This window comes from Cryptomeria japonica, chromosome 3 (genome assembly GCF_030272615.1).
Source record: "Cryptomeria japonica chromosome 3, Sugi_1.0, whole genome shotgun sequence".
Taxonomy (NCBI): Eukaryota; Viridiplantae; Streptophyta; class Pinopsida; order Cupressales; family Cupressaceae; genus Cryptomeria; species Cryptomeria japonica.
Window position 1 is genome coordinate 890,750,766 of NC_081407.1, and position 72,089 is coordinate 890,822,854.

Consider the following 72,089-nt stretch of genomic DNA (forward strand, 5'->3'; position numbering starts at 1 on the left):
TGAAGAGACACATGGGTTACATGAGGGTTAAGTTAGGGGTCAAAGTCCTTAACCATGGGTGCAAGTGGAATTAACCATTAATGGTCATGTAAGAGCCATAAGTGGTTTGGAAGACTTTAGAGGTTAATTTGTTGAACACACAAAGCATTAATTGTTTTTTAAAGACTTTGGAGTCTTTGAGAAGTGACTCCAATTTGCTTAGGAATGTGACAATATTTAGGGGATGGATTAGGTTAATTAGGAAAGGTTTAGAAGAATCTAGAAGGGGTTTAGGCATGCAAGTGGATTTTGTAGGAAAATGCAAGTGGGAGGAATTTTGGTATATTCAATTAAAATAAAATCATTTATTTTAATTAAATGGTGTAATTTGCATTTGGGTAAATATTCAAATAAATATTAATTTATTTAAATGAGAAAAAGGAAGATAAATCATTAAATGCTTGAAGACTTTAAGGGAAACCATTAAAGGTTTGAGAAGACTCTAGAAGGAAGCCATTAAATTTGAAGACTTTAAGGGAAACCATTAAAGTCTTAAGAAGACTTTAAGGGAAGCCATTAAGTTTGAAGACTTTAAGGGAAACCATTAAAGGCTTAAGAAGACTATAGAAGGAAGCCATTGAGTTTGAAGACTTTAAGGAAAACCATTAAAAGCTTGAGAAGACTCTAGAAAGAAGCCATTAAGTTTGAATACTTTAAGGGAAACCATTAAAGGTTTCAAGTGGGTGAGGATAAATAGGATTTTTAAATAAATAATTTATTTAAAATAGTTGTGCAACTTGCATTTGTAGGAAAATACAAGTGGGCGGAAGATAAAGGTGATTTAAATAAATTATTTATTTATTTAAATATGAGAGGTGGGATTTTGAGGGATTTAAATAAATATTAATTTATTTAAATGTGAGAGAAGATTTAATTAAATAAATATGATTTATTTATTTAATTAATGGTCTGAATTTGGTTAAGTGAATTAAATCAAATAAATTGAATAATTTATTTAATTAATAGGAGAAGAGGGTTAAGATGAATTAATTAAATATATTAATTTAATTAATTATTAATTGATGGTTAAATAATCAAATAAATATTAAATATTCATTTAATTAAGTGGACAGATTAATGTGACTACACACTGTATCCTCTTTAGCATTAGAAAGAGTTGTTCCTCCCCCTATTAAAAAATGTTGAAAGGTGCCTATGTGCTCAATGGGTCTCTTAACTTGTAAAAATTGCCAACATTCATGAAGAAAAATGAAAAAATGTCATTAGTAAAATGATTACTCATTGAGATCATCTTAAGATGACTTAAAACACAACCATCATATCCCACAAAAATAAATACTGGCCAAATATGCCTCAGAAGCCTCTAATTACTTAAAAGTTAATATTATCCTCTAGACGTCAAACGAAATTTGGTCATGTGCATTGACCACTACAATTTGGAGTGCAAAAGAGGGAATGTACTTGATAGTCACTACAATTTTAAGAACAAAGAGACTCTATGGCACCGAGAGGTTGCAATCGTAGCCTATGTTGGCCATAATCCTTGTTGCAACAATGACGAGATGTGAGGTAACAGTTATAAAATTTGGATGAACTCAAAGAGACATTTACAAATACAAACTACCCTTTATAATACCTAATTGAAAACATGGATACAATGCAAGTCCTTGTATCAATAATGTCCGGTAGATAGTAAAAAACTAGAACAATAAATTCCATATAAAAGTGGTTAGACTTAAAATGATAAGGACAATGAAAAAATGCTAAAGAAAATGTCAACTAATAAAAAAACTTACAAGGATGAGGCATATTCACAACTTTTGCAGTCGCGCCATGGATATCAGCACTAGAAGCAACTCATAGTGTTAGTGTACATACAAGACAATATGAGAGATCCTTATACCCAACAACTTGTGGTGTTGTTGTTCGTGTTGGCTCTATTGGACCCTGCAATTAAGATTCAATATATATTATTCAATAAGATTAACTGTGCAATATAATGAAATATTGAAAAGTGTGTTATCTTATTGAGCTTTGCTTTGTTTCGATAATAGTTTAATATTCCCTACTTAATAGGGCCAACCACGTGAAGGTGGAAGCTCATTTGGCCCCTCCCCTCCCCCCCCTAACATCACTCTAAATTTCCTGTTAACATCTAACATTCATTCATTTTTTCATCCATTATTAAAATATAGCATTCATTCATTATCACATAACGTTCATTAACACATAACATTCATTAACATTCATTAACACACAACATTCATCAATATTCATTAACACATATCATTCATGAACAATCATTAGCACATAATTACATTCATTAACACATAAAAATTAGTCATTATCAAAGAACGTAGATTACAATCATTTTTTATTTTATTTTAATTTTTTGAAGCTATGTAAAAACTAAGTGGAGCATCGTTTTCTTCATTATTTCCCCCATCTTCAGTTGTTCTGCCCTTTTCTCATGATCTCGATGTATGCCTAGTCCTATACAGAGGGCACAGACACTAAACAAAACATGGGTCCTCTGCAATAACAAAGAAATGAGTTAAATTCAAAACATTTTTTATTATTGTTACAAGTATTTCATTAATTTAAAGAACATAACCGTGGCGCTCTTTACCTGATGGGGCGACATCATCTTCCACATCATTTTGTCTAGCCTCAACCTCAACATGTTGAACACCTTCTAGATCCTCTGGAGTTGAAATACGAAAGGTTACATTAATCAATACACTAATTGCAATTAAATTTGTTTAAAGGAATACCAATGGTCCTCTTTACCTGATTGGGGAACATCACATTCCTGATGTTGTCTACCCGGATCATGCTCCACTTGGTCACCACCGATTACATGCTCTAAAATATCAACAAAAAAGGTTACATTAGTTACTACATTCATTACAATTTAATTAAGATGTTTAATTGTATCAATAATTACATAAAAAAAATTGAATAGCAAATGAATACCTCCACTACTCGAATGCACATCCAGACCTTCATGTCCAGGTTGTGTTCCATGATTAATAGGTTGCATTCCAATGTCATGCGCATTGTTATCATTGCTTTCTTATTTAAAAAGAATATAGTCACTTTATGTTGGAACTTAACATCAAATAGATTACTGATAAAGTATTCAATTTGAAATAATTTTTATTTAGCTTATTTACCTTTGTGACAGATGCATCAGAATCTCATGTTTGCCCACTCAATTCTCGTAGTCATTCAACCATGGCTGTATAGCCTTGCTGGTAGGCAATTCTCTTGTCATCTTTTGTGAGCGCTCTATTGAATTCAGAGCCCTGCATTTTTGCCTAGTATCGTGAATTTTGCTTGTATTGTTTGATAAAAAGAAAAATTGTTTGCAATTTATAAATATTTTGATGCGATATTTCATTTACCGATTCTTACAATTCGTGCGACAAGTTTCATATAACCACGAGAGCCGAGTTTGTGTTGCCCGTGCTTTTCTTGTCTTGCCTTGATTTCCTTTGACATGTCACTCAGCCTATGAAAAGTTTGAAATATGTTAGATTATATAAATAAAAAGAGTAATTAGTACATAATTACATTCTTAATAGTATCACATACCTTTTTTTGGCATCTGGTGGTGTATTTCCTTTTTTCCTTTCAATTCTCTCCTTCACATCCAAAATCAGGTCCTTCCACTCCCTCTTTGGAATCATGGGGGGACGCTCGTACTTTGCGTTCTTGTCTAAATGTGTCATGTATTGGACCCTTACATACTTGAGATATGTGCCTTCTTTTTCAAGGACCTTGATTTTGTCAAATGTGTCATTTCCGAACAACCTAATCATATGGTTTGTTAGTTCATCTTTTAACTTTTTTTCTTGGTCATTCCACCTTCAAAGCAAAAACAAACTTGTTAGATTCAGAAATAAACTGAAGCTACCTTTGATATCGTTTAAGAAAAGGATCAAAAGAAAACTATTCTAGCAATGATATGAAATCAAAATAGTGGATTAGGGTTAGGTCACATATGATGTTCCACCTTTTACGTATGGTGGTCCCAAATATCTGCAATGCAATGTCATTAAGATTTCTATAAAAAATATCATTTCTTGCAAAAAAAATTATGGGATCATTAGTCCAAAATGAGTGATCAGCAAGTAAATTGCAATGAGACTATATATAATAATAATTTTAAAGTATCTGGAACCTTCTATATCTTTAAGGTAATCAATTCTTCTTCGCTCACCACCAATGTGGCCTGCAACGTTCCCGTACTAGCAATACGGGAAGATCAAGGAAATGATGGTATGTTATCAGCAGTAGTCGCCTCTGGCGCATCCTCATGTGCATCTCCTACTGCACAAAATGAATCCACTATGAAATGCCCCCAACAAAGAACACTTCAAGTAAAATAAACACATAACGAAAGAGAGAGAAAAAGAGGGATCTGCCAACAGTGGGCGACTCAACATGACATGCAGTAGACGATGTTTGCATGCTGCGTGTTGCCGACATTGCAGTTAGCAATACAGGTGGGGCTAACCCCGGATGAGGCGGCATTTGCACAGGAACATTGACAACACCTGAAGAATAATACATTAAATATTAAATATATGAAAACTGCAAGAATTGTAAACAAGTATGAACCTTTATTAAGAATTGTAAAGAAAGATGAACCTTTATTAAGTGTTTGATGCTAACCTTAATGATACAACAGTATGAAGGAGGACAAAGGTAAGTAGATTTGTGACAAGAGGGAAACGTAAAGGAAGGAGGAAGTAGACACCTTGAAGAACACTATAATGTATTATGGTTTGATAAAATCAATAAATTTTGTGTTTTGGAACTTGTTAATTGCAAATTTCCATGACAGTCATGTTTCATGCACTGTTTCAAGTTTCTTCTCATCAAGCAAATAGATTAAAAATGTCTAATCAAGGATTGCAAGGTGAAGTGTAATGAATTAACTTTGTTTTGTGCCAAGTTAGAGCAATGGTCATGAAGAATGAGGAGAGTTTGAATTGTTTTTCTCTAAACTGTCCAAAACCCTCAGTTTTGGGTCAGTCACAAGGGTTTGTTAATATCCATTGATGTAGTCATTGAAAACTTCTCAAATTTTGGATTCCTACGGTCAACTCAAGTTTCTTTCATATTGAATTGTTCTTATGTTGAATGGTTGTACAAATGTCAAGAAAACTTGTGTCCTAGCAGACTGAGACATAGTTTTCCTTGTTTTGGGACAACAAACCATATTGTTTTGTTGAGTGATGTCCAATGAGTTGAAATAGGATTGTGTTGATAAAATAAGGTTGGAACAACTCTGAATAACCTTCTCTAGTATGATGGACATTGATCCTAAGGTGTTGAGGCACTAAAAATGGCATGAGTACAATGTTTATATGTTGCAAACTATGTTTGAAGATCTAATATGTATGAGACAATATCAAGTATGATGTGTTTTGCGTGCTCAAAGTGATAAGCCAAGAAAGTTTCAATCTACTTGTTTGATCATGACAGTCACAATGAATGGTAGTTTGGGTTCCTTATTTTGCAGTTTTGGAATTTGTAAGGATTCTATGAGTAAGTGCAGATTATGAGTTCTTGGGCAGTTGGAGCAGACATTAATGAGATGAGGATAGTGAAAGAACACTCTTGGAGGACATGGGTAAGTATATGTTATGGTATGATGGTTGAAATACTTAGTATTTTCACAATGTTAAGGCTAACATGGAGTTGCTTGAACATGTAACTTGTCTTGTGGGAAGTTGAGCTCAAATAGAATGTGAGCTCAAGTAGAATGTGACGAGCTTTAAAAGGAGAGAGTATCATATAGTGAGAGGTGATTTGACAGTGAAGAACAAATCACAGTATGAAGCTCTCAAAAATTATAAGTGATGAAGTGAGAGGCTGATCCAAGTCAAGGATCTAGAAAAAGGATGTGTTGGGGGTTTGTTGAGAACAAGCTAAGGGATGTGTAAGGGGGTTTGTTGCCCTAAGGTATGGATGATCAGTCATGAAGAGCATCAACTAGCATTAAATATATGATCAATAACACTAGCATTAAAAAAGCAAGTTCACGAGTCCAAAGAAGGAGTAACTTTAATGTATAGAACATGGTCATCACTTGAACTACCTACAATACCTTGAGCATGGCCACCAGGTTGATGAGGATGCATAAAATCCTATAAAAACAACATGTACATATTTTAGTTAATGACATAAAAGAGAAAAAAATATAAACCATTATTGAACTTTTGTTATAATTAAAGCTTTCATTACTGCTTACTTGCAAGTTTTGTGCCATTTGCATCAATTGTTGCACCCTCTCTTTTTATTTCATCGATCTGAGGGCTCATAGATGCCAAAGCAAGAATCTCTCTATTAATTTTTCTAATAGACTTTTTTTATCACTTCTATAGGGTTTGTGGTAAATGCGATATCATCATCGCATAACACTGTTGAGTCCACATCCCTGTAGAGGTGCTGAGATATTGCAGGTCCCTTTCCCTTTCCCCGAACATCCGTCTGTGACAAGAATATTATTAACACTATCAAAATTACTCCAAAACACTCAAGAAAAGAACATAATAATGTAACAGTTTGCTTCTATCTAATTCGTACAATTACAATGAGGTTTACCTGCTCGGTAGAAGTGTCAAGACCTACATCCCTTTCTGTGCTATGTGACGGATCCATGTCACCCTGTGACAAAGAAAAAATCTAAAAATGTTAGCGAAATGAAACCAATAGACTTAGCAAAAAAACTTAATAATAAAATGGTATATTGGAGTCATTAATTGGAGGTTGGTTTAAATGGTATATAGTTGTAGTGTCGTAAATTGTACGCACTTGCTAGGGTGGTACAATTTCACACTTAGTTTAGCACCCGCCTTGGTGCATTTTACATTTTGCATTGCATTTCTCCTTTAGCAATTAATTAATCAAATTAATTAGGTCTAAGGTCCTATTTCATCATCCTTCACATCATAAAGTCGAGCCCTTTCATTAAAGTGTGCCCCTTTTCATGTTATTCCTCCAATACATCATCTAATCAAAAACCCTAATTAAGTCCTATTTTGAACTTGGGGGCTTGATTTCGGGGGTCAAAACATCTCAAAATCACCTGTAACTTCGGGATTCTCTCTAAAATCATCATATTTGACGGCCCTGAAAATTTGGTGAAAAGTTGTCGGGACCATGGCGCCCGAAGTGCACACGGTCCCGGACATTTTTCCCAAAATTTTAGGAGCACGATCCAATCATAAAATAAAGCCTAACCCCAAGAAATTGGTGGGAGATTCAATCTCTAGGTCGGCCAAAAGACGAAATTACGACCTAGGGTTCATACATAAGAGCTCTCTTTCTTCATTTGAAAGGATCCGAATTTTGTTTTCAGGAACCTCATATGCAGCGAAAGAGCAGATCTTTGAAGACTTCAACAACATTCAACATCCCTCTATCAAGCATTTATCAATTCCATTCATCCATTTAGGGCTTGGAAGACATTGAAGAACAATAGGAGATTACCGACTAAAGATTGGCTTGTACCCCTCCCTTGGGGGTTGGGTATGATTTCATGTTGTTTTCATGTCTTTGCATAAGCTTCAATATCTCATTTATTCATGCTTTAGATCACTTTGCATCTTGATTTAGAGCATTTACATTATCATTTACAAGCAATTAGGGTTTACTTTCTAGGTTGCTCTAGTTTGCTTACTTGCATTTTAGATCTTGCACACACACAAGGTTTGCACACACATTACTTTTACAATACAACTTGGCTATTCGTGGAGGTGGAAATCACCGAAGTGGGGGTTTGACTAAGGCAAAACCCTATATAGCCGCCCAAACACCTTTTTTAGATACAAGTGCAGGTTTCGGGACTCAGACGATGCCGCAGGTTGCAGATCCGGGAAAAGCAGGTCGAGACAGCACCCCACACCAAATTGCAGAGCAAAAGACCAAGACAGGGGCGTGGGGCGCCCTGGTCCTGCCAGCACAGGGGCGCTGGGCGCCTTGGTCCCTGGGACAGAGGCGTTGGGCACCCTGGTCCTCCTGACAGATAGCATTTCCGACAGTTTTCCAGAGTGCAAAACGGCAGTTTCCGGGACAGAATCAGGACAGTGGCGCCCGCACCCCTGTCCCGAACATTTTCAGTCAAATTTTGACTCCGGGTACGCATCTGCATTCTTGTCTTGTCCTTGTGTTTGCAACTTTCCATTGTTTAAGTTCAATTCTGCAATCTTGTTATTAGTTCATACTTGCATTTTAGGGTTAGGAATTGAACTTGCACAATCTTACCTTTCAATTTCAACAAAGGAATAGAAATCCTAATAGGTAGCCCGTGGCTCTCTCTTTCACAAAAAGAAGTAGCCAATTGTGTGATACTTCTAGGCTCTTTCGTATTCCGTAATGTGTGTCAAAAGGTAGGATTAGGGCATGTTAACCTAGTCTCGCTTTTTTCCCCCACACAATAGTACGTACCACCCCCATGATAGTAACTTTGTTTGTATCTATACGATTCAAATTGTAATCGATTAGCAACTCTTCCCCTGCACTTATTGATTTTATCGTACATACGAGTACACGATTTCCCTCACGTGCCTCACATATGTAATTGGGTTGCTTATTAGTTGACCCAGGTTGCGTACTATTTGAAAAACCTGCAATATTCCCTGTTGCTTTTGGCCTTCCATCAATGTATACAACCACTCATTTACTTCGATCATTGTCTTTTTGTTGCATATAATTTATTGACAGTGCATACCTGTGCATACTTTTTTTATATCAAACAATCTGCATCCAATTTTTATAATTGTAACAAGGTCTGACATACTCCATCAATTCAACAATTTTGTTGTAACAGACCTTTGTGTTGTCCATGGAAAATAGGCCAAAACCATGTAGCGACGAAGGTGCTATGCGATATATTCTCTCGTTAACACAAAAATCAGTGTTTATTGGAGGAAGTTTATTGGGTACCCATTGTTTCTGTAGATGTTCATACTTCAAGGGCACCTCGATGTTGCCTTTGGTCTCATCATCATAAGAACATGACCCCCCTTGAGCAAGGAAAAATTCCATGCGTTTATTGAATTTTCTTCTAATGTTTTGACCTCTAGTTGATCTCCCTATTTTAGATCTACTGCATGTCTCACTTTCATCTTCTATTCTTGCATTTACCTCACTTGAGGAAGACACAATTGACAAATACCTATTCGGTCATACCTGCACTCCATCAAATGAGAGAGTTAGCTGGTAATGAGAGAGATATTTTTCAAATGAGGGTAATGTTGATGAAGAAGTCGACCCTAAAGTTGATGTGGAGATTAAAATTGAATAAGTCCAACTAGGGCCTCGAGTGTTGATAACTATATTATATTTGCTGCTAATGTCGAGGTTTGAAAAACTAAGTTTGTTTGTTTTCCTAGTAATTTTTTAAAAATAAATTATTTCTATAGGGTGTATTGACTTATACCTCTCGATCTATGAGACTATCCAAGATCCTCGCCAAAGGGGTTCAGGTTCCTGCATATGTAATTCAATTATCTTATGTTAGCTAAAAATTACATGATATGTATACTAAAAATTACATAGTACACAACATGAACAATATGCAATCATCATAGTCATTGTATATATTTTTATTCCTTACCTTTACTTTATGTAGATTGTGCAGGATCCTCAACTAAAGGGTTGACGATGTCTGTAGTCAATTACATGTTTCCACCAAGGGTGGCAGCATCACACAAAATATATACATGAAATCAACACCAACAATTGAGCATCATAGGCATTACATTTGTAATTTGATAAACAATAAATACATATGTATCATAAACATCATAAGCATCATATATGTATCATCATATATGTAATTGAGCGTCATAAGCATCACATATGTATCATCATAAACCTGTAATCCATCAAATATATATCATAAATCACCATCCATCACATAGCTAATAAACAATCCAGATAATTAATTAATTATGTAACCATACAAGTCAAATAAATTTCTATCAAGAAATAAATATTAAATAGACAATATACTAATCGCATACCTCATACATTTCATTCATGTCATTGATCTTCTTCTTCATCCAACTCATCATCATGACCATCATGATCATCATCGCCATCATCATGATCATCATCATCAGCAGCATCAGCATCACCACCACCACCACCACCACCACCACCACCACCACCAGCATCATCATCATCATCATCATCATCATCATCATCATCATCATCATCATCATCATCATCATCATCATCATCATCTTCTTCTTCGTGAACATTTCCGTTAAGAACATCATCGACTTATTGTCGATCGTGATCATCATCTATATCATCTTCTACTTCTTTGGTATCTTCTTCTTCCATCACATTATACTTTATCGACCTTCCTCTTAGATCATGTCTAACAATAAATGACCAACCTGGTTTATGTGGAACCTCTAAGTAAGATACCTGCTCACATTGGCTTGGAAGAACATAGGGCTCATCCCTAATTGGCTCAAATGACCTTATATTAACCATTGTAAATCCATTATCATATTCAATAACAGTTCTACTAGGATCATTTTTATTCAGTCGCAACCTGTACCATTTGACGACGAACAAAACTAATTTGAAGAAATTAAAGTCACACTCAAGTATATATCATCCAAAATGTCATAGTATCGATTTTGAGACTCCTGAGGATGTGTGTCGTTTCTAGATAAAATATTGGTCACCTCAAAGATTGCAATTATACTAGAATCACAAGTTTTTTTTGTGTCATCCAACTTTTTGATGCAAAATTTATGACCATTGAAGCACATAGTGTTGTGGTGTTTGACCTACAATATGTCAAACATGTAAAAATTATTGCATCATGAGTTGATAAACATGTGGGTGATTAATAAATTTATACGTACCTGTTTATCTCTTAAACCATATGCTAAATCAATTTCCCTTTGCGTAACACTGGAATCTCCATTATGATGAGCTTCTTTAACCAATGAAGACACACCTTCCCATGTTAATGTTAACATCATTCAATCCATACCGTCATCCAATCAAGATTGTTTGCAATATACAAATATAGTGCATCCCACTCTCGACCAACTATTCAAAAAATAAATAGACGACTTATAACTGATTTATTTTGAAGATTAAGAATTAATTAACTACAATAACATCTTATAATTACCTCACACTTTTCTCAATCTACTTTTCCCCATCAAGTACTCCCTTTCGAATTTGTTAATGGGATTGGGATCCCAAATGCGATCTACATGGATGTTTGCTACAAACTTAGAAAGATATTCAGTAATGTACACCATAGTCTGGTATACCATATATCCCTCCACCATAGAACCCCCAGAATGTACTCTTTATCGAATTAAAGCCTTCAAAAATTTCAAGTGCCTCTCAACCATCCACATTGACCTAGTGTGTACAGATCCACACAATTCAATCTCCTCAACTTGGTGTATGAGGTAGTGTTCTTGTGCATTGAAAAAAGTTGAAGGTAGACACTTTGCATTTCACACATTAGATGATGAATTTTTCTCTTCCAATATTTTATATCTTCTTTATGGATTTCTTTAGATGACAACCACCTACAAGAGATTCAAGACGCAAAAATATATAAACGAAACTTTATAAAATAATATACAATATATTACATAACAAGTAAAACAAATCACAAATATAATATCTATACAACAAATTGAACAAACATCACTACTTACCTCATGTATTTTCCAAGATCATATATGACTTGCTTGACATTATTGTCGAAGTGGTCTGGGAGAGATAGAGGTAGAACGTACTGCAACAATATAAAATGATATTTTCATTGTTTTCTAACATAATACAATGATAAGTACATGCACAACATACAAATATATAGTAAATACACAAGAGCATGAATTACCTTAATGAAGGTATGTCAATCATGCGTTTTCATCCCTGGCCCAAATTCACTTTTCTTTGATATGAGATTGTTTATGTTCGCAGCAAATCCTGTGGGAAATCGATTTTTTCGTATGACTTCTTATAGCATTGCTTTGCTACTCTGTTAATAACCAAGGAAGGGAACTTATATTAATTTGGTCTCCATTTCTATTTGATTAAATGACATTTTTCATTGCATGATTGGATTCTTATATGTCACTACAAATTTTGACAATTTTTTCTTTGTCACGCCTTCCATCGAATATTTTCCATAATGTCTCTGTTATATTCTTTTGAATATGCATAGTATCAAACAAATGCACAATTTGTAGTTGGTCACAGTAGGGCAACCTACTAAATTGTTTGAGATAACTTTTTAGTCCCTTTGGAAGGTGGTCATCCAAGCCTTGACAACCTTCACGATCATCAAGTACATCATCAATAAACAAAACATGGTAGAAAAATACAAATTCCAAACATAAACAATTAGATGGAATGACATTACCTTGACGATTAATTCTATTATATTCCAACTTCCATAGGTGATGTATCATTCTTCGTGGCTTTGATGTAGTCTTTTCTTTCCCATTGAAAAGATATTTTTCAATATTCCGATACTTATGATTTTTGTGGAGGAAGTGCCTGTACTCATCAAACACTTGCTTTCCTAAACTTTTTGAATGTCGAGATTTCATCTTTGGACCTCAAACTAGACATGTTTGAAGACCTAGAAGATAATGTATAATTCGATTAAATATGTAATTTTTTATAATTATAATTATCATGCGCAACTTGAACACTATAACATACCACAAAAATGTGTTAGCTCTGAGGCATCATGTATTGTCTATACAAGCATTGCATGGAATTAAAATTGTCTTTGTCCTATTGGTCTAGAGACGTCATACATGGTGACACCATTCCATAACTCCAACAACTCGTTGATAAAAGGCTCAATATATATATTCATATCTTTAACTTGGTACTTACCTAGTTGAATGAACAACAACGTTACATAATTATTATGACCATTTTACTGCAATATTTATAATTAAATGTAGATGACTATTAAATGAGAAAATACCTGGAATAATCATGCCAACATTATGTGCTCCCTTTTTATTGACATCCATGGAGGAATGTTATTGTTGATAACAAAAACAGGCCACACCGAGTAAACAGATCTCAACTCTCCAAATGGATTGACATCATCCGCTACCAATGAAAGCCTAAGATTACGAGGTTCTTCTTTAAAGTGTGGCCACTTTTCCTCTATGTCCATAAATGCTGAACCTTCTGCAGGCATTCGAATAATGTCATCTCGACTTCTATTGCGTGCATGGTAATCCATAAACTGTGCCAAGCTAGTGCACCTGAATAATCATTACATACGTGGAATAATGGGAATATAACGAAGAACCTTGCGAGACACCTTTTTTGTTATTTGATATGTTCGATATCTACTAATATGACATTCAGGGCATTCTGTTCCAAATTCATGTTGTTTATGATATATAATATGATCATTGGTACAAGCATCTATTGCTTGATACTCCATTCCAATATCTTTCATAATGGCAGATAATTATTAGTATGAGTGAGGTAGAATATTTGATGGTGGTAACAAAAACTCACCTATCAATCTAAAGCAAAGAATATATTTTGTTAATAAAAAGAATATTAATGGTACATGATTCACCATTTATTAACTATAATGACATATATGACATACCTTAACATATGTGAGATTGTTATGTTGGATAAACCATTCATAACCTTCAAGTTCACCAACAACAATATGTTATGTTGGATAAACCATTCATAACCTTCAAGTTCACCAACAACAATACAACAAAGAGAAGAATTGTTTGGGAGCCTTCGTAAAGTGCCTCATATGCCTTCTCAAGTAGAGGTAAATCATGAACAACATCAAGGTCATCTTGATCATCATGATCAATTGTGCCAATACTAAATGTGTCATGGATCAATGTATTTGTACCATCATCTTCAATTGTATTTTTGACGCATGATTGTCATCTTCCATGGGATCATTATCTTCAGCTTCGATATTCACACCTCCATGTTCCTCCACTTCGAAAACCATATTCTTCGAGTTGTGTTGGTCCATATCATGTGCCCTGTGGTGCTCCACCTATATAAAAATGACCAACTTAAATAAACCATGATCATGATCTCATCATCAAGTGATTTCTTATGTATATAAATTGTTAAAATGATATAATGAACAACTTACCAATGGATGATAATCATGTCCCCCTTCAATGTGACCATGTTGCCTACAATGTTTCTTAGTTGTTTTGATTAGAAGTCTTCTGGTCTTTAAGCCCTTACAAATTTTGTAGGGACAATAACATTTTCTATCACCTTTTCTTTTCAAGTTAGACCACAATCTAGCAATTGTCTCCTTATTTTGTTCTTCGTTGATATTATCTAACATGGTCTTTCTTCATAGGGAAAAAAATCAGGCTATGAAAAAATTGCAAATCGAACCAAAACCATTTAACTCTTCCTTTTCATCTTAAAACATTGAACTTAATAGAGAATGTAATTAATGTAGCTAGTGGTCACAAATTCTTTTGAGATAGATGTTCAACATAAATTCTTTTTCCTCTCCCACCAACTCTTCCTCCCTCCCTCTTTCTCTCCCTCCCAGCAAAAGATGTTGAGTGCAAATGCTAAATGACATCAATAGAACTGCCCTCATAGTGGCATCTAAAAAAATACTTGAGGCAAACAGTTGGAGTGAGAAGATTATAAGTGCCATCAATTATGCATTTGAATTATTCTGAGTGCAGTCAACTTGAGTGAATCAGGCAGATTCATTGAGGACAGCTCATTCAACAGTTAGATTTGCATCCATTGGATTAGGCACTAAATGCAGGGCTTCACATTAGATTTCAGTTAGTGACTGTGATTAGTCACCATTTAGATAAGTATATATGATATCTACTCATGTAATCCTAACATTATATTGAAAGCTTTGATCTAAACTTAATGATGGGTTTTTCCTCCAATCTAGAGGTTTTCCTAGGGTAATTTGTGTGTGTTGTCTTGTGTTTTTGCTTGTACTGTTTATTTCTGAGTTTTATTATTACTTCTGATCACTAAAATTATCACCTTCTATATAAGTGAGAGGGTGCCTTAAGGTGTTCATAGTGATCCTTGAGAGTGGAATCAACTCATAATTTTAGTAATTCACTATGTTACAAGTAAGACAAAATTACTTGGAGAAGTGAGGATACGTTTGAATTTGATAAGGTGTCTAGAGTTTCTTCCTAGAGGGGATCTTACTAGTATGTTGATAATAATAGATTATTTATTATAGTTTTTTCCTAATTCAGTTTTCCACAAGGTAAATCACTTGCATTATGTCCTTGTCATGCAGTGTTTCTTTTATATCTAGTATGTAATTGCTAACTAAATTTTCAATTTGAATAAAGGGCCTTTTCACCTTCCCAATTTATTTGATTCAAGTCCTCCTGAGGTAAATGCCATGATATTGAACAAAATGAAAAAATAATCAGAATCCAGGTTCCTAGCAAAATGAGTAAACAATTTCATCCCATGGCAGGCACAGTCCACATTTACAAACTGCAAATTTACCAAAAATCAATGAGGCAAATGTTTAAAATTGTATGATCTCCTTGCAGTTACCCAAAATATGTGATGTTAAATTTATTTATATTTATAATTCTTTGATGTATAATGAGAGTATTGTTAATCATGTTAATACTATTTGGTATTCTAATTCATCCCCTACTCAATGGGGCAAGTTGTTTAAAAATATTTGGAACTCTCTTGTTGCTCCTAAAAAGAAAGCTTTTAAATGGTTGCTTCTACTTGATAAGTTGCCTATCATGTCTAAACATTCTAATGATGATTTGTGGAACATTTGCAAGGTTAAAGAGACAGTTAAACATATTTTCTTTGACTGCTTTGTAGTTGAGGTTTGGAAGTTGTTTGGGTTTATTATTCTTTGGCATATTAGCATACTTGATGTTGTATCTGGTTTTATTAAAGGACTTAAAAAAGACACTAATCGGTTCTGGAATTCGCTTTCATGTGAAATTATTTGGTACATTTGGAGGATTAGAAATTTAGAGAAGTATCAAGGGATAGAAAGGGCCCTTACTAAGTCTTTTCGTAGACTCACATTCCATACTGTCTTCTCGCAAGTCACAATGGTTATCAAACTCAACAAAGAAAAATTTCATAGATTTCCTAAGGATGGACAAACCAGGATTTTTATCTATGAGCTCTCCCATGGATATACATGGAGAAGGTTAAGTGAAGAGATAACTCCCATTGTCAACACCTTAGGTGCACTCATGAAAGAGATAAGAGGGAATGGAGTGATGGCTCACCAACAAATGATTAGTAATGCTAGGAGGTTGGATGATCAGAGGCTGGTGTGGATGGAAGGCCCCCTTGGTTGGGTTGCCTGGTTCTAGAGCAGACTTCTATTTGTGGCACCTTGTTCTTTTTTGACCCCGTACAAAATCTTGGTTGCTATTTTGACATATTCTATTATTGGCATTTTGTACTAGCCTTTGCTTCATATTGATAAATGTATATGGCTATAGCTAGAAGCCTAGGTTTGGTATTGAGATGTAATGTAAATGTAATCTATGACTGGTATACTGGCAAGTATTTGTGGGTTTGTCTAGATGCTTAGGCTTTATGCACCTGTGAACTCAGATTATACTTCGATGTATTTCGGTTTTTACCTTATAATAAAAAAAATAAAAATAAAATTGTATGATAAATACTCAAAATTAATAAACCAAGTTGATGGTTTGTTGACATAACCAACTCCATGATAGTAGGCATTAGATGGTTGAGGAACTCTGGAGAAACCCTGCAAATGGTTGATACTCTTCATAGACATATTCAATGCCCAATACAACACCAAAATGCAGGAACAAACAAAAGATGATCTCACAGAAGCAAACTTAAAAAGTCTTACACCACAAATACCCTCTATGTAAAATGCAAAGAGTAGCTACTGAAATAAAGAAATATAGGAATGCATATAACCATTAGAAAGTGCAACATTGCAGACAACGTCACATATCAAGTTACCGTGAAAATCTTAAGTGCCATGAAAATGCGAACACGAAAAGCCGACGAAGTTACCGCGAAAATCTTAAGTGCCCTGAAACTGCGATCATGAATAGCCAGCAGATAAAAACCTTATACTTAATAATCAATGCCCTAAAAATTCCAATAAAACAGAAACTTGCAGAACCCATAGCCAAATAAAATAAAAGCCCACCTGTAGGAGCTGCGTTAGCTGAATAACCACGCGCTGCCAACCGTTAGAATTCACAAACTCTACCCACGCGTTAGCTGAGTTTTGTTTGACACTTCTACATTATTTACTTGTAAGTTTTCTAACATATTATGAGTATAGAAGCATTGGATTCAAACGAGTTCAAATAATTGTGCATTCCATGTTCTTAATTCCATTGTGGTTGTGGTTAATTATCTGCATGTGTAATGTCATATTTTAAGTATGTATAGAAAAAACTTCATGTTAATGAGGTGTCTAGCAAAATTTTCATGTTGATTATGGATCAACAAATCTATGAGTGAAGTATATATCTCATTCCATTAATCTTGGATATACAATTATAATTATATCAATTTGGATACACCCTTTTATAATCAAGGTCATAATGTGTGAATAAATAGATTATAAGTGAATAAAAAATTCACAAATATAATATGTAGTGCTCATAATGTGTCTCTAATGTCATTCAAGTCTAGTTCCTGATATTAATTATCATACTTGTTGGTGGGTTGGATGATCAATATCCAAATGATGATATCTTAACCATTACTAGCATGGAGTGTTAGAGATATGTTATACGTCACAATATGATAGATTACCATGATCAACATAATTGTCATGATGAAATAGGCGCACATGTGTGCTATCATTTTAAATGAGCTATATCTCATTTCATAATATTATACGACATAAAGATAGAATGCATCATAATAACAAGTTACAACTTAATAAGTGAGATATGAGAGATCCATATAGGTACGTAATTATTAATAAATTATTCATCTTGTGCATATTGGCCCAATTAAATTCTACATAATCAAGTAGGCATAATGACCAAATTTTCTTATTGGTTAACTCTATCATATAATGAATACAAAAGGTTCAAGAGTTCAAATTTAAAATAGTTTATATACAAATTATCAAAACAACTAAGTTTGATATGGTAACTCAACACAATCATTAAAAGTTAATCATCATATATAACAATCAAGAGTAATAATCGTAAGTGAATTTTGGGGAATATAACATAGTCAATTTACAAAAGAATGAACATTCATGGGGTGTAAAGCCATTCAAAACATATATATATATATATATATATATATATATATATAAGATTAGCAATTGCACTTCTAGTTGTAAAGCGGAAAATCACGGTCGAACCCTAGTTGGTCTCCCCTCTTCTAACTCTGAGGAGAGAGAAGGGAGGTTCGCTAGGATTCGATGGGTTTTCACTTAGGGGGAAGACTTTACATTCAAAAGAGGGGTTGAAACTCATAAGATCCAATCACACGCAATGCAAGATTGGATGCTAAATGAATTTCAAGGGTTTGGAAAGCAAAGCTACCCTCTTTTGTAAAGAATGTTGATTAAGGAAATTAAGCTAAGGATGCATAGAAAGTCATAAAGATTCGCTTATAAACTGAGTTTAGGTTATAGGATGAAGCTGCGGACCTGGAATTAGCAGTAGAATGTCGATACGGCGCTGTCCTGCAAATTTGAGCAAAAGTTGTCGGGACGATGGCGCCCGGCGCCACGGTCCTTCGAAAAATCCGCGAAACGAAGGGGGATCTGTTCGTCTCTGCACAAGGATTCCAGATCTTCAATCTCAGCCGCATACCTGCAACCTACACACAAAAAAGCGAAGACGATTGGGGGGTTAGGGATTAGGGGTTTGCCTTTAGGTCAAACCCCGGTTTTGGAATTAACCAAGAAATGAGCAAGTGCTGCAAATGTAAATGACTGTAATGTAAAACAAGTACTAATACCTTGTTCTAAGGATGTTGGTATCCTTATGTGCGAAGGTTTAGATGTTGTATGTTGTATGTTGTAGCATGTAATAAGTGATCTCCTCTTCAATGGTTGAATCCTTGACTTGAATGCAACACTTAGCCTTGAATGGAGACTTGGAATGATCAATTGCTTGAATGCTTGAATGCTTGAGTATAGTTTCCACGCTTTTCACATATGTCCTTCTCATCTATCTCAAATGAGAGAGAAAAATGTAGTTTATATACTTGTCAATTAGGGTTGATAGACTGATTTTCCCGACCTTAGGCCGACCAGGGAAGTATATTTCCAAATTGCAATAAAAAAGACCCGATATCACTTAGGAAACCGGGCCCAAAATAGGACCCAGGGACCAGGGCGCTGGGCGCCATGGTCCTGAGGGACCAGGGCGCTGGGCGCTCTGGTCCCACCTCTGGGACAGCGGGGTGCAAGGAGGTTCAGGCCAATGGTGCTTGAAAAATGCAGTTTTCAGTGTCGTGAGCAAGTTTTGGGGTCTCCATTCAGGTTGCGTGTTGCGTCGCCATCGTGAAGACCGAAATGCAGTCGAAATTGCAAGTGTCGCAATTTTAGGACGCTACACTAGTGTGCAATGGGTATGCCGAAAAGGTTTCGAAGGTTAATTAAGAAATTTTTTGATGTATTGTGTACTGCATGAGGTTAATTAGTGGGCCCTTCAACAAATGATGTTGTTTGTGCAATAAAGGTTTCAATGGAGAAGCAATAATTTTAAATCAACCATGGATCCACTTGTAGGGATCCAAAGATGATTGAAAATGATAATCAGACTCATGTTATGTTTGCAATAGAGATAGAGGGGGAGAAATAGAGTTGGGAAGAGTGAGAGAGAGATGGGATGAGAAGATAAAGGTTGAGATGGAGGAGAGAGGGATAGATCAATATATAGAGAGGGGTAGAGAAGCAGAGAAGGGGAGATAGATCAATATATAGAGAGGAAGATGGATAGGGAGAGAGGGAGAGATATGAAGAGATAGGAAGAGATAGAGAGATAAAGATAGAGAAACACATGGAAAGAAAGAGATAGAGAGAGGAGTGAGAGGGAGATAGAGAGAGAAATAGAGATAGAGGAGTGATAAAGATACAAAGTATGAGAGATGGAAGAAAAAGTAGAGTGAACGAGAGAGAGAGAGAGAGAGAGAGAGAGAGAGAGAGAGAGAGAGAGAGAGAGAGAGAGAGAGAGAGAGAGAGAGAGAGAGAGAATAGAGATAGAGGAGTGATAAAGATACAAAGTACGAGAGATGGAAGAAAAAATAGAGTGAATGAGAGAGATGAAGGGAGTTATATAGATAGAGTGAGATAAGGAGAGATAAAGAGGAGTGGGGAGATAGATAGAGAGAGAGAGAGAGACAAAGACATAAAGTAAGAGAGAGATGGATACAAAGACGTATAGATCATAGACTTCAAACATTTATTAAATACATTAAAAAATAATTTAGTAAGGAAATTTGCAATTTTTGTCTTTCAATTTTTTGTTTTTAAATATCCAAAACAAATTGAATAACTATTACAAATAAAGGTTTTGTTGGTTCACAAAATCATAGATTGGAAACCAAAGAGTTTTGCCACTTCTCTTAGTGGTTTCAAATTAGTTCTGGCCAAGAAACAGGAACAATCACTTTGATCAAGTTCCCCTGCACTTTAGGCTTCGCTAGACCTAGGTGGGTGAACCTGTACCTTGAACCTAAGGCTTTTCTATAACAAATTTAAAACTTCATGATCTTCTCCAGATGGCAAATAAATCTAGAGATTTATCAAATTACACTTCTTATCACAATCAAACAAGTGTTGGAAATTATGAATTATTTACTTGAATACAACTGCCTCGAAACAGAAATTGCTTTATTGATAAATTGTAAACATAAATCTTACTTTTGCAAATACCACTTCAAAATCATAATCAGACCAGTGCCTTCACCCCTTATCAACTTCTTATTGATTCAATTGATTGATTCTATGTATAACCCAGGAGACAGTTTTAGCTTGCTCTTGAACAAGACTATCACTTCAAGGGCATCTATATGAATTATAACCAAAATAAAAGGATACAGTTAGTCTTGTTGTTTTTAACTTTACTTTGAAAAACCAACAGGACAGAATGGAACTTGACAACCAATCTTCCACAGTGATACTCGAACTACAATTTACTTCAAATCATAAAAACATAAGAAAGCACATTGAAGCAATCTAAAGAAAATAGATTTATCTCAATGAACTAATCAAATGATTGAACAAATAGATATCATCAAAGATAAATAAAACATCTAATCTTCATATAAAATAGAGAACATGAGAGAATCAACTGATAATATACTCCAACAGTGTAGCATTTTCAAAAAATAAAACTCAAAGTATTGCATTAAAAATGTCTTCAAAGATTATAATAACTTTTCTTATGTCCTTTCTCTCAAGAAATTCTCGATATATATAAATGAGAATTCTATTTGAAAGTGAAAGGGCATACCCTTTCATTAAGACTTAAAATAACTATAACCTAATTACAAACTAACTAACTAACCTAACCGACAACTGACACATAAAACATGTTACATAAAGCTCTTAAAGAACCACAGTTTGAATCATTAAACACAAGGGCTAACTACCCAGAACTTGACCACACTTCTGAATATGCTCCAAATAATTATCTAATTTGATAGTATCTGCATCAAAGATGACATCTCGAATAATGATTTCCAAAGTGATAAGTCGCTCCATTTGTGTTGTGGTCTCCTTTAAATCAATCCCATCCATCCAGGCAGCATTAAGGGCAACATTAAGAAGACTTTGACATTCAGAAATCCATTTATCTTTATCCTTAATTTCCCCTCTCTAATCGACTAATGCAAGAATTCCATGTTTAACCGTGTCCTTGCATTCATCAAAATCTGATTGCAATTGGGCATCAAATTTGTCATGTTTTGCCAGGAGCATGTTGATTTTATCAATCTCTTTTGCATCTATTCCTTCTGAAGTTTTCTCATGTAACTTCACACCCAACCTGTTTTTGATCCTATTGTGAGACACAATATTGTCCATGTTCTTTTGGAAAATAGTCCAGAACTCCCCTATATAACCCTTTAATTTTTCAAATCTTTTATTTAATAAAAAGGAAGCACTATCATATCTAACATTTTGCATTTGTTTGAGAATCCTTTGATTCTCCTGCTGTAATTCTTCACATTTCTTCTTCCATCTTGAGTTGGCTGGGGAAGGCAACAAGAGAACAGTCTGACCACCTCTTCTGAGGACTTCTTTGTACATAGCTTTGTATTGATCTCTCTCTCTCGGACCACTCTTGCCACCTGTGCTCTATTAAACTTTGAAATATCTAGTCCAATGTCTGCAGAGACGGTATGATCAATCTCACCAACTTATAACTTCATCACGTGACCAAATGCCTTGTCAACGTCAATGATTTTTGGCCTTTTGTTTGGTGGGTACAAAGCCCACAACAATAAAGCTTCTTCATCTTGGTCAAATCTGGAACCAATGAAAACATCATTCACTCCCTGAATATCCAATTTGAAATCTTTATTTTCAGAATGAAGTAAACTATCAAAGATAAATGAGGCACTCATATCCCATCCTAGAAAAATTATTATTCCAGCCTTTGCTAATAATTGTTTTCCCTTTTGAGGAGTCATTGTTGACAATTCTACATCAATGTCTGCTCTTAACCTCCTTTTCAATTCAGCCTCATTTTTAGGGGTCACATTAGGGATTGACTCTCTCAGCCTTTTACCTTTAAAATGATAAAGAAATATTTTAAATTCTTTTGATTTAACAAATACATCATCAAACACAAATGCAATATGCTCCTCCAACCTCACATCTTGGTTAACTTGCAACGTGGCTACAATTTGACATTTTCATTTTGTGTCTGTTCTACTTCCTTTGCTTGTGACCTGGAAACAAACTCAACATCCTCAGTCTCATTTTCTGCAGGTTTCTTCTTCTTCCTTAGAGTCCATCTCCCTTATCTTTTGCCTTCTTTCTTCCAATTTCCTGTTTAAATCATCGATGACAGCCTGGGCTTCCACTTCCTCCATGTTTCTAAATACATCCTTTGCCTCCAAACCAATATGAGGATAATCGCCCAGATTTTGCTTCTTTTTGCAGGAACAAATATACCCCTCTGGGTCATAGTTTTTTCTTGAAAAGTGCTCAAACAAATTATATCCTTCTATCAACTTTCTATCAATAATTTCATATGATTTTGTAGAAACAATTGTAAAATCCCCAAAACTAAGAGTACCGGGTAGAAAAGATTGCTTACGCAGATCTGCAAAGTGTTTCGCATTGGAAACGCTCAGCTGCCTCACGATTTCCAAATAGGCAATTTTGTCGGGAACACACTTTGGAAGCATATATGGGGTTCCTTTGAACCCATAAATTCAAAAGCATGTGAAGTCTTTGTTTACAAACCAATCACCCCAATTATGGTCTACTATCTTTTTGCTATCAAATTCTTTTGGTCTCAAAAAAGCTTTGATTTCATCTGAAATAGAATAATCACATGGGACACCATATATTCTGCAAATAGGCTTAACTGTCCATTCCTGAAATTTAATATAATTGGACCTCATGAAATGAGAGTCGCAAACGGAAGTCCATAACTGGATTGGTTGCTCTTCACCTTCTTTGTTTCTAGTATGCAAAATTAGTTCTTTGGGCCACATTCCCCGAAAACATCCATAAAACAACACAATGTGCATCAACAATGAATAGAATTTGAAATGAGGGCTCAGATTTACTTGGAGATCGAGAAAACCCTCATGTAGTTTATTTACCAAGTAGGAATCATAATCGAAAGGCGTGGGTTCATACATCTGAATATAAGAGGCCAAGACCATAGGTCCAATGTTCATTAAATTAGTAGCCTCCACACCTCCCAATTGCCCGCAAGACATGTAAGTATATTGCAAATAGTGTCTAAAAAGGTCAATGTTGAAAGGCGGCCCATCCTTTTCTGTAAGCATCCCTGACTCTTTCCTATGAATGGCCAACTTCCCTCCCAAATATGCAGTATCCATTCACCTGTATTCTTCTTCCAATTCTCCAAAAGACAGTGGCATGTCAAAACCAGTCTCTAGATTGAACACTTCATTAATAGTACCTTCAAAAAACCTTATGAATGCATCCCCGCCTGGGACCCAAATACATCTTCCCATTGGGTCATAATTTCTAACCAAGATCTCCAAAACTTTCAAATTTACAAAATACATTAGGAACAATTAGCTTTCCTAAGTTAGTTGACCATGGGTTGCAGAGGGGTATTTCCTTATTCCTTCTTAAATAATGAAATAGGAATAGCTCATAGCCCCTTACCTTTGTCCAAACATCCCCAACATTCTTGTACTTATCCTCCAATTGGTCCCTTCCTGACAAATGTTGCTTTGACCTCCTGGATTTTGGCCCGGGTGCTTGCATTTGGTCTATCATGTCCCGATTCAATTTTCTAGCAGGGACATCCTCCCCCGTCTTGGGCATTTTAGCCTTTGATCTTGTACTCTTCGTCAGCCTCTTTCTTCCTGTCGAGCTAGATGATTCCATCTCTGCAACTGAAAACCCTTATCTTCCTAGTCTAATAGCTCCAATCTCCGTTGATTAACTCTGCCTACCGAAAGGACTTGAAGCTAAGCAACTTCAATCAATTGCATTTAGTGTTCAATTCAAAATGATTAGCATTCTATTTATATGTTGCATGCGAGCCTGTTGAGAGCATTAAATAGGAACACTTTGCTCACTTTTAAAATCTGATATAATAACGACTCATTGGCTTAGGTCTCCTCAGTGTAATTTCTCTCTTCGGGGCCATCGATGCAACTTACTCCTTCATTCCTTGGTATAGTGTTTTTTGAGGTATGTCTCTCTGATGATTTCATCGGGCATTGGGATAACTAGAAAGTTGTTTTGGCGATGTGAATGACCTTCCCCGATGACTTTCTCATCGATGTAACTCCCTTCGATACATCAGGTCTGCATCGGTGTATGTCTTACCGATAACCTCATCGACTATCCACAAGACCAAATGTTCCCTTCGCCGCTAGTGTAAGTCTTGCTGATGGATTTCATCGGCATGTGCTACCCTGATCACAGGCTTCTATGCATACAAATAGCTTCAAAAGGTTCCGACGAACAAGGCATATTGTGATCAAATTTGATTTTTTTTACAAAAATGCCTGAGTTCATCGGAATTTCGACAGACGTCGGAAACCTTCGTCAGAATTTGAGGCCAAATGTATTAGTGCATGTGCTAAAACTAGCCATGTGTAAATAATCTATTCAATGCGCTAAAATGTTTGATACAATAGAATATCCACTCAATGCGCTACTAAATCTAACCTATGCTGCGTGCGAGCCTGTTGTGAGCATTAAATAGGAATACTTTGCTCACTTTTAAAATATGATATAATAACGACTCATTGGCTTAGGTCTCCCCGATGTAATTTCTCTCTTCGACGCCATCGGTGTAACTTACTCCTTCATTCCTTGGTATAGTCTTTTTCGGGCTATATCTCTCTGATGATTTCATCGGGCATCCGGATAACTAGAAAGTTATTTTGGCGATGTGAATGACCTTCCCCGATGACTTTCTCATCAGTGTAACTCCCTCCGATACATCAGGTCTGCATCGACGTATGTCTTATCGATAGCCTCATTGACTATCTGCAAGAACGAATGTTCCCTTCACCGCTAGTGTAAGTCTTGTTGATGGATTTCATCGACATGTGCTACCCCGATCACAGGCTTCTATGCATACAAATAGCTTCAAAAGGTTCCGACAAACAAGGCATATTATGATCAAATTTGATTTTTTTACAAATGCCCGAGTTCATCGGAATTCTGATGGTTGTTGGAAACCTTCATCGGAATTTGAGGCCAAATGTATTAGTGCCATGTGCTAAAACTAGCCACGTGCAAATAATCTATTCAATGCGCTAAAATGTTTGATACACTAGAATATGCACTCAATGCGCTACCAAATCTAACCTATGTGCCAAAAAAATCAATGTGCTAGAGAATCCATCCTATGCGCTAGCAAAACACACATATGCGCTAAAACTAAACCCTAGCTCCTATGTGCTAAAACAGAGTTCCTATATGGTAAAAAACCTATCGTATGCGCTAAAACAGACAAAAAGCATTAAAAACTTGGTAAAAAATGTGCAAAATTTTGAAAACTTAATGACAAGGAGGTTATCAAAGTATGTACCGATGGCCCACATGTTGGAGGTCGCTGAAATCGTTGAACTCGCTCAAATTTGTGCTGGTGGTAGGGGATCAACATTTTGCCTTTGAGCTCACTTGTAGAATCACAATGCACAAATGAACTCCAAGTGAGTTAATTTTTCAACTTTTACCCTATTAATGGATGCCAAGAGGGGTAGTTAAGTGGGATTGTATTTTCCACTTGCCACATTGATTTTCTGTATAGCATTATTCCTTCATTTTATTGGGAGATGAGTTGTTCAAAAATCCTAAAAATTTGAAAGTCTTTAGAAATTCCAAAAAAAAATCATCAAAAAATCCTAAAAATTCGAAAATCTCTTTGATTCATCTCCCAAGGGGGCATGCACACATTAGTAAACAACGATCAAGGTCTAGGGCATTTTTTTTTTACTAAACCTGGGGCATCAAGCTAATTTTTCTTTAAACCAACATGTCACAAACACATTGCTTCAAAGAGGGGCAAAATGTATACACTCAAAATTGCCCTTGAGAGAATTAATTAAATATGAGCAATTTATTTAATGGACCCTTAATTCTTCTACTTATAAATAAATTGAATAATTTATTTATGTAGTTCTTTTTCTAAATTCTTCCCATCATAAATTATTTTCTTCATTTTCCTAATTAAATGAGCAAATTTAAATAATTTGTCTTATTTAATTGTTCTCTCCCATTTAATTTGAATTTTTAATTCAAATTGATCACGTTTCCTAATTCTAAACTACCCAATCTAACCCCCCTCTAATCTAACCTACTATCTAACATTGGGTTAAACTAACCTTAAATCCCTTCAAACTACCCCTATCCCAACCTCCTATGGAGTGTCTATCCCCTCATGAGGACACTTGGCTTCTTTGCCACATGTCCTCCCCCTCCATGCCACTTGCCCTATTTCAGAACATGTATGACATTTGCTAGAGATTCCATTGCCACTTGTCCTTCCAAGAATGACAAGAGTCATATTTCCTCAGGTCTATCCGAACTTCTTCATTTCTCACAGTCCATCTCTCCAGGCAAAATCTAGACCACTAAATCCTTCCACTTAAGCTCATGACTTGGAAAAGTTATAAATACCCCCAATTTTCATTCATGAAGTCTCCTGAATCTTTAATCTTGCATCCTGCAGTTTAGCACACATATTTAGTACAACAACATCCTTGGTTTTTTTACATTGAGCATATCAACATTCATTTGCATTTAGCATAGTGTTTATTTCATCGCATCATAGCAATCGTGTAGATCATAGGATCATAGTGTAGCTACTCATTCTTGAGGTTGTCATCTTGGAGGTCCATGCTGTTGAGAGCCAAATAAATAGACCAACAAGGTATGTGGTGGGTGGTTGGCTGTCTTGTTTATTGTTTGTCTCTCTATGTAGTGATTTTGTTATAGTTGTCTACTGTTTTTTTGCATTTTTTGGTCTTGGCTTTAGTTTTTTGGCTAGGTGTGCACTCCTCATGTGCCCCAGGTAGTTTCTTTTAAGTGATTGTGTAAAAAGTTTAAGCCTATCCTACTTTAATCGATCAAAAATATTAAGGAATAATTTATCTTAATCCTTGGAGATAGATGACAATGGGACGCCATTGGGGAGTGTTCTTTTGATTTGCTTATTTGATTCATTCCTTGATATAATGTCGCATTGATGTGTGTTAGATGTTTTGATTGAGTGATTCACATTCCCAGCATACAAGAGGCACTCAAATTAAAGTTAGACTACATTAGTTAAAAGTGGGTGACCGTGCATCTAAAGAGTTATTCTCGGCTCTTAGAGCTCTTCATTCTCCCTAAGACATAAAAAAGATTAAGGTTAGATGGTGCTCTTTGAGCTACCATGTATTCTCCAAGTCGTTGTTCATCATTATGAGAAGGTCTTCATTGCTCAGGAGCCCTTCCTTGAATGAGAGCATGCTATTTCAGATTGCCTCCAAGTTGTCTCTTGTAAGCTTTGTAAAGCACAAAAAAACCTTTTGTTATGATTTTCTTTCCCCGAAGGACCTCAAGGAAGCAATCAATTCTATGATTGTTAATAAAGCATTAGGATGTGATGGTTTCCCTTGTGAATTTTACAAAGCCTTGTGGCCTTGCGTCGGCTCTGATCTTCATATGCTTACCTTGAAGTTTTTCATAATAATTATTTGGGAAAGCTTATAAATAAAGGAAATATTAAATTCATAACTAAGTGTGATGATCCTAAAGATATTTGCAATTGGCAGTTAATCACACTACCCAATGTTTCTTACAAAATAATCGCCAAGGCCTTAGCTCTAAAGATTCCCCATATGCTTCCTTAGATAGTTTGTCTTGAGCAAATGAGCCTTATCAAATCCATATTCACTCCAGATAATATTATAGCTATCTAGGAGGGCATGGAATGGGTAAGGTGTTCTAAATAGAAAGATTTTTTTTTTTTAAGTTTGACTTCGTGGCCCTTCATCCTTGTCATGCTTTGTACTTTGGGATTTGGTCCCAAATTTATTCAAATGGTCAATATGCTCTCTATCAATGGCTCTACTTGTATTACCATAAATGATCACTAGTCTTAGGCCTTTGGATTTTTAAACTCCATCCAATAAGGGTGTCCTCTTGCACCCTGTTTGTATGTTCTTATTGTTGAAGGGTTTGACTACTTGTTGGTAAACTCTATCTCTTGTGGGTAGGTTAGGGGAATTGCCCTACCTGAGTCATTAAACCAGATGATCAATGGTCACTTTTTGGATGACTCGTTCCTTACTCTTATTGAAGATGATAAAAACATCAGGGGTTGCTCCAATGTCTCGATTCCTTTTGTCTAGCTTCTAGCTTGGCTATTCAATGGTAAAAGACTTGGTGTTATCGCTAATCCACTCTCCCCTATGCTACCTTGGCTTCTCAACTATGGGTGGAAGTGGATTGAATGTGGGGAATTTTTTAGATTTCTTGGCATTCCTTTTTGTTTTCAAGCCTCTATGGTGGACGTGTGGAACATGATTCTCATCAAAATTGAGGAAGATATCATATTGGGTTACTAAGTTGCTCTCTCTTGTTGAAAAATTTCAAGTTTACTCTAAAATTCTTGTGGCTACTCATGTTTATTACTCCTCTTGTTGGGTGCCTTCCAAGGAATCTTATTTAAAGCTTGAGAAACTTCTTAGTGATTTTCTATGGGCTTCTTTTGATGACCATTAGGGTTTCCAATGAGTTTGGTGGGCTTGGGCTTCTTTCTATTAATTATCAATGTTTGGATCTCCATGTCAAATGGATCATCCATGCTATTTTTGGAAATAAGGCATGGAATATTCTTCTCTAACATTGTATTTCTTTTGACATTTTTCTCGATTGACGTACTTGGAAGAGGATTGGTTTTCTTACCCTTCTTATGTTATGCATATCGATGGTACTTTTGTGGCCAAAAGCATTTGGCGTGCTTGGGAAGTTGTTGAGACTTGGATTTGTTGGGTTGGTTCTAGTTTTAGGGAGGGGCTCTCCTTCAACTAGAACCTTTGGTGGTCTCCCTTCATTTACTATCAAGGGCTCCCTTTGGAACGATTGCCTTGGGTTAAATTTTTGAGTTTTCACGAGGACATTCACACTCCTCAAGATTTATTTTTTAGAACTATCACGAGTCTCTTCTCATGGGATGATTTGACTGCTCGGTTACATTTCTCTTGGTCAGACCAAGAGATTAATGATGCCATCAAGATGATTCTCCCATTGGATATGCTTCACAAGATTACAGTCCATTCTTCCAAACCATAGTGGAATATTTTCCCATGGTGCCCATTAAATTTGAGATGGCATTTATAGTTGCCACTCTTGGTTTGGCAATGCAAATTTCACAATATCTAGTCAATTGCTATTGAACCTAAGCCTTTCTCAGTGTATTCTCTTTCAAGGCTTACTTGTGGGGTCTTGTCTCAAGCATATGGATATTTAGGACTCTTTGGGCAACCATAGTCATTCAAACACCTTTTTATGGTTTTGTCACAAAGTCTAACAACTATGTAGTTGGATTCATAATTTTTTTCGTTATTTTTACCCAGAGTCTTTCTCCTGGCATATGACACTTTTTGGGACTGGCCTCACATTCCCTTCAAGTATACTCAAATTTGACATGCTTTTAGGGTGAATATCTTCTCTATATGGAAAGATAGAAATTCTGCAATTTTTGTTCACTACTCTATTGATACAAATGTTTCACTCCATTCTAAAAATACCATTTTATCAAATGTTCTACTACATGTTTAGGTGCAGGCTAGCAAGGTGGCCCTAGAGGTGGTTCACCTTTAGGAGTTGCTTGATCATTGGGGTAATGCCTTGTGCATTGTTGCCAAGGTGTCTCCAAATCCTTCCGCCTTCCACAGTTGCTCCTTGTCGTGGTTGATGCAAAGGCCAGAGTTTTTTAGCTCATTGCTCCTAGTCTCCCAAGTCCCAAGCTCCTCGTTAGCGGTCTAGTCATCATAGTGGCTTGTCTTGGTGTGCTTGGTGATGCTTTGCCTCCTCCCTTGAGGGGTGTCACTTCTAACTGGCCTTTTGGGGGTGTGGGGCTGTTGGTTGGTGGTGGTTCTGGTTTGCTGGATCTCAGTACTTCAAAGTGATTTGCTCAACTAGCTTTGGCGATTTCTCCTACCTGCATTGAAAACAAGGATAAAAATATAGAAGATGAAGGGTGGTCTCTTCCTATCGTCATCTTGAAATCGGCTAATGTATGGGGTAAACTAAATGATTGAGATCCTCCACCTCCTTTGATTATAGTTGCTCTTGCTGCTTAAGCAACTTTATTTTATGTTGTTATAAGCTTTTCAGACTCTGCTCATTTGACTATAGAACTGTGATCTTGTATCTACCCAAACTTTTTTAAATTGTGAATTTATGTACTTTAATTACTATTTAATAAAATTTGACGCAACTATTCATAAAAAAATATATAAATTATTTTGATATATGAATTTAATTTATTATTATTTTCATTGATAATAAAATATACTTTAATGTTTATATTATTATTATTATTATTTCATTTTTGGATAGGTTATTCATTAAAAAAATTCCTTGAGAGGCAAAGTTTACCGTCAAATTTAGGCTCTCCTTTTTATCTTCTGACTAACCTCGCCTCCACTAACTCGAGGCTCAAACCAGGGTTTTCAAATCGGAATCGGTGGCGTTGAGCCTTAGCAAACACTGTGAGTTAAGTACATATTTGTTAGTTAACATCTTGTTATGGAATCTCCTTACCGATCTGGTTATATATTTTACAGAACAATGGCAACGACAACAAGCAGAAAGAAGGAATCCGTCACCTACATTTCAAGAGCCACTTTTTCTTTGTGATTTTTGGAAGGTAAGCTCATCAAATATGTCATTTTTGTGTTTCTCAAATGTTTTTCCCTGTTGTTGATTTTTATGGGCATACGAGAAAATTTCTCCCAGCTTAGCGAGTCTGATATGTATTCCTCTCTGTCACTTTGCTAAATGGAGTTGCTCTTCTGTTTTTAACCTTGATCTTTGTAGGCAGGAAAGATTGAGGTCGGTTTGATGGCTGTACATACCAAAACAAACCCATTTTTTGTCGCATGGGATGGATCTTATTTATGTTTAATGTCACAACCTTGTTTAGTATATATCTTTATGTAAGCATTTTGCTTAGCAATTGCTATTTCATTCCAGAAAGTATTTGGTATGATACATTCATAGTTAGGTTAATATTCGTCAAAGCCATCATAAATTTTTTTTCTTTAATGACGGTGCGAGAAAAGTTTTGAAGTTGAATGGAATAGCTTCTTCATACAATGCAAAAATAGTTTGAAAGTTGAATGTTCAGGACCATCAAATGTGATTCAACATTATAATTAAGGACTTGTGGAAGCTAGACACTAGTGACAATTGTTTGTAGATATAATAGAGGGTTTTAGACATTGTAAAAATCTTAAGGAGTATTACTGCCAATTTTCTCACAAGATTTTGAAGTAGAATACTAATTAGTATTGACTATAAGTTTATATATCTGTGATTGTTCAATATTGGCAGCAACCATTGGTAATTTTTTTTATTAGTTTCAACTCTCAAGAATTATTATTTTGCTGAAAAATTATAAATCCGGGCATGGCTATGTTCCTTTTTTTTTTGGTTAATTTATAGCTTGTAAGTTGGAATGGAGATTGTTGTTGAATCGTTGATGCTATGTTAGCATCACATCATTTCAAGTTTATAGGTGAAATTTCCGTTACTAGAATCTGTTTTCCTGTTTTGGATGAATATATGTTTTTTTTTAATAAAAGATTGGTGTTATTTGTTGTGAACTCTAATCATTGTAGTAGGTAGCTTAGTAGGTATTTGTAAGAATGTCATTTGGATTTTTTATTTTTAACTTTTTCTCTTGTAGCCTAATATGAGTTGAGATTAAATGTGGTGTGCCTACAACAATTTGAACATTTCTTGTTTGAATCTACACGTGTATATAATTGATATATAATTCCATAAGAAACCCATAAATTATGATACATGTTGGAACCTTGTGGGTTGTTTCTATTTCATCTTTGAAGTCACTAAACCAATATTCAGGTATAGTCGTAGGCCTACATTTTCATGAAACTAGGTCCCCTCCCATACCCTGCTTCAGGTGTAATCACAGATAAGTCCTGGTTGCTAAGGAAATACAAACAACATTGCCCACAGTTTTCCTTTTTGCTAGAGTCTATTTTTTCAAAGATTTGATGTTAACCGTTAGCTGTCAATCTGACATATAAGGCATGTCCAGACGAATATCCATGTTTTCATCTTTGAGGTTAATCCCTAGGCCTTCTAGCTACTCTGAAGATGGGACATGGTAATTTATTGGCACCGAATTAAATGTTATAGTTGCATTCTAAGTCACCACGTTCAAATTCAAATTCGAGTTCGACAAACATAAAATTTGGATGAAGTTGGGCAAGGGTAAAAAATTCAAAAAAAAAAATCGACATATAAATTTTTTATTTAAATATAAGTAATATATCTCATAAATTATAAATTATCGAAATAGTTTAAGATTGCAAAATAGATTTGAAATCATTATAAACACATTAAAAATAAATTAAAATAATAATCAATTAAATATACTAGATATTAATTTTTAATAAAAAATTAATATAAATAAAAATTATAAAACAATAAATAAATATCCTCCTTACATTAAATTTATCTTTTGTTTATTTATAAATAAATAAGGAGGATATTAATGTTTTTAATATTTTTCTTAATTTTTTTTTTATATTGAATATAGTATACAAAAATAGTTACAATATATGTCAATTTTGCTCGGACATAATTGAAACAGCGAACAAAATATTGATGACTACCACCCCAAAAAAACTACGACCGAAATAACCACAAGGTCCTCTTCAAAGAGAGGATTAGTTAAAGAAAAATTGAACTTAGAGATATCTCCATCAGGCAAATTATCAATTGGAGACATATTGTTTGAAGTTGGAGGGGTCACATAGCTACTCTCATTGGGGCCACCGCCATCATTAGTGTTTAGATTTGCACTATTGCATGGCTTAGAATTCATGATAATACCATTATTATTTTGAATATTAACAACCCCGTTTTGGGGGATTTTGAGTGATAGGCACTCAAACCTCAAATGACCATTTTTTTACAATGAAAACATGCCTTGTAAGTTCCCCAAAAGTTCCACATACCAAAAGAAAGACTCATTGTCAATTGTCATAGAGATTTTATTTGGGAAATCCACATTGGGGTCTAAAGTAATTAAGACCCTCGCATTTAAATGTGGAAGAGTGACCCAAGATTCTTCAACTTGAAGAACATTACCTAAGGGTTTTAAAATCTGCGGTAGAAAACCCCAAAATTTTGAATGAAGGTTTCTAATTTCCAGTCAATTCGAAGCAGCCCTAGCTAGAGAAGCTTGTCCTTGAGCACTCTATCTTGCATATTGTGATTCTTAAAAATTACCACAAACAATCCCTTCTGAATCATCCGACAGAAATTAACATAAATTCTTAACTTCTTTCCCCACACATTTGAAATCCATTCATCAAAATTTTTTCTCGAAGGCAAAGAATTGGAAGGCAAAGAAAACTGCCACATTTCTCAATCTATTTTGCTCATTCTTAATAGCTTTCAATATATCATCATTGGGAGATAAGGAAAGTACTTTTTGACCAGGCAAAGGCACCTTACCCTCTTCTCCATTTCCAGTGTCTCGAGGGGAGATATTGCCTCCATTTCCCAGTCCATAGTCTCTTCGTTCTCGCATTCCTTCGGACTCCATTGACTCGACGGCCACGAATCCTCCATTGAAACACATAGACGGAGGGCAATCTGTTTTGGTCTCGTCTGCAACAAGGGCGGCTCTGTAGGACGGTTTCTGTGAATTGTCTCTCGTTTTATCAAGGTTTTCACAAATTTCTGAATTAACTCCATCTTTATTTCCCTCCGGATCCACATCAACAGCCCCCATTGAATGTTGTTATCACCTCAACCTGGTCGGACGCCTGGAAATAAATGCGGCCAGGGCAACAAAAACACAAGTTGGAGGGTTTTGGCAATTAATAAATGAAGACCAGAATGGAGAACACAAGAAAAAAACCAAATAAAACAGAAAAAGCGTAGCACGCACGCAGAAAAAGAGGACTTGGAGCAGCCAAATCAGCACGAAGGACCTCTGTTGCAGGGTGGGACTCCAAGAAAGTTGCCATATTTTTTCTTAAATTTAATAATCGATTAGAGATAAATTAAAACTTCAAATTATTTAATCTTCCATACACATTAAAGGGAAACAATAAATAAATAAAACATCAATGTAAGGAATCGAAAAACTGCACTGCGAATTGGAGGGAAACATTGCACTGTGAACGCGAGGGAAACAATCGTGGCTGGGCGGGGTCTCACATGGCGCGCCATGGCTGCACACAGGAATAATGGCGGCTGGTCAGGGGCTCACGGCATAGGAATAGCGGTGGGATGAACAACAAAACAGCTTCAATGGCGGAATTGGCACAGGCACAAAGAGCTTCACTCGGGATTAAAAACAAAACAAACCAGACTAGTTCATTTTGACGTACGAATTTCAAGCGAACTTTTCCTAATTTTATTTATTTTTATAGATCTGCTGAATTCCAAACCTGAAGCCGGAAATTTGGCCAATGCTGTGACTAAGATTGCATTTACAAATGGATGTTGGTTTCATTTCCATTTGGACAGGGCCAAATTGTTGAGCATGTTTCAACTTTTAATTCTACTTTGTTCAGAAATAAAATTTTCTTTACGATAATTTTTAGTTTCTTCTTTTTTATATATTTAAGGGCATCTCCATAGCATAGAGATATTGTAGGCAAATAAAATAGACATTTCAACACATGAATTGTAGAAAATAGATTTTAGTTTTTTATATTCATATCCGGCTGATTACATTGCACAAAACATAACACAACATAAATAATATCTAGATGGTGATAGATGTCAAAATGTTGATTACAATATAGTTTGTGTCTTTGTACAAAGTCAACTTGTAAACTAAGTATAAAATTTCAAAAAATCAACACAAGCTGCCATAGATCTCGGGAGGATAAACAAAACCAATGTTTCATCTAAAATGAGATCTGTACACCTTTTTATTTGTTCAAGTTGAAGATACTTTAAGCTCTATACTTTAAGCTCTATGTTGCATATTTGAATCCCATTGAGCATTTTTGGTTATTGTGAACATTTCTTTCTTTCTTTTTTTCTTGATTAAGAAAAGATCACTTTGTGTAGTATGAAGCAAGGGGAGGCTTATCTATGATTCTATGTAACAATTATAATGATGATGGTTTTGCCTATATTCAAGTATTAAGATACAAGGACTTAATTTTTGTTGTCCTCAATAATAAAATTAATAACAAGGCCTATTAAAAGTTATAACATAATACCAAAAAGATTTGCATGTATAATACATGGAAGGTTCATACAACAACAATCACACTCTTAAGTTTTCAATGTAAGATGAAATTGGAGGTGTCTAATAGGTTTTATGCATACTCTCATCCCTGAAAGTGATAGTGTGCTATTACTTACTTGTATTGAAATATATATAGGACGAACATTAGATGGATAGGCATAGTTCCTTTTTAGTATGATAAGGGTCTTAACGAATGAGTTCCACTTAATAAGCAACATTATGTATTATTTCTCGTAAGCATTTATTCATAACAACAAATTTTAATACACTAAATTTTGATAGAAAAAAATATAAAAAAACACCCCCCCACCCAATGTCACAAGGTTCGAGTTTGAGTTTGTGTTAGGCAACCATTAAATTCAGCCGAAATTTAACAAAGGGAAAAAGTTTGAAAGAAAATTCGTGATTAAATTCACCTTTATAAATTTGATTTTTTTTAAATATAAGTAATAAATTCATAAAAATAAAACACCATTATATTAAATTTGAATACATTATAATATAATATATTTAAAAATTTAATTCAATTATTATTAATAGATATATTAAATTTTAAATGTTAAATAATGAATATATTATAATTAAAATCTAATTTAAATATACATTATAATAAATTTTTAAAAGATATAATATAATATATTTAAAAATTTAACCTGATTATTATTAATAGATATATTAAATTTTAAATGTTAAATAATGAATATATTATAATTAAAATCTATTTAAATATTTAAAAATATTAAATTTTAATACATTATAATAATTTTTTAAAATTAAATAACAAATAGACATGTTTTAAATATAAAATATGAAAATATAAATTTTATTAGAAAAAGAAAAAATTTAAACTAAAAATAAAAAATTGAAATATTAAATATTAAAACTTGAGGAGCATCACAAACAAACCCTAAAATTTAAGATCGAAATATTAAAAATTCAATATCGGCATTACCCTTCTTTGACCCGAAGCATATCGTGAGTTCGAGATTCAGCATACCAACTCACGATTTCTTCTCGGCGGGGCTATCGGCTGTGCGTGCGATTTCTTCTCCTCGAACTTGGAAGAAACCAAATAAATACCAATACTTTACGTCGTTTTAGCTCCGTTTAGGGTATGTTTTTTTCTGCGTTTTTTCCGCGTTTAAATCGGGTTTTTTTTTGCGCTATTAATAGTGTTCTTATAAAATTAGATATAGGTTTTCTTACAAAGAGGCCTAGAATGAACATAGCAGGGTAGTACGAATCAACACTTCTCTTTAGGTGTGATGGTTGGAATGGCACCACATTTTTCCTTTGTATAGAACAATTTTATATCTGTTAAAGCTTATAGTTAATGGAAAGTTTTGGATTTCTCTAGTGATTGAAGAGATTCAAAGAAAAAGATTTGATCAAATTATCTATACATTCTTTTTCATTTTGTAACAAGATAATGACTCACCCCTGTTTCAATATAGGCATAGTTTATGACATTATTACAAGTTGAATATCTGATAATTTACTGTGTATCAGTCAAAACTCAAAAGTGATAAAAATGGGTAACAAGAAGAAGGCGGTGGGAGAGATGGCACAGGGTATGGATAGTTTTTTGGTATGTAGAATTACCCTAAAATAAACATCTAAGAATTATAATGTTAATGCAGTTATGTTTAATTGTTTGTCATTTATGCTTTAAATGATTTTGGAAGTGATCCAGCTCGTTTTTCATTTCTGTAGTGAATTCTTTGTTTTCCCTTTTTCATTTTTTTTTCTTGTTGAATTTTCTAGCCATTGGAGGGAAGTAATGTAGACCATATTCAACCCCAGTCTGTTAAGAAAAAAGTGCAAAAAGGAGGCCAAATGGGTAGTGATGAAAAGAAACCTACAGTTCTTTATATTGGTCATATACCACATGGATTTTATGAAGAGCAGATGAGAGGTAAGGACCGTTTATTGTACAAAGGAAAATGATTTTTTGTTTTGATTGGATGATTATCATTTTTGTCTGATATAGCAATTGAGTCGTGTATAATTTGAGATCTATTTTTCACTTCAATGTGAGTCCAACTTGATGCTATTTATATTAACCTTGTTGCAATCTTCTACATCTCCATGCTTGTTACCACCCTTTTTTTGGACATAAGTTAGTATTTTATTATATTTTGTGCAAATATAATTGGTATTCTTTGTGACATTGTCATGGTCTTTATGTTAGGTTTTTTCAGCCAGTTTGGAACCATCAAACGGCTTCGAATTTCAAGGAATAAAAAGGTTTTTAATGAAATTTATTTTAAGTTTTCAAGCAATGATGATCTAAATATATTGCGTGTGTCTAAGGAATCTATGTGAAGACATTTAGGTTAATATTTTAATAGGTGACCATGAAGTTGCATGAGGTAATCTGTAGTACATGGGGACTTGCTAGTCTTTCATATCATTGATAGATTCTGTATGTCTTTGTTTTCTGCTTTGTAGCTATATTAAAAGCAACACATAATACATTGTGATTGGACATTTATTTTTGGATATTCTTGATAAATTATGACTTTGGTTCTTCTTTTCAATAAGAGAATTTTTTTTTTACTGTTATGTCAATATATATTTATCATCCACAATTGCTCATGTTCAAGAGAAAATATTAGTGGCAATAACAATTGGACAGCATGTCTTCTTTGAAAATAGTCATAGACATTACTAGAATTTTTTCCTCTCCCTTGAAAAACTTTAGTAGAAAATCATCTATATGATACATAACAGTTGTCCTTCCCTTGAGTTTCACAATGCTAGAGTATTTGAGCAATTGGGATGATACAAGTTGGACTTGTCTATTCCAGAAGTGTCATTTTCTACCCTAGGAGGAATCTTGAAAAGGACAATCATATATGTAGCGTTAGCTTGAAGGGATTCTTTTATTCTTTGGAGATGCCCCCTAAAGATAATAATCATCCTTTTCAGCGTGCCAACTTGGCCTGCAATATCAATTATTGGTTTGACCAGTCAACAGGGCATGCCTAGTGAGGAGCTGGGGAGTTCACCAATTTCAAAATCTAGAACTTGTGACATTTTACTACTGTATGAGGGTGGCATTTAAAAAGAAGATTTTAGATTTGGAGCTGTTGATCTTTTTGCCCTGCAGTGAGTTTATATTGTCTACAATTAGTTTCAATTTTCTAGCTTTCTCTACCTGGGATTCACCAGCAAGGACAGTGCCATCGATAAATTGTAGGTGGGACATAGATTCGATACACAAAGAATCCTATAAGCCTTTTATAGCTCCTGCTGAGTGCTTTATCCAGCACTTGTACCTAGGGACTTTGTTAGCTTTTAAAAGATAAAAGAAACTGTGGTATCCCGCTTCAACCCTCGGGAAGGCTTGAAAAAGCCCTTATTATCTCATTTATTGGATCTCAGTGGAAGCCAAGGAATTTCAATTACAAATATGAAAGCCAATACCTCCAGTCTTGTGGAAAACCAATCTTTTCCTAAAGTTGTACTAGTAAGGAGTCCACTTGATTGTAAGCCATGTTTCTCTCAAGTTTGATCAGAGTGAAGCAGTTCATGGGCTCCTGATATACCATTCATAATTTGTCAGCCTGCCACAGATAACCCTCATTTGTCAAAAATCATTTTTGATAAGGGAGCTCTAACCTGTTAGCCATGGGTTTGGTTACAAATTTATATTGGGAGCTCCAAGGTGCGGTCAGTCTACAGGCATTAAAATATGTAGCATCTTCTTTTTATGGAATTAGTGTTAGGAATGTGGCATTTCCTTTTATTGTTACTTACCTCTAACCTTTAGATTCCTCAACTGCTGCAGTCACATCCTTGCCCACTGTATGCCAATACTTGTGAAGGAAATTGGCTTGGTATCCTTTAGGAGCAGGAGATTCATCTCCTCCCAATCTAATCACTTCTGTTGTCATTTCCTTATATATGGTATTTATCAGATAACCATTATCTGATTCAGAAACAATCTTGGAGATATTTTCAAAGAGGGAAATCTGGACTTGCTCCTCATTCCTTTACTTTTCTGACAGGCACTTCATAAAAGTTTATAGCCTCAGATCTGATATCCTTTGGGCAGGTTTATGGCCCTGCTGAATCTATTCCTGTTGCTGAAGACAATCATGAAATGTGAAAGTATTTGGTGTTCCAATCATCTTCTTTATACCAGGTGATTGTTATTAACTAAAAAATACACAATTCTTTATTCAACTTCCATAATCTAGCTTTTCAGCAATGAACTGTTCTGCCTGAGTATCGCTTGACCAAGTGAAAATTCCTTCTTTTGGTTCAGCATCTACTGGGCATGTTCTTGGCAGAAGTGTAGAAATTTCCGAACTATAGAATGCTTTGTGAGCCCTATCTAAAGCCTCATTTCTTTTCTGAGAGATGCAGAATTTCATTAAGTAATCCTCCCAAAATCCAAGGGCAGCCTGTGAAAATTTGTTTATATCTGCTACTCTGTCCAGCACTCTTGTGTCTCCTCAGAGGCACACATGTTGCTTAACACAAATTTGCTATCATCACTGACATCTGTAATTTGCATTCAAGAAGTAATTCTTTTGCAATATGGTTTAGCATGGGAAAAGCTTGTGCTCCACAGAGTTTTTGAGCCTTCTGCTGTACCTGATGCACTCACAGCCATCCATTCTATGCTTTTCCATAGTAGGTTTCCTATCTTTTTAAAAGTTTTCTTTTTTTTTTTTTTTGGGCAAAAGGAGAAAAGATTTTGGAGTCTACATGATGCAATTTCTGTCAGAAAGCTCCTGACATTAAGAACTAGAAGCTTCATTATTCCTGGGTTGGAGGCTTGCCTCTCCCACCTGTTATAATATCTGAGTCTCTTTTTTGTCCCCAATTCAACATCATTCTGTGACATAATCTGCATCTTCTCTTGAAAGGGTTTTTCTTGCCTTCCTCTCTTTTGTTCCTGTGTGCAGGACTGTTTTTGTCTGTTGGATTTTGGATAATCTTTCCAGAATGTCTTCCGTTTTTTTAATAGACTGTGTCTTCATCCAGCTCTTCTATAATGGGAGAAATCTGAGACTTCGGTGGAGGAGATTCCTCCTGATCAAATTTACCTCTTTGTTTTCAACAAAATTCCCCTCTCTTCTTTCTGGTCATACTCAAAATCCTGTACAACATATAGAGGGAATACATGATCTGGCTCATGAACTGCGTGTATCATGGGATCTGCAATATATTTCTCTTCCTTGCTGTTTTCTGAAGATTGAGAATGTAAGTTTTCCCCTATATTTGCAGAAGACTTCTGTTTGCTGCTTCCGTCAGATCGTTGAACGTATCCTTGGTAATCTGCTTTAGAATCCAAACTTGTTGCTACCATTGTTGTCTGACCCAACTTGTGGATTTTGAGCTTTTTGGTTGTCAAAAGTCATTCCTCACATCAATTTCTATGCATATTCCCTATTTTTTTGACAAACAAAGTATGTAAAGGATAAGCATTCGAAGTGAATTTATTGCCTCTAAATTTGCTTTCGAAATTGATAGCTATAGTGCTTCTCAAATAGGGTTTTTGCTGAGCTCATTTTGATAGACAACAGCTGCGTTTTGGGTTGTGTCTAAATATTTTTTCAACCTATCCCAAATAGTTTGAAAAGTTTCTTCATACCAAAATTCCGAGGGAAGGTTGTAGTTAAACAACTGAACCCACATTGGAACATCAGAGATCAGCTCCATCTTAGGGTTGAAATGGGGAGACCAAAAGATGAAGATTTTTTGTAAAAATTGAGATTTAATTGAGAAAAAATGGAAAAAATTGGGAAAAAATGCAAGAGAAAAATGAACAAACTGCTGTTTTCATAAATTTTAAGGAATTTTTATCACATAGAGGTACAAAGAGCAAATAAAAATGAGAGTTTATTTTGGCATTCCTAACCACCAACTAATTGGAACTTGCCATGTGTGCATGATCACTATACATTCAAAGTCATGTTGAGGGAAGGTGGGAGATTGAGAAAAGAAATGCCAAAATGCTACTTTTGCTTCTGCTGAAGCATAACTAGTTAATGATAGAAATCATAGCTAGGTGGTGAGTGTAGGTGAAGTGATTGGAATCTTTTTAGCATGTGATTTTAATGCCTCTGCATTCACCTTTTTTCTTTCCTTCTTAATGAAACGTATTAGGTTTGCTTGGCAATTTTACTTTCTTGGACTCTTTAATTTGACTTCTAATCAAAGGTTTGCAAGACCTTTAATCAGAGTACTTCTGTCTCTTGCAATGAAAAGCAGCTTATTAACAATTGTATCCTGGCTGTGGCTTTGTAGTACTTCTTGCAGGGGTCAGGGGCAGTGCCTCTCATGAGGTTCAGGTGCAGTGCCCCTGGCACATTCCTTGTGATGCAGCTTGGGGTTGAGGAGTGGAGCCCCAGCCACCAATCCCAAATTAAGGCCTTGGAGACCACATGGACCTTTATGGTGTATGCTGGCCACTAAGCCCAAATTAAGGCCCTCGAGACTACATGGGCCTTCATGGAGCATGCTCAGCCACCGGGACCAGATAAATGCCTTTGAGACCACATGGACCTTCATGGTGCATGCCATTTTTCATAGTTTAATCTTTATGTTTTCTGACACCAAAACCTCATTATTTCTGACCAGATCTTCATTCTTCAGTTAACTAATGGTGAAGCTGGGGAATCTGACACGTCTAAATGATGAGGGCTGCACAGTTGAAGACAGGAATATCATCATTCTTGAATCCTTTTGTCTATTTTAAGTTTTAACTAATGGTGAAGCTGGGGATTCTGACCCATCTAAATGATGAGGGCTGCACAGTCGAAGACAGGAATATCATCATTCTTGAATACTTTTATCTATTTTAAGTTTTTAACTAATGGTGAAGCTGGGGAATCTGACCCGTCTAAATGATGAGGGCTGCACAGTTGAAGACAGGAATATCATCATTCTTGAATCCTTTTATTCATCATTCTTGAATCCTTTTATCTATTTTAACTAATGGTGAAGCTTGCGAATCTGACCCGTCTAAATGATGAGGGCTGCACAGTTGAAGACAGGAATATCATCATTCTTGAATCCTTTTATCTATTTTCTTGTCTGTTTTTAGAAACTGCTTATAGAAGTTGGTGGATACTGACAAATATTTATCATTTAGGAAAACTTGATAACATCCATTCTCACTGCTTCCTCTGCTGTCAGCAAAGCCTGATGTGTCGGTGACCTATGAAGTAAGGAATATCTATCACCAACTTCCTAAAGTTAAGATAGGAGAGTGTAGCATGTATTTGAGTAAACAAAAGCAATAGCAGTTGTTTCAATAGTCTATTTTGCCTCAAATACCTTGTAAATATTTCTTCTTTCTTCCGAGTTAAACCATTTGTACATGCGATCATGTTGTCTGTCCGTTTAAAGCCTTGATACAAATCAAAATCATTATCAAGGTCATTAAGCAGATTCTCATTCACACATAGGAGGTTGAGATCACAAAAAGTATGGAACATTTTGCATGCCATTTTTTGGGAAACTCTGACTGCAATAATTGGTTCTAAAATTGTGGGAAAAACTAGATGAAATTGGCATATACCAGCAGATTTCTGATGATAAATTGGCTAAAAATTCAGGAAAAATACAGGGAAAAGCTGGTGTGGCCAGTTTAACAAAAAATCATGATTTTTTTGTGTGAAAAAATAGAGAAATGGCCAAGTGGCAAGAACAATTTATTATCATGATTTTCTTGCAATTTCTGCTACTATGGTTTCATTTACAGCCCAGTCTTCATACAGAATCAGGATCTCCTGAAGAACTTTGTATCCCAATCCCCCAGAGCAAAGCCTTTCCTACAGCAGGCCTATAAATGATCTCTCCAGAAATGGGATGGCTATTCAAATTTCTCACCTTCTGCATATTGATCTAGGGTAACAAGCAGCTGTGTCTCTGATTTGTTTATTGTAATTGTGATGTTGCCAACATGGATTGGATGTACAGGGTTTTTTTGTCTTCTTTCTCTTGTTTTTACTTGATGTCACTTCCTCTTTATTAATCCTCTTTTTCACTGCATTCCTTATTTGAGTATCCTTGCTGTCTACATGCTGAAAGGTTTCCTCAATGAAATGATTTTTGGCTTCCTTATCATGGTCCAACTCCTTTGTGCATCATAGAGTTTATTTTAAAATTTATTACCTTTAGTGTAGGTTCCCCTATTAATCTTACTTCAGCAATAGACAAGGACACTAGCTATCAAGAATTTTGACTTAGTTTCTACCAAGAGAAGAAATCATTATAATTTAGGCGTGTTTTTTTATGAAGCCAGCATCTTATATGGCAGTAGATTTAATTGGAGCTCTGTATTATATTGCATGAAGTCTTGTGCTCTTTTTTGTTGATCTTATCAATCTCAACTATGAGAGATTATAATAATTTCCATATTTGTATGTATATCAGACAGGGAATTCAAGACACTATGGTTTCATTGAGTTCGAGTCTCCTGAGGCAAGTGGATTTATCTTGCTTAAGACAAACATAAAATTATGTTATCAATAATATATTTTCATGTATATTTGTCTTCTTGTCATGTGATGGTCGTGTGCTACTGTGCAGGTTGCTGAAATCGTAGCAGATTGCATGCACAATTATCTTTTGTTTGAGCACATTTTGAAAGTTCGCCTTGTTCCATCTGAGGAAATTCACCCTAAACTGTAAGATACATAAAAGAAATTCCATTGGCATCTATAAATCATTCTCACATTCATTATCAGTAATAGAGGTTACTGAATGAACACTATGAATATTTATCGTGATTCAACCTTGATAGTAAGCTTAGAGCTTCTTCTTTTTGCATTAGTTACTATTATCTGTGATGCATTTCCTTTCTGTTTCTATTATCTGTGATGCTTTTCCTTTCTGTAGTCATTTATTGTTGTTTGGCTTCTAGTCTTTTAGTTGTTAATAAAAATATGCTAAGTCACAGGGTTCGCCGAATTTCAACCATGAAGTTCGAAATTCGGCGAACTCCAAAATGTCATTAAAAATTCGTTCAAATTCGCCTTAGATTCATATGACTGAAGGGCTTAGTTTTTTTTCTTTCCTGCCTCTATCAATAACAAAACCAAGTGTGGAGCAGGTTGAGTTTTGAAACATCGCGCAGAGGAAAATCGATGTGTTACGGTTTTTTCCGTCTATCCCTTACAGTTCTCTTTATCTATCCTTTGCGTCACGGTTCTTTCGATTGTTTCCTTCGTGCAATGGTTTTTTCCATACTATCCTTAATGAATTTCATAGGTTCTTTCCGTCTCTGCTGCGTGAAACTCCTGTAGATTGTGCTCGTGTGCTCCGTCCTCTATTGGGCTGACCTGTTAGGGTTTTCTGCGAACGAGCCTTTATTTTTAAGTTTTGTTTTTCTTTTAACCTTTTGTTTTTTTCAAATAAAATTTAGTAGCTTTATATTTAATGATTTTAACCCATGACATTCGTTTATTTATTTAATTTTTTATAATATATTTAAATTTAATATTTAAAATATTTAAATTAGATTTTTAAATAATAATATATTTATTATTTACCTTTAATATCATTTAGATTAAATTTCAAACATATTAATATTATAATATTTTAAAATTTATTATAATTTATTCAAATTGAATATAATATTATTTACTTTTTAGTTTATTATTTATTTATTATAAATTTAAATTATTACTTATATTTTTTATAAAAATGTACAAGGTGAATTTAATGTTGAATTTTTTACCCTTGTTGAATTTCATCCGAATTTCATTGTTGCTGAACTCGAACTCGAATTCGAACCTTGTGCCTTAGAAAATATATATTTATTTTATGGCATTGATAATTTCTTGTACCTCATTTTTTATTGAATGTTGCTTTTCAATTGTGTATGTCTAAGGATTCTTATTGGCAGCCGTAACATGTTATTTTTTTAATGTGTACCTATGCTCTCACACAGAAATTTAACAAACAATCAATAGTAAGGAAAAAAACCATGTTGAGTATCTTGCCTCCTCTCGATGCAAAGAGTGCATGACAGTTAAATGTGTGCTGAAATTATGGAGGGTGTGATGGAAATATTGTCATTGATGTCAAAGATGCAAGAAGACTATCATCAATGTCAAAGGTGATAGTTAAGGAATTTGTTAATGGAGATTGATGAACATATAGTTGATGAGATTGCTATACTATGGAGATTGATGAACATATTATGTGATGAGATTGCTATACTATGGAGATTGATGAACATATTATGCTATGGAGATTGAAGGGAGATTGATGGAAACTTGTCGTTGATGTCAAAGAAGGTTATGTGCTATTAAACCTAATTGAATAATCTCGGATGTTGATATATATACATATACACAGATTTCAGATATTCTTACAGCATATACAAGTCCAAAATTTGAAGAACAAAAAACTCAGGTGTATACGTTATTGAAGGATAAAGTTCACTCACACAGATATGGTCGACCTTATGAAACAGTTGACTACATTCATAATTGAGACGGTAACAAGGAAAAATCAGTGACTGAAGTTAGACGGGATGAGTATATTAAGCAGAATAAAGAAAAAACAAAGAAAGATTTAACGGCAATAATAGTATATATATATCATATTAAGCACCCGTATATCTCAGACAATAGCAGCGATTAAATGACAAAGGATAAAACCTGATAAAACAATAGACTCCTTCAAAGTCAATCAGAATATGATCGAAGTCAAAAACTTTCGATCTAAATGTGTCAATAAAGGTGTGATCATATTCAAGAATAATAATTGATATAAACACTTGTTTAAGGCAAAACTTTTATGTCTCATCTAAGAGACACGTATGATACAGATGCTAAGAAAAGTTAGTGAATGAGAAGACAGCGACTGAATTGACTATAAACAGAGATGTGAAGGTTTGTAAGGCTCCAACTTGAAGATGTGATTAAAGATGGTCGATTCTATTCAAGGAAGTCGACTTCATTAAATGTTGACTTTATTGAGCTCACAGCAGCGATCAAACGGAAGCAATTAAAGAATGAAGATGGTTGGGTGATGCAGTATTAAAGGACAAAGAAATGGACCGAATATTATGCAATGCAAATATCAATATACACGGTGTTAATATAGCGATTCATTTAGATACTAATCTTAACAAATCCTTAGCCAATACTAGTTGATTATCATGGTTAATTAATATGAACATTAACAATATTATTAAGGAGAAATGACAGTATTTCATTCAAGTTAAGATGGTGGTCGATCAAGATAAATATAATTTGCTAAAGAACGATTAAGTGTTCTTTGTGAATAATCAAGGGAGCAGTAATAACAGAGACGTGGCAGATATAAACACAGAGATCATGTATGAACAGGTGTAAAAGACATGTATGTGAACAGGTGTAAAAGACATGTATGTGAACAGGTGTTAAGAAAGCTAGTGTCTTAGAGCAATGATCATGTTAATCAAAAAGGGAAAAGGTTTGGCACTTGTTATTAATGAAATGATTAAAGTTAACTCCTTGCGTCATGAAGAGGTGCGATTTAAAAGATACAATTGATTCAAGTTTAAAATAAACTAATGTTTGTTATTAAGAGTTGTATCTCTTAGGAAATGTGGTGTCTCTTAAGGAGGGACATTCTTTGAGAAAGAAATATGAAGATATATATTGTTGTAGTTTTGAGTGATTGATGGTATGAGGTGAGTGTGTGGTAGCATTGGCAAGGTGTATGATGCTGGAAATATAATAAGTTGCTGACAGAATAGAGTGTAATTCTGGAAATATAATCAGACACAAGGGTGTGCTGTGTGAATTATGTTGAAGCTGTGAGTGTGTGAAAAATAAAAGAAGATAATCATTTTTGTGTACCCGATTATGGGAAGGTTGTAAATGAAGATGTACCAGTTTTAGAAGAGGATTATAAAATGTTTGAAATATCAATCAGACATACAGATTTGCATATTAAGACAGAAGACATATTGATGATGATGATAGAAGAGAAGTGTATGCAGATATAGTGGGAGGATTATGCAGCATTTCCTGCAGAGATAAAGAAGACTTATGAGCAGATTTATATGTGCAGTTTGAGAACATATTTACAAGAGAGTTATGAGGAGATTATGATCAGATTTATGTGACTGATTAGTGATATTCATCACAGCATATTTGAGAAGATCAAATTGTCCATCATCTGTTGTTATAGCAACATTTTAAAGCTGGAATTTCAGATTTATGTGAAGTGAGGTGGTGCTCATGAATTCTGAAGTGCGAGTTGGTGCTTCCAGTGGGTAGGTGCTCACAAATCAGATTTGGGAGTTGGTGCTTCCTGTGGGTTGGTGCTCACAAACAGTGTTAGGGGTTGGTGCCTACGAAATATTGTAAAAGAAGAAATATATATATATATATATATAAGCATTGATTTACCGTGGTTTTCTCCCGTAAGGGTTTCCACGCATATATCTTGTGTTCTACTTGTGTTCATATTATTTAGATCACATATGAATATGTTTATGAGATAACTCATATACTTGTGAATGAAGTTGAAAAAGTTCAAATTGGTAAAATTAGTTGTTATACACTGATTCACCCCCGCCCCCCCCCCCCCTCCTCTCTCTCAGTATAACCGTGTGCTCTTCAGGGTGCCAGTAACATCAGTTTGAGTTAAAAATAGTGCACGACTTTAAATGCTTGAAAGACATTTCTTATGTCTTACATCAGAATTCTCATCTTGTTTTCTAGGAAAAATAATGGATGACATTTGATCATGTAAATACTTGCAAGTCAGAGATTAAATTCGTTTGCAAATGATTATAATTTATATTCAATAAAAAATAATGGCAGCCTCACACCTAAATTTATTGCACTTGCAAATCAAATCTTTCTTCAAACACAAGTGGGGTATAAGAAAACACCTACTCACCATCTGATTGATACAAGGAGAATAACTGCAAAAACTGAAGTTGTTCAATTTATACTGAGGTGGAAAACGGGTCACAAAATATAATTTAATTGTTTATTCTAAATGTAATTAAAGTAACAAAAATTAGGCCACGCTTGACAAAACTAATACATGTGACTATTAAGTTCTACATGAGTGCAAGAAAAGTATAGGAACACAATAGCTTACAGACATAATACTATAGTGTGTTGTTGTAGGTTACATATTATTGAATTGTAAATTCAGTGAGTAAAATTAGACTGTATGGTAAAGAGAATGCTGCAGAAGGATCACAAAAAGAACTGAGAGTGGAAGGACGGACTAGTGTACCATATGATGTTTAGAAGCGAAGGAAAGAGATTCTGTGGTGGTATGTTATGGACATTGCAGGTTGAAACATGATAAGGTTATGCAAAAGCACTTTGGGTGGATCTGACAAGAAAATGTTCAAACATATCATGAATGGAGTGGAAAAAGGTAAGTATTGAATTGTTTGAGATGAAGGTAACTAGGAAAGAACAGAAAGAACTTGCAAGCAAAACAGGAGAGTGCACAAAAAGGAGTGTACAAGTGATAGATGATCTTGGAGACTTTGATGACAATTGTGAGGCAGCCATTATGCAAAGTTGCAAACTAACAAGTCTTAATATCAATTCAAAAGAAGAATCTATGTTTGTATAATCTATAATTATTAATTGATGATTGAATATTTATAGATGTAATCATATTATGTTTATGGATAGGTAGTGTTAAAAGTTCAGAACCTGTTGAAATTATATAAGAGTAAATAAAAAACATTTACTTCAGTTTATTGCATTGAGCAGTGCAAACAGAGGTTTTCTTACAAAAATTAATAGAACACAGTTTTTTTATATTCTATTAAATAATTGGATTGCATTTACAAAGAGGTTCATCTCCTTATATGATTGGAGATTGAGACCCATCCAAACAGATAAACATTACATGACTCACGTAAGCTAAAAAGTGAACTAAAAAAATAGAAATAAAACAGTTAAAACACTTGCCATTATGGTGGTTTATATTTTAATAATTTAATATTTTAATACCCCCCCTTAAGGCAGGCTTAATTGAAAACAAATAATGAAAAACTAAAAACACCCTGAACCAAGAATATGCCATTTTTCAAAAGCTTTTCTTGGAAGACAAACCATATACTAGGTAGAGCTCAATCAAGTAGCCTCAAGCCTTTGAAAAGGTGTAGCTCTTGAGCTAAATTCCTGATTTTCTGTATTACCACCTCCTCGAACTCTTGAATCACAGATCTCCTGAACCATTGGATAACAATCCATCCTGACCTAGAGTCACTGAGCTCCATCAAGTTGTCTCGTAAGCCTCAGAAGGTATGATTCCCAAGATTATAAATTCCCAAGCTAACTAGGCAACCGTTCTATTGTGACGTTTTCACACATCGCCCCATTGCAAATGGGGACCCCCTACTTTTTAGGCCCTCTCGTTCTTTTGGCTTGCATTTTTTGGGTCTTTTCGCAGCAGTCTTGTTAGTCTCTTTGCTTTGCAAGTGTTTGGGGGTCATATTGATTAAGTATGCTATTCATTTGAGCAAATTTGGTTAAGTCTAGGACTCGTTTTGTTAATTTTAGGGTTTCTGCCTTTAGTCCTAGATTTTAGGGGTTTCTTTTAGGGTTTTGGAAACACTGAACTTAGAACTGGAATCAGGACCCTTCAAGGAACCTCCCAGTAAAATTTGAGCGAATTCTGAGCACTTACTATTTTTTAGTAAGTTTCACTGCCTCCCGAATTGGTCTAATTTTGCCAAAAATCAAACTTACTATTTTTAGGAATTTTCTATTTTTAGTAAGTTTCTATTTTTAGTAATTGCTTTCATGACCTATTTTGCCCAAACCTTGACATTTTGAAACATTTACTATTTGGGAAAATCTATTTTTGGCAGGTTCCTCACAAGAAAACACTGAAAACTAAACATCCTTGAAGACGCTGAAGACTAAACACTCCAGAAGATCATTTCTAAATCCGGAAGAGTCAGAAGGCAGACAAGTTGGATAAAAAGAAATTCACATCAATTCACCAAGTGTCATCCTGATCTGAAAATGGCTTGAAATTTGACTAAGTTTGGAAATTTGAAAGATCTTCCAAAATCCATAATTTGCGTTATGATTCCTAGGGACTTGACACCACTCTCAAACATCCTGATAATATATATGAAATATAACTTAAAGTATAAGAAAGGAAAAAGACATATTGAAGATGCCAAACATGAAATTCCGCCCAAGGCATCGTGAAGGCGCCAAAACAAGGAAGTGATGGAAGATTTCAAATAAAGTGTGAATTCCTTTGCACATGGAAATAGCGCCCTAGACTAATGGAAAGCGCCAAATTGAGGGGTGCTTGGAGGCATGGAAAATGATCAAATTCCAAGACATGGTGAATTCCATGCTTAAGCTTGAAAATTGATCTAAGGCATGAAAGTCAAAAGGTCAAGGAGGAATGAAAGGTAAAAATCCCCTCGATATTTTTTTTTTGAAATTTCCATTTTTATACACCAAATCTTATCAGAATCTGAAATTTTTTGCAAATTTGGACTTGTGGGAAAATTCTCTCTCCTGGACCCAGGTCCTAAATTTTAGGAAATTTCATAAAAAATAGGAGATGTGAAAACTGGTTGAAAAGCTCCCTGCAAACATGATGAATTCAAAGAGCACAAAAATTCCTTAGGGAAGAATTGCGCCCAAGAAGAAGAAATTCCAGGAAAGGTGAAAATTTGGCTAAATGTCGGAAATTCCTTCCTTCAGGACAAAATTCTAGGAAAGATGAAAATGAAAATTTGGCTTAGTGTCAGAAATTCCTTCCTTCAGGACAAAATTCCAGGAAAGGTGAAAAATTGACTAAGTGTTTGAAATTTCTTCCTTCAGGACATAGTTCTTGGAAATCATGAAAATTGGCAAAGGCATGAAGAATTTCCTACCTCAGGGTAAGGAACAAATTTCTTTCCAAAGGAGAATTCCTTCACAACATGAATTCCACACCGGGATGAATTGAAGGTAAAAAAAAAACAATTTCTAAGGCAAGGAAGGAATCAAGGTTGAACTGAATAAGAAATTTCCCCTCGAGAATTTTTTTGAAAAAATCCATTCTCAAGCATCAAATCACATCCAAATTTCAAAATATTTGGATTCGGAGGAGAATTCTCTCCCTTCTGGACTTGAAACCCTAATTTGTGGAAAATTCCTAAAAAATAGGAGATGGTGAAAATTGATAAAAAACCTTCTCCAAGCAAGGAAAGTTGAAGAGACTTCAAGAAATTCTTCCCGAATTAAATTTTCTCTCTCTAACAATTCTAGATGTGTAGGAGCGGATATACGACGGCGGGGTCCACTTGCATGGCGAGGATCTATTGAACGCATGGTAGTAGAATGGCACTTTCATTACCGTAATATTTGACCAAATGGCGACCTGGTCATTGCATGTTGAATTTATGGCAGATTCCTTTTGCATGCAACCGCCGCATGTGGAAATGATGGAGCATTTATGGCATCATGGGCGATTTTTGCATGAGGGTACATTCATTGCATAGTGGGCACTTTTTAAATATAATGGTTAATTAATGCTTTATGGGTGCCATTTTCGGCATGATTGTAATTAATTGTATATGGGCTTTATGGGGTATTTATTGCTGATTCCCACTTTGTTGCATCTTGAGTGGAGAATCTTTTGGGGAAACCTTAATTAGGGTTTGCATTTTATCATAGCTTGAGGCCTATATAAAGGGGTGACCCCCCTCATTTGTAAAGAGAGGAGAGATTATTATCTAAGATTGTTGCATCAGGATTGTTGAAGTAGCTGACTTAATACATTGTTCGATTTTGATGGTGTATTCTTGTTCTATTTTAGCAATCTGCATGGTCTTGCTCTCTTCAGTTAGATTAGATTTGCTTGCATGTTGTTAGGAGAACCGGATTTGATAGGAGTTACTTGTTGCAGAATCCGAGCTCATACTTTTGGTGTGCAGCTGATTGTTGTATACCGTGCAAAATTAGCCTGAGCCTTTTATTATGTGTGTACGCTTAACTTCGATCATCAGTGAAGATTGTTCGATCCGATTGTCCATATTGGTGATCTGAAAAACCATTACACACCCTTTTGAAGATTGCACCGCCTTCGCGTAGTTGTGCTCCGTTGGCGAAGCAAAGCGTGGTTTGATTTTGCATGAGTAATCCCGTCTCCTGTTCTTAGGATTAGATTAGCTTTAGCATAGTTCCCTCTACCCTACTCTCATTTACTTTCTGCATAATTCGAAAATCAAAAAATCTAAAACTAGGGCTTTCATTGCAAATCATCCATATAGAAATCCTTGAGCTTGCATGAGTTTATCATCTTCTTCAATTGAACACACGTAAGGCCCCTTTGGGTTAACAGCAAACCCATCAAACAACTGAGTCACATCCACGCACTGAAGGAACCTTGGAATTAGCCATTTGAACTTTATGCAATCTCAGCATACGGACTAATTTTGATCAAGAGAGGGTAAGGTGACTGTTGGTGACTTTATTCTGTGTTCGACGCTGTCAAAAAAACACGTCAACACATCCATTTTGAGCTGTCTACATTGGCTTCCTACCTCTCTTCAAAGTGTGGTCTTCTTAAAATACGTGCAATTCATTTGGCATAATAGTCTTTCTTGCCCCTCCTGGAAATGCATCTGGAGGATATTCAGCATGGTGACGAAGTGTGTCGTCATTAACTTAAAGAAGTAACTCAGCACATTTCAGTTCATGATACCCATAAGCAAATTATGTGGTTGTCCTACCTTTTGAGTCTGCTCCATCTTCATTGTACTGGTCATTCAGAGCAACTTCAGCAAAAACAACACTGAATACGAAGTAGGACTGTCAGTTGGAACCTCAACCCATAACTTGAAAATTGTTTGGATCATTACAGTGCCTCATCATTGTAGCTAGACCTCTGCTCTCATCTATTGTAGTGATCATAGATCAAACTTCAACTTACACAGAAAACCTTTTTTTTTCCATGTGTATGTCTAGGTTCTAAACGGTTGATAAAAACCTTTGATAAAAAGAATCTTTCACAATAGCCCAGCAAGCTGCAAATCGTAGAAAATCTGCATAAAAACGTTTCACAGAACATCCACTGCAATCCACAAGCCTCCAACAATCTGCAATTCCTTCTAACAATTTCCCACAAGCTAGCTAAGCTAAGAAATCATAATAGAAAAATTATTCAAAACCTTAAATACCCTGAATACTTCACATGCAAGAACATGCAAGTACATGGAACTCACATGCATGCACATGCAAGTTATTTTGCATGAAAATTATTACATGATTTTTGAAAAAAATCTGCTCACACAAAAAAAACCAACCCACAAGATTCAACTTCGTTTCAAGTACTCCCTACTTTGATACCATATTGCAAAAATTAATAGAACACAATATTTTAATAGTCTATTAAATAACTGGATTACATTTACAAAGAGGTTCATCTCCTTATATAGCGGTTGGAGAATGAAATCATCCAAACGGATAAACATTACATGACTCACTTAAAGCTAAAAAGCGAACTAAAAAAATAGAAAGAAAAACATTTGCAACTAAGGTGGCTTTATTAAACCAACAATAAGCCTTCTTTTAATAATTTAATATTATTTTAATACTTTCAGGGCTTTTTAAAATTTGATTCTGGTTATCTGACATCAGTACTAATAATCTCCTAGATAACAGTGAAGAGACGCTGAGAAAGCATCCCACACAAGACAGATACTCACAATGCATACTCAGCAATGGTTCACCTTGGATATAATTGCCCTCTTCTGTTTTGAACAATATCAAAAGTCTAAGATGTAGCCAAAGACATGATAAACATGGCATTGAGTAGTAGAGACAACAAGGTCTGTTGGAAATTCAACAATCTCGAAATCCACTTCAGCAGGTAAATACCTTTGTGTTCATTCCCCTTCATTGGCAGTGCACATGTTTTTGCAAAAGATAATGTTGTCAATCCACTTTAACGAGCTCATCATTTGCAATGCCACTGATTAAACAACCTTCCTAGAGGATTTCACCTGTCTGCTATTGCAATTCTCCTTCATCTTAATCAAGTTAGGGCTATGGATGAACACACTTGTCCACTGATACCAAGGATGTATGGAGTACCAGGTTTGCACGGAGCATTCTGGTGGTTCACAGTCCATGGCTTCAATTAGTATGCCTATTTTAATGATAATATCTTAATTGTCGTTGTGGTGGGAGCTGAGTCATTGCCTTCATGTTGTCTTATCGTCTATGACATTTATCCCAGGTCGAAATCATATGATCTAGACACAGGAAGAGGAATTGACATAATTACTTGATGCCAAAGATAATTACTGATGAGATGGATGATGACTATCAATGGCAGCTACCTTCTCACTTCCATTGCATTTGCTACTTGCCTTCTTCTCCTTGAGAGGTTTTTTAAACTGAAAATATAATAATTAGAACCCTGGGGTCCCAACTGTAGGAAACACCAAAAGATCCCCGAGAAAGACACAATGAACATGGCATTGAGTGGTAGATAGAGACAACAAAATCCTTTGAAAATCTAACACCACCTCATAGATTCTGAAATCAACCACAGCAGGTAAACACTTTGTGGTTCATTTCCCTTGATTGTCATCGTTGAAGTAGCCTATGGTTGTGCAAAGGATAATTTTCTCAGTACTCATTGACCTGATCATCATTCACAATGTCACTGATAAAACAATACTCCTGGAAGAGCCCATCTTTTCATTGTTGTCATTCATCTCCATTTTGAGCATGTTAGGGCTATGGATGAACTTTGAACATGCTTGTCCACTGTTACCAAGCTTTGCAAAGCTTCCCACAAAGGATGTAGGCATTGTATTGAGTACCAGGTTTGCATGGAGCATTGTGGTGGGTTTACAGTCCATGGCTTCAATTGGTATACACATTTTAATGATGCCTTAATTGTCTTTGAGGTGGGAGCTGAGTCTCTGCCTCCCATTGTCATGTTATCTTATCATTTATGACATCATATCCCTGGTCAAGGTCGTTTGATCTGGATACAGGAAGAGGAACTGGCATAATTAACTGACACCAAAGAACCTTAGCAATGGGATGAATGATGATTGTCAATGGCAGCCACTCTACTTGCTCCTCCTCAGGGAGTTTTTAAAACTATGAAAAGATAATAATTAGAATTCTCGAGTCTTAACCATAGGAAACACCACAAGATCCCCAAGAGGTACAATAATCTTATTGTTGGAACTACTTGGGCATGTATAAAAGAAAGATCTGAGTTAAAGGCCCAATGTTGTAGACCTTCTAATGCACCTTTATGACCTGCAAATTATTATCTGAAAAATTGTTGGAACTACTTGGGTATGCATAAAAGAAAGATCTGAGGTAAAGGCCCAATGTTGTAGATCTTCTAATGTGCCTTTAGGACCTTAAAATTATTATCTGAAAAATTGTTGGAACTACTTGGGCATGTATAAAAGAAAGATCTGAGGTAAAGGCCCAATGTTGTAGATCTTCTAATGCACCTTTATGACCTGCAAATTATTATCTGAAAAAGCAGTGTTGGTAAGCTGGCCTGGCACTGCTAAAAGCTGTGCAGAAATTTTACTTATCCCTATGTTATGAGTTATACAAAATTACAAATAGGAGGGAGAAAACACTTAACAACTATTGACAGGGATAATGGCACGTCCTTCAATTTTTGAAAAACTCAAAGAGCTGCATTGTTTCTCATCTTATAATTAGGATAAGTATTGAAGGAGCGTGCAACTGCAATCTGTTGTAGTTTCTGTTAAAGATTAACTTCAATCGAAAGTTCACTACTGGCTGCTCTATGCAGTAGTTAACTTGTATGTAAAGCATGTATACACCCTTTGCCTGTGAAACTGTCTTTTCACAGATCTGTTAAGGTTTATGTGAGATCAAATAAAAATAACTATTTTGTGAACACATTGGAAAGATGTTGAAAACCAATTTAAGAAATTTGTTGATTATTATTTAAACGAGTTCAGGAGCACTATATTACATTCTCATGCCTCAGAATTAATTGCATCAAACATTTTCCAATGATCCTGTAAAATGTGTAAACTACGTTAGCAGGAGCGTTTAAAATGAAAAGAACTGGATTGAGTCATTTTTTTGGCTTGTCAGGACATAATTTCTTGATGAAACCTAGAGCAAAAGAGCTATTAAGTAGCCAACAAAAAAACAAATTTAAATACCCCATAATGTGCAAATTTGAAAATACTCTAAATTCATAATTCAATGATCTGTTAAATGACAATACACAATGAAAATTACAAATATTTAATAGTCTTCATATTGCTCTTCATCAAAATAATCAAAGTCAACGTTTGGTTCAATTTTACTTGAACCATGATGAGCTATGCCACTTCCAGTTGTCAAACAAAAATGTCAGTCAATATACTCGAGTTAGATCCTGATTCCTCGTTACCCCCTCATTGTGATTGAGTTTCTTATGTGACAAGGATCCTAATAACTAGTGGGGTTTTGGAGTGGAGATCCCAATGGGGTTGAGGGGCAGCACTCTTGGGGAGTGGAGATCACGATACAGGGTGGGGGTTGAGGGACAGAGCCACTGCTAGGAACCACCCAACCCTTCATGACAATGCCATTTTCACAATTTTATCACTTGAGGGTGAAATTAGGCATGTAGGCAGTTTTTTGTTTATAAAAATGTTAAAAAAATCTCTCTTTTTTTTTTTTTTTGCATTTTTGGGCACCCTGATAGGGACTTTGGGTGAGGCCAGAGGGGAACCAGCCCAGGTCCTGTACCCAAACTGTACTCATATAGGTATGGGGGGGTTTTAGAAGAACCCGGTAACATAATTTTAGATTCAAATGCATGACATAGTTTTAGATTCAAGTGCATTGTTGGATGTATACTGTTTTTCTGTATTCTCTTTTTAAAGTGCTTTCAATTTCCCATTATATGGATTACAAATAAAAGAATAAAGGATCTTTGTTCTGGTGCTCACCTTGGATTCGCTATGTACAATTTTGGTTATTTGTTGATAGTTGGGAAAGAGCAAATTGCAAGTTCAAACCAATAAAGTGGCAGCAGATTGAAAGGAAACGTCATAATCGAGTAAGTTTTATGAGTTGTGATTCTTGTTGATGTCATTATTAGATACAGATCTCTAGAGTTCTTAATATGGAAAGAAAGAAATCACAAACATTTTCTTGTTAAATTTCAAGTTACATTGACCAGAATTGATGTTTTTGTCATATGAACCTGATTGGAACTTATTGCAAACAGGAAAGAACAGTGGAAGAGCAGCAGCGTCTCATCAAAGCAATAATGAAAAATGATGCAATACGACGAAAGAAAATTCAAGCTGCTGGCATTGAATATGAATATCCAGAACTTGTAAGTGATATAGGTCATTAAATCATTCTGTATTTTTGAGTCAAAGGTTGCATTGAGCTATTTAAGATAAATTTTAAGGGTATTTATCAAGTTCTTGATATCATCGTATTGGTTGAAACTTTGCTTCAGATTGGAACTCTTCCACCAATTCCAAAGAAGATCAAGTTCTCTGATGAGGAAGATTAGGCACAGGAAGGACATGAAACAATAGATGCAATTTGAGCATCTGCCCTATACAGTCAGTTTCATGCTTGTTATGACTGTATTAATGCTGTTTTTTTCAACATTTCAGAATGTTTAACTCTAGTTTGGGTTAAGTGGAGGAAGGTTCAGATACATCTGTAAAAATATTGTGAGCTTCTTTAGCTATGGCAAACTTGTCACAGGGATGGCTTGCGGTAATGATTAGTATCATTTTTGAAACTAACCGGGAATATAACTTGCATGTATATAACTGTTATAGAATTTATTCATAGTATAATATATTCTACAAATAATTCAGTGGAGGTGCATGTGGAAATAAGTTGACAGTTCTCGAAGGCACATGCTTGTGAAATGAGGCTTGAACTCTTTAAGCTTTCTGTTTACAGCTGTTCCTGGTTCCTGGAATTAAATATTAACCTTCAATGCAACTCTGGAACAAGTTAATTACATTTCTTTATTTGTTAACTGAAAACAGTAGTTTTGTGTGTCCAATTTAAGATCTGAGCTGATACTTATTATTATGCATCCATGGCTGAATGTTAAAAGCACTGAACTCATAATTGGGAAGTCGCAGGTTCAATTCCTGAAGGTGATTCTGTGATAGACAATTTATCAGCTAAGATTATCACAAGTTGACTCTAGTTTGGTTGTTGTAAGCAGATTCCAGTTACTGTGACCAAAGTGAACATAAAGCAATCTTGCAAAGTTAAAAATTAATCTTCAGATTGAGCTACAATAATTGGCAGAGTTCAATTCCTGAAGGTGATTCTGTGATAGACAATTTATCAGCTAAGATTATCACAAGTTGACTCTAGTTTGGTTGTTTGTAAGCAGATTCCAGTTACTGTGACCAAAGTGAACATAAAGCAATCTCGCAAAGTTAAAAATTAATCTTCAGATTGAGCTACAATAATTGGCAGAACCTATTATCTCCTACAAATTATAGAAAATGTTGGTCAACAGTTGGATATCCTAAAGGCAAAAGAGACACTGTTACAAGCTACTCAGTAGTCACTTGCGACTATTTATTTGGTATCACTTGCTAACATGTGCAAGCACAAAATGAGACCTTATCATTGGCAATTGCACCTTGGTGTGCAATGGGTAAGCTGATGATGGTTGCATTCCGTGTTCAATTATCTTTCATATGGTGCGGCAATGGATGAGGTCAATTGTGAGGTTATTAAGCAAATGATGTTTTTTGTGCAATCTAGATTTTGATGGACAGGAGGCAGCTTTAGATGGAATGTTTATTTATTTTTAACATAAATAGGATCAGCTGACCAAACTCAGAATTAAAGCCAATCATATACAACTATAAGACAAAATTATTAGTACTTAGGAGATTTGAACTGAAAACTTCCAACTTTGAATGCTCAAAATATTTATCAGTTATACCCAAAAATCAAATAAAAAGTTTAGAGTTATCATGCATTAGCTAATAATTATTTATTTAATTATTAGTCTATTATCCTCTACGCTTAAGTTAAACTTAGGCATTTAATAATATGGTAGGTATATAATAATTATGTTTGCACTTAGGGCTGATTATTAGATCTGATTATGGATTATAGTCATATAAAGATTACAACACTTATCTGAAGCACTTGAAGATGTTTGCACTTAGGGCTGATAATGTCTTACACAAGACTGCACTTTCACAAGCATCCCTTTACCACTTCCAACAGCAATCAGGTCCAAACCCTAAGTCTGCATATGAGGTCTGCTCTTTAAACACACCAATCAGCACTCAGACTCAAGCCCTAGATCTGCACTCTTGATGTGTCTTAGGTCTGCATTGATTCAGTAACCCTGGCACTTTAATTCTGGAACAGCTCAGCTTTCTTTATGACAGCAAGAACTTGATGTTTGCTTCTTCAATTGGCAGGGATGATTCGCATAAGTTCCTTCACCAACTTTCGCATTAATTGGATTGTATACTTCGCATCATTAGGCATGTGTGAACTCAAATGTATATTTCACATCCTTAGGCATGTGTGAACTTCGCATCATTAGCAGATATGTATTTCGCTTGAAGGATATGTGTTGAATGTATTTTGAATGAGGTGGATATGCCTTATATATATGTGATGCAAAATCCTTTTTATGTCGGCCTAATATAAATTAAATTACTTTTAATTTAATTTGAATCTTTAATCCGAAATGCCTTGAATGGATAGGGTCAGCCCTATTTGAGCAAGCACGTTATTATGCATGTAGCGTGGGGTGAAGTGAGGTATAGGGCCCAACCCTACACGTTGGAGAAAGGGGCTGGCCCCCTTGGGCGGATTCCAATGTGCCGTTCCCTAATTAAAATCAACATTAATGTACTGCTGTTTACAAATATATCACAGTAACCTTTGATTGCATCTGATTTATTAATTTATGTAATACATTTATTACATGAAATGTATATGTATGATGTTAGAATCTGTCATATTTTCTGAGTACTTCCAGCCATGGGAGAAGGAATGTAGGCCTGCAAGATGGGTACTCCTCTAGGTATGCCACCTCTATGAGAGGACTAGATGGTTTCATGAGGCCAAGGGAATACAGAGGGTACTGCCCTTGGGCCTAGAGGAGATGGCTTCCGGGGCACCCTGTTGTGACCTCTTTCTCCTATCATGGTGCATCAATACAAGGAGACCAATCATAAAGAGAAGGAAAAGGTTGGCAAGATGAGGGGATAATGGAAAGTGGATACCTCACTGGTAGAGCACCTCATATGGATGGCATGGGCCACATGAGGCCAAGAGGGATGGTATATCCGCTCTTGGGCCTAGGTAGAGGATCCAAGACACCCCATCGAAGTCACTCTTTCCCCATGCTCTCTTATGGTTCAGCCTTCCAAGTATATTTAGATGATTGAATTAATAATTCTGCCATAAGTTTAATAATGCTTAATTATGATAAATCTGCTTATTGAAATTATTGTTGTAAATGTTTTCTAATCTGTTTGCAGAACTTCAATTATTTAAGGTATTCTTTAACCCTGCCTATTTACTTAGAAATTGAGAATTAGGGGAAATTTAGGGCATTCCCAATTAGGGGACATTGCACCATAAATGACATGGCATTAATGAAAATTTGAAGATCAATTGACAAAAAGCAGACAATAAGGGGCATAAAAACCAAATTTCGTGAGTACCAACAGTAAGCAAAGAAGTATACAAGCCATTTTATTGAGTTTAGGAATTTTAAAGTTTTTCTAAACCTAAAATTCAAAATTGCAGTCCAAAATTCAAATCCCAATGCTATTTCAACCAAACAAGAATTCAAATTAAGTCAAGAATGATTCATGCACCTCTTGATTCACTTTAATTCTCAGACGGCTTGCTTTTTGAGCTCCTATTTGTTGAAACACGCTTTCTAGTTTCTGGTTCACTAAACTCAAATTGCAAATGGCTTTGGTGAAGATTGCAAACAGTTCCTTAGTTTTTATCAAGCCTTGCAGAAAAGAAGCATTAATGGTGTCTGAATTCAATTCAGACTGCACCCATGTGTGTCTCACCTATTGGAATTTAAATTTTCTTTGTTTGCAAATTCAGTGTTTGCCTTGTGGGTCCTACAAATGGTTTATCAAAGACCAATTGGCTAAATCAATGGTTCACATGCCATTTGTCAAGAGATTAATGATGGTGAACTCATCAAACATTGAGAGACATTGGTGAATACCCAATCAAAGGAGTCTCATTATTCTGAGTTGCCCCATCAGACATTTGATCAGCATCGTGCACTTCACCAGCCTAGACACCCAACTAAACAAGATCAATGGGTTGCATGCATCTTAGATGAATTGACGATAATTGGCCTCTTGGAGATCAAAAGTTGGGCACACTTTTGGAATCAACAAAAAACCAATCAAAGAAGACCTAGCTCTTGGTTCAGTCACCCATTCAAATATCCAACCCTTCTTATTTTCTCCACCAAGCCCAATCATCTGATTAAAAGGCTCATTAATCATGTTGGGGTCCACCAGTACACATAGGATCATCTCATCTGTTGAATCAAACAGATCATGATATTCCTTTTGACTTCAGGAACTGAGACAATGCCCCCTTTGACTTCAGGAATTGAGACAATGCCCTATTATCTGACCCAGGCAAGGAATAAAGCTGTGATTGGTTATGGAAAAACCTTGTTATTAGGCAAGATCAAGCTGTACAACATCTCAGAAGAGAAGTTCTCTTATCATGTAAGGTTGAGCTGTACAACAACACAGGAAATAAAACTTACTAACGTTTAAACTTGAGCTTTACTTCTGTCATCACTTCTGGTATTGCACAAGGTCAAGAAACAACAATATTGTTTTCTTTTAAGATGAAGCACCTCAAGGGCAAGCCCAAAGACCCACTATATTGTAAGGCAATTATAACATTCCATCATGAATAAAACCTTTGATTATTATCTGTTTGTTGAATCGAGGATAGTCAAAGAGCCAATATAGTTGGATTCCTCAATAAGCAAGCTTTAACAATGAAGAATATAAAGGGACTACCACCTACAGGCATGGTTCAGCGATGTTCATTCTCCTCAGTATACCTCTATGTATTCTTTCTTGAAATTGTAGTAATGCTTTGCAAATATCTTTATTTTCTGCCGTGGAAGTATTAGACATGGCACAATCCAGGACAAAAGCTGGCATTGTTCACAATCTGAATTGAACATAATGAAGAATTCTTCCAAATTCATGGCAACACCATTGATTCTTGCAATCATTGTTCTCCAAAAACTACATCAAGTGTTTTGATGTAATGCTATCCATTGAAGTGTTAAAGTTATATTATCCCATAATGAACATCAACTATGACAACTTCTGAGAAGAAAATTTCAATAATAGAAATGGTTGTGTTACTCTGCTGGTTTCATATTGGTAGTTGCTAATTTATTAATGTTCTTGGGTTCTACAAGAACTGTTGCCACTCATCTCTCACCCCTTATACTTCAATAGTTGTGCAATTAAGATTCCTACAATTCCCTGCATCGATACTATAGGGTTTTCTTCTTAAATTCCTCTCTCATGTTCCAGATGTGCTCCTCCTTTCTTTTTTCTCTTCTGTCTTCCTCTTCCAACGCATCTTCTAGCTTACCAATAACCTCTTCATAAAAAAATTGTGATTCTTAAACTACTTGAATATATCCATATACATATATAAAGAAGTTTAAGGGATAGTGGAAAATCCCTGATAAGTTTCTGTCCCGTTCTGTACAGGACGGTTTCAGCAAATGACAAAACTGCCTGCCGGTTTCAGCTGTAGTTGAATCTCTCAGGTAATCTGCTTCTACTACTCCTTTGGTTTTGGAACCAGTCTGCACCTGTGTCATGCCTCTGAATTGTCTGCAAACTCTGATTCTCTGCTAAATTGTCTTACTAGGAGTGCTTAAAAGAGTTTCAAGTGGCTTGCTTAGTTAGGTTGATTAGTGAATTTGAGATTAGTGAAGTAACATACCTGAAAGCAACTAAATTCCATGACCAGTTCGGATCACCATGTGCAACATACAAATATTCCTCTAAATCCAACAGTCGCATTAATTTTAAGAATATTTACCTGTTTGTGTAACAAATCTCCGGCTGAGGAGTAAATAATCAGAAATCCCTGAGAAGTGCTGAGAGCAAGAGTTTGATCATGATCAAATACCAGCCATTCCATTGCAGTAATATGTCCTTCCACTGCTGCAGACATAGACGGGCGGATGACAATCTGGGAACCCTCGCCATCATAATTTAGAACAATAACTAGAGATTGATTTGTGAGGGCCAGGTAATGAGAGGTGAGTGCAAGGTTCAAGTTAGGGTTAGTGTGAAGCCAACCTTCTTTTCCTGCTCCGAATTCTCCTAGTTCTTCGCATGCTATGCACCCCAATTCTATGAGGCCTCCTCCCATCATATTTGATTGCTTATGTTGGGCAATTCTTGATCAGAATCACACCACCCTTAAAACCAACTTAACACTTTGAAAATTACTTTTAACTTTATTGCTTTGAGCGCATGGAGCTTCATACACTGTAATTTAATTCATACAGTGCATCCACTTGGATTATTGATTCAGGGGCTTCTCACCACATGACACACTCTCAGCAGATTGTTACCTCACTTGCTCATAGTGATACTTTACAGATTGCAGTTGGTGACTCAGCACAGCTTTCAGTTTCAGGTTTAGGTACTGTTCCGTTGACAAGTGGTTGTATTTAGGATGTTCTTCTGGTACCTGACATTTCGACAAACCTCCTCTCTGTTTATTAGATTTGTCATTCTGGCTCTGGTAAAACAGTTGAGTTCTCATCACATGATGTGGTTATTAGAGAGCTCCATGATCCTGATTTAGTTGTGGCTACTGGCAGTGTTGATCCTGATTCTCAGTTATACCGGTTTGATGACTTTGAGATTCCAGATGGTTCAGATGTTTCTCTTGTAGCACATGCAGATTCAATGAGTAGACTTTGGCATGAGCGCATTGGCCATGTGAATTACTGATACTTATAGCAGATGAGCACATAGCCACTTGTGATTGAGCTCCCTCAGATATCTTGTACTAATGGTGTATGTCGAGGTTGTGCACTTGGCAAGCATCACTGGGATCCTTTTCCTACAGGTAGAGCCACACGTGCTAAGGCACCCTTGGATTTGGTACACAGTGATCTTATGTCCTTTCCGACTCCATCTTTTTCAAGGTCCAAATATGTGCTCACATTTATTGATGACTTTTTCAGACGTACATGAGTGTACTTTCTTAAGTACAAGTTTGCTGTCTTTGATTCATTTCGAGTCTTTAAGACATTTGTAGAGAAGCAGTTTGGTCGTTCTATCCGGAGGATATACACAGATAATAGGAGAGAATATGTGAATCAAACTTTTATAGATTTCTGCACAGAGCATGGTTTGCAACATCAGTTATCAGTTCCTCACACTCCTTAGCAGAATAGTGTTGCTGAGAGAAAGAACATAACACTACGGGAGATGGCCAATTGTATGCTTCAGTCACGTTCTATGCAGCTTGCTTTTTGGGCTGAGACAATTAATTGTGCCACTTATATTTAGAATCAGATGCCTCATAAGGCATTGCGCTAGATGACTCTTGAGGAGGCTTGGTCCCATGTCAAGCCCTGATGTTTCATCATTCCGAGTTTTTGGTAGTGAGGGTTGGACATTTATTCCAAATGGTTAGAGGAAAGCCATGGAGAGGAAGAGCTGACCACTCATATTTGTTGGCTACCGTGAGGATGTTAAGGCGTACAAGTTGTTTGATCCTGATTCCCGAGAGGTCCTGTTTAAGCAGGATGTCTAGTTTGATGAGTGCCTTCCTCAGATGGATTCTCCATCACCAGTTTCTCCCTCACTGCCTCCTCCTCCCTCTTTATCTTTTGAGGATTCCTTATTCCTTGAGGATGATGCAGATGATGGTCCACCATCTCCACCACCACCACCACCCGTAGCTTAGTCTTTGCCCAAGTGGGCCCGATTTACAGTTGATGCCGTTGGCTCTATGGCAGGTGATCTTCCAGATTCTCGTCATCCTCGTGCATAGACATCTGGTTCTAGTCTTCTGAGTCATGCCATTTTGGATGATCCTCAAAAATTTTAAGAGGCGACAGGTCACCCAGAGTGGGATAGGGCCATGGATGAGGAGTATTCTTCTTTGATGGATAAGAAAGTTGGTTCGGTGCAAGTGGGTGTATCGTACCAAGTATGTTGCAGATGGTTCTATTAATAAGTATAAGGCTCGTCTTGTTCCGAAGGGGTTTTCTCAAGTGGAGGGTATTGATTACTCCGAGACCTTTGCTCCTGTCGCCAAGATGAATTCTATTCGCTTTGTACTTTCACTTGTAGCTTCACAGGGATGGACAGTTTTTCAGATGGATGTGAAGAATGCCTTCTTGCATGGAGATCTTCATGCGGAGATCTATATGGAGCAGCCTCAGGGATTTGTGCAGGATTACTCTTTGGTTTGCAGACTTCGGCGTTCATTATATGGTCTCAAACAGGCCCCTCGGGCTTGGTATGAGAAGATGGACTCTTTCTTGCTCCACACTCTTCACACATTGTCATTCCGATCCCACAGTTTATATTCAGCGTCAGGGGGATGATATAGATATTCTTGTGCTATATGTTGATGATCTCATCATTACAACTAGCTCATCCTCTTGGATTCAGGATATTCAAAGAGCTTTGATGGAGCAGTTTGAGATGACAGATCTTGGACTTCTGCACTATTTTTTGGGCCTACACGTTATTCAGTCTTCCGTTGGGATTTCCATACTTCAACATAAGTATTCTCTTGATATGCTTCATAGATTTGACATGCTTGCTTGCAAGCCTGCACCCACACCATTTCAGTCAGGTGTTGTTTTGTCTGCCACTTGTTCTACACCTTCCGTGGATCCTACCTTGTACAGGTAGTTGGTTGGTAGTTTGTTGTGCCTGACACATACACGCCTAGATCTTTCCTTTGCGGTTGGTCTTGTCTTTAGGTTCTCCCATGATCCTCATGAGAGCCATTGGCAAGATGCCAAACGTATTTTGAGGTACATTCAAGGCACTACACAGTTTGGCATTCACTGACTCAGATTGGGCTGGTCATGCTCATGATTGGAAGTCTACTTCTGGCTTTGTTTTTTGCCTTGGTTCTGGCCCTATTACATGGCCTTGCAAGAAGCAATCTGCTATTGCATTATCATCTACAGAGGTTGAGTACCGAGCAACGGTGTTAGCTAGTCAAGAGGTTTTATGGCTTTGACAGTTGATGACTGAGTTTGGGTTTCCTCTTGATAGTCCCGCTATTATTTGGTGTGACAATCAGAGAGGCATTCAAATTTCCCGCAACCCAGTGGAGCACCAGAGGACTAAACACATTGAGCTTCACATGCACTTCATCAGATAGTTGATTCATGATGTCTTTCTCATCTTGGAGTACATTCATAGAGAGGAGCAGGTTGTTGACATCTTTACTAAACCTTTTGCATCTCCACGCTACTTTCAGTTGCGCTCTATGCTTGGTGTGAAGGAAGTTGTCATTGGGGGGTCTCATTAAGGCATTCCTTCCTTTATGTTTTTTTAGCACGCTTTTCCATCTCTTTTTGGCGTAGAGTTTTTTCCCATGTGGTTTCCTCTATTTCTCCGGTTTATAGAGATTTGGTAGTCATTGGGTACCTCATCAGGCTTTGTTACTGGGACCCAAATTTGCCTTCTTCGTGCATTTTTTAGTGCTTAGTTGTTTTTAGCTACTTCCTAAGTTTATCGGGAGGGGGTGGAGGGGTGTTAGAGCTATCATGCATTAGCTAATAATTATTTATTTAATTATTAGTCTATTATCCTCTGCGCTTAAGTTATACTTAGGCATTTAATAATATGGTAAATATTTTAATAATTATTCTAATTATTAAATACACTTCACCCCTTTAGGGTTTGATTTCAAAGGGATACATACATTTTATGTACATAGTTTGTATTATGTTCTATATATATATATATACTAATATATAGAATTATTTAGAATTAACCATAAAAAATGGGCTATTACGCAAAATATTTCATTTTCTAAATGAAAAAAATCTCTCTCTATTTCATCTAAAAAATAATATTGCATATTCTCCTTTTATAAGGATTGTATTGTACTTTTTATTTCATTCCCTCTCTGAATGCTAATCTTTTTCTTCAGAACCATTATTGTCTTTTTGCCTCCATTCTTCTGTTGTGACAGGTATTTTGCTTGCAGGTGTTCTTGGGATCTCTGAAGTTGTATTTCTTGACTTCTTCAAAAGTTATATAAAGTTGAATAGGTACTTCTGTTCACAGAAGTGAGAGACTTACAGATAAAGGCTACATAAGATTTCTCGACTTCTTCAAAAGTTATATAAAGTTGAATAGGTACTTCTCTTCACAGAAGTGAGAGACTTACAGATAAAGGCTACGAAGGAGGAAAACTTGTACTATATCAACAATGTTAATCCACTCCCTAAGTTTTTGCAGTAAGTGGTGAAATGTTTTTGTTTTCACTTTAAATTTTGGTAAGTGGTTTCTATTGAACAAAATATTCAATTTGGATTGTAGGAAATTGAAAATTAAATCTAATTTTTTGAAACATTAAATTTTAGGATTCTATAAAAGAAACTCATAATAAAAGTGAAGAGTAAAAATATACCAAGTAAATTAGTTGAAGATAAAATTAAACTGTATTTAGTAATGATATCAAATCTTAATTTTGTGCATACATTGCAATCGTTATAATTCATGAGATTACATTTGTTTAGGTTATGTTCGAACAATAGGATGATTTGATTACCATGCCAACGTTAATGGATGATGAAATACACTAGGAAAAGGAAGTAGACTTTGATCAAATGAAGTAGGTTTAATAAAGAAGAGAGAAATGCCACTCTTCATAAAACATTCCAAGGTATTGGGGAGATTCGATTTTTTCCTCTTTTTTTTTTTTGATGAAGTGTATACTTTATCATTTAGAAGATATTGTTACACATTTATAGAAAAATGATGGGTGGAAATAGCCACACCCTAAAAGTCCAAATGGGGCTACAACACAAAACAAAAACAAAAACAAAACACAATTACAATTAGTTGCTATGTGGGAAAACCTAGAGTAGAGAGTGGAGAATGTGGCTCTTGATCATTTTCTTTTCCTTACACATTAGCAAGGCACAAAGTGTTCATGGGAGGTTCTCAACTATCATTAATATCTTTATCTTTATCATCTTGTTTATCTTTAGTAGTAATTTGAACAAGAGAAATAGCAAGAGTAAGTCAAAGGAACTTGTAATAGTATAGCTAGCTAGTAGTCTCACCACAAAAAGCCGAGAGAGAAGTATAATGATGGCGAGCTTTTAACATGACATCTTTTGGTAGGAGGTAGAGAAGTTTGAGAACAAATATCCCTATCGCCACAAGTAGACTAGCTGCATCATTGAGAATGCCAATGAGGTGGAGATTGACCTTTATTGGAGGTGGGAGTTGAGGGACTTGACAATATCACATGGAGTATTACCCCAATCATCCAACATCACTTGGAGGTGAGCAATTTTAAGTGCAACTTTATTTTCTTGAACTTGAATATGCATAAAATGGCTTTAGATTAAAGCGAGAAATTATAGGAACAACATGGGTGTTTAGAAACAAACTGAATGAAGATGAAGAAGTTGTAAGAAACAAAGCAAAGTTGGTGTGTAAAGGCTATTCTCAAGTGGAAGGAATTGATTTTGTAGAGACATTTGCTCCAGTGGCAAGAATGGAAGCAATTAGAATTTTTTTTGCTTTTGTTGTTGACAAGAATTTCAAAGTATATCAGTCAGATGGATGCTAAATATGCTTTCTTGAATGGTGACTTAGAAGAAGAAGTCTACATTGAACAACATTATAGATTTCATCTAGTAGGAGACTCAAACATCGTATGTAAACTTAAGAAGGCATTATATGGTCTCAAACAATCTCATAGGGCTTGGTATGCAAGACTAGAAAAGTACTTACAGTAGGAGAGATTCAAGAAAGGTACCACTAATAGCAATCATTATATGAAAATTGAGGATGAAATAATTCTAATTGTTGTTGTATATGTTAATGATATAACATTTGGTGGAGATGATGCAATGTGTAAGAAATTTGCTAAAGAAATGCATAAGGAATTTGAAATGTTTATGTTAGGTGAGTTATCGTTCTTTCTTGGACTTCAAATTACTGAATAAGATGCATCTTTATCTCTCAAGCTAAATATGTTAAGGAGATGGTGAAGAAGTTTGGTGAGGAAGACTACAAACTAGTGAGCACTCCTATGACAACAAGTTTTCATTTGAGCAAAGATGATACCTCAGGCTGATCAAAGTCACTATAGATCCATGATTGGGGGCCTATTATACATGATTGCATCTAGGCCTGACATTATGCATGCAATATGTTTGGTTGCAAGGTTTCAAGCCAATCTGAAAGAAACACATGTGAAGGCAATCGAAAGAATTTTTAAATATACAACACCCCAAATTATGGATTATGGTACCAAAAGGGTAATGACTTTGACTTTAGCGCTTATATTGACACTGATTGTGCTAGCAAGTATTGATGAAAGAAATCATTTGCTCCTTTCCTTTGATGTCAAAGGGGGAGAGATATTGGTGAATTTGGTAACAATTTCCATCAATAACAAAGGGGGAGATTGTGGTAGTTACGGTGACAATGTGTTGTCATTGATGTCAACCTATGTTTGTATGCTGAGTGGAGGGGTTGCAATGTTAGCTTCTGAAGTTCATGGTTGGATGTCAAAATATAGTTCATAGTTGAATGCCAAATGTGATGTTCTAAAGTTTATGGTTGGATGTCAAATGAGTCTTGAGTGACATGATCAAAGACTAGAAAGGATGTTTAAGAATTTGTATCAATTGTTCTCTCTTTGCACTTTATCTTCTAAAGTTCATGTTTACAAGTAGTTTGAAGATGTCTAATTATGGCCAAGGTAGGAAAGGTGTTACACAAGTCTTGAAGAATGTAACAAATTATCTACATTTGAATATATGGCTTCGTGGTTTAGAAATAAGATAGAGGGAGATGTGAAGTATGAATGTATCTCTTCGAAGCTCCAAAATGTAATTGAGAAGTTTGAGTAGCTTGCAGAGTAAAGTTGGTACTATTGCCTACACAGGATGGATTAGAAGGTTGGTCTACACTTCTCTACATTTTAATATTTGTTCTTGCGATATGGGGGCTTCTTTATATTGACTTTATACACTCATCGCAAGTTTCAGGTGTTCAGGTGTATTGCAAGGATGAATCTAATTGTTATATCTCAAGACTGTATTGTCTAGCTTACAAGCGATGATGAGTTTTAGTATTTGTTTGTTTCTACCAACTCAATTGAATGTGACAGTGTGTGAGGAGGGTATATGAATGGTGTTGAAATTCATAAGATGCTTATAAATGCTTCACATAATGGTTTTTGGTCTTTTTGTTATTATTTATTTATTGGAGTATTTGGATGAAAGGTTAAGTGTTTTTTGGGTTGACTTGGGATATTTGTGCTAGTGCTTTAATGGTTGCACCTGTGTGACAAAGTTTTTTTAGTCCTACTCATCTCTTGCCTTGATCTACAATTATTTCCCTTCTAGTACGAAAGTGTTTTGGGGCCAACCTCCTTGGGTGATGCATGCTTCATCTTGGCTGACCTAGAGTGAGTTTGTTGATGCATATGGAGGATATAAATGGAAGATCAAATCATTATCAAGTGTGAGAGCATAAGGAGTTGCAAAGAAGTACTTAATGCATGCTAGAGGTAGTGAGCCAAATGTAACTACATTTGAATGAACCGAGAAGTGTATTGAAAGTAATGAGGCGAAAGTAGGTGATATTATCAAATAGAATTGTTGTAGTGAAAATTTATC

The 72,089-nt window shown here is 35.6% G+C and overlaps 2 protein-coding genes and 2 long non-coding RNA genes across 4 annotated transcripts; 2 read left to right on the plus strand and 2 right to left on the minus strand.

Moving 5' to 3' along the window:
* Positions 1-2,424: 2,424 nt before the first annotated feature.
* Positions 2,425-3,037, minus strand: LOC131059771 (uncharacterized). Its single transcript, XR_009371894.1, has 4 exons — positions 2,977-3,037; positions 2,791-2,865; positions 2,630-2,704; positions 2,425-2,533 (listed from the first exon to the last, which is right to left on the minus strand). It is a non-coding gene; the product is annotated as an uncharacterized LOC131059771 (long non-coding RNA).
* A 145-nt stretch (positions 3,038-3,182) lies between these two features.
* Positions 3,183-4,042, minus strand: LOC131874540 (uncharacterized). The gene is made up of 3 exons (XM_059217968.1): positions 3,598-4,042; positions 3,408-3,514; positions 3,183-3,308 (listed from the first exon to the last, which is right to left on the minus strand). Exons 1-3 carry the CDS (start codon positions 3,822-3,824, stop codon positions 3,301-3,303), a joined length of 342 nt encoding a protein of 113 aa, XP_059073951.1. The 5' UTR covers positions 3,825-4,042; the 3' UTR covers positions 3,183-3,300.
* Positions 4,043-31,292: 27,250 nt separating this feature from the next.
* LOC131059743 (uncharacterized) lies at positions 31,293-32,063 on the plus strand. Its single transcript, XR_009110234.2, has 3 exons — positions 31,293-31,440; positions 31,516-31,598; positions 31,769-32,063. It is a non-coding gene; the product is annotated as an uncharacterized LOC131059743 (long non-coding RNA).
* Positions 32,064-37,102: 5,039 nt separating this feature from the next.
* Positions 37,103-59,017, plus strand: LOC131059741 (uncharacterized RNA-binding protein C1827.05c). Its single transcript, XM_057992775.2, has 9 exons — positions 37,103-37,312; positions 37,710-37,788; positions 37,965-38,115; positions 38,392-38,447; positions 44,598-44,645; positions 44,754-44,851; positions 58,160-58,229; positions 58,401-58,511; positions 58,641-59,017. Exons 2-9 carry the CDS (start codon positions 37,732-37,734, stop codon positions 58,695-58,697), a joined length of 648 nt encoding a protein of 215 aa, XP_057848758.2. The 5' UTR covers positions 37,103-37,312; positions 37,710-37,731; the 3' UTR covers positions 58,698-59,017.
* The last annotated feature ends 13,072 nt before the right edge of the window (positions 59,018-72,089 follow it).

What these genes read in the sequence shown, in the direction of transcription:
- LOC131874540 (XM_059217968.1), bottom strand. Translation starts at nt 3,824, where the DNA reads ATGATTAGGTTGTTCGGAAATGACACATTTGACAAAATCAAGGTCCTT. An exon ending in CCACCAGATGCCAAAAAAAG is followed by an intron (nt 3,515 to 3,597) that starts GTATGTGATACT and finishes AACTTTTCATAG; the next exon opens with GCTGAGTGACATGTCAAAGG.
- LOC131059741 (XM_057992775.2), top strand. Translation starts at nt 37,732, where the DNA reads ATGGGTAACAAGAAGAAGGCGGTGGGAGAGATGGCACAGGGTATGGAT. An exon ending in GAATTTCAAGGAATAAAAAG is followed by an intron (nt 38,448 to 44,597) that starts GTTTTTAATGAA and finishes TATGTATATCAG; the next exon opens with ACAGGGAATTCAAGACACTA. An exon ending in GAGGAAATTCACCCTAAACT is followed by an intron (nt 44,852 to 58,159) that starts GTAAGATACATA and finishes ATTTGTTGATAG; the next exon opens with TTGGGAAAGAGCAAATTGCA.